At 51.0% G+C, this 66,666-nt stretch overlaps 14 protein-coding genes across 14 annotated transcripts; 9 read left to right on the top strand and 5 right to left on the bottom strand.

The window, feature by feature from the left end:
• Nucleotides 1-6,909: 6,909 nt before the first annotated feature.
• On the top strand, nucleotides 6,910-8,322 carry PG998_014801 (uncharacterized protein; the record flags this gene model as incomplete). Its single annotated transcript, XM_066881617.1, has 2 exons — nucleotides 6,910-7,428; nucleotides 7,477-8,322. The coding sequence occupies 2 exons, from the start codon at nucleotides 6,910-6,912 to the stop codon at nucleotides 8,320-8,322; spliced, it is 1,365 nt and encodes a 454-aa protein (XP_066723338.1).
• A 10,910-nt stretch (nucleotides 8,323-19,232) lies between these two features.
• PG998_014800 (histidine phosphatase superfamily) lies at nucleotides 19,233-21,442 on the top strand (the record flags this gene model as incomplete). Its single annotated transcript, XM_066881616.1, has 2 exons — nucleotides 19,233-19,538; nucleotides 19,595-21,442. 2 exons carry the CDS (start codon nucleotides 19,233-19,235, stop codon nucleotides 21,440-21,442), a joined length of 2,154 nt encoding a protein of 717 aa, XP_066723337.1.
• A 1,358-nt stretch (nucleotides 21,443-22,800) lies between these two features.
• Nucleotides 22,801-23,301, bottom strand: PG998_014799 (uncharacterized protein; the record flags this gene model as incomplete). Its single annotated transcript, XM_066881615.1, has 1 exon — nucleotides 22,801-23,301. One exon carries the CDS (start codon nucleotides 23,299-23,301, stop codon nucleotides 22,801-22,803), a length of 501 nt encoding a protein of 166 aa, XP_066723336.1.
• Nucleotides 23,302-25,119: 1,818 nt separating this feature from the next.
• On the top strand, nucleotides 25,120-26,040 carry PG998_014798 (uncharacterized protein; the record flags this gene model as incomplete). The annotated part of the gene is made up of 1 exon (XM_066881614.1): nucleotides 25,120-26,040. One exon carries the CDS (start codon nucleotides 25,120-25,122, stop codon nucleotides 26,038-26,040), a length of 921 nt encoding a protein of 306 aa, XP_066723335.1.
• A 5,662-nt stretch (nucleotides 26,041-31,702) lies between these two features.
• On the bottom strand, nucleotides 31,703-32,648 carry PG998_014797 (uncharacterized protein; the record flags this gene model as incomplete). The annotated part of the gene is made up of 4 exons (XM_066881613.1): nucleotides 31,703-31,809; nucleotides 31,881-32,220; nucleotides 32,312-32,501; nucleotides 32,626-32,648. 4 exons carry the CDS (start codon nucleotides 32,646-32,648, stop codon nucleotides 31,703-31,705), a joined length of 660 nt encoding a protein of 219 aa, XP_066723334.1.
• Nucleotides 32,649-32,817: 169 nt separating this feature from the next.
• On the top strand, nucleotides 32,818-33,348 carry PG998_014796 (uncharacterized protein; the record flags this gene model as incomplete). Its single annotated transcript, XM_066881612.1, has 1 exon — nucleotides 32,818-33,348. One exon carries the CDS (start codon nucleotides 32,818-32,820, stop codon nucleotides 33,346-33,348), a length of 531 nt encoding a protein of 176 aa, XP_066723333.1.
• A 2,819-nt stretch (nucleotides 33,349-36,167) lies between these two features.
• On the top strand, nucleotides 36,168-37,055 carry PG998_014795 (uncharacterized protein; the record flags this gene model as incomplete). Its single annotated transcript, XM_066881611.1, has 3 exons — nucleotides 36,168-36,401; nucleotides 36,447-36,742; nucleotides 36,791-37,055. The coding sequence occupies 3 exons, from the start codon at nucleotides 36,168-36,170 to the stop codon at nucleotides 37,053-37,055; spliced, it is 795 nt and encodes a 264-aa protein (XP_066723332.1).
• A 3,018-nt stretch (nucleotides 37,056-40,073) lies between these two features.
• Nucleotides 40,074-41,485, bottom strand: PG998_014794 (TPR-like protein; the record flags this gene model as incomplete). Its single annotated transcript, XM_066881610.1, has 3 exons — nucleotides 40,074-41,181; nucleotides 41,281-41,427; nucleotides 41,478-41,485. The coding sequence occupies 3 exons, from the start codon at nucleotides 41,483-41,485 to the stop codon at nucleotides 40,074-40,076; spliced, it is 1,263 nt and encodes a 420-aa protein (XP_066723331.1).
• Nucleotides 41,486-42,440: 955 nt separating this feature from the next.
• Nucleotides 42,441-43,651, top strand: PG998_014793 (uncharacterized protein; the record flags this gene model as incomplete). The annotated part of the gene is made up of 2 exons (XM_066881609.1): nucleotides 42,441-42,575; nucleotides 42,959-43,651. The coding sequence occupies 2 exons, from the start codon at nucleotides 42,441-42,443 to the stop codon at nucleotides 43,649-43,651; spliced, it is 828 nt and encodes a 275-aa protein (XP_066723330.1).
• Nucleotides 43,652-46,618: 2,967 nt separating this feature from the next.
• Nucleotides 46,619-48,260, bottom strand: PG998_014792 (uncharacterized protein; the record flags this gene model as incomplete). The annotated part of the gene is made up of 2 exons (XM_066881608.1): nucleotides 46,619-47,447; nucleotides 47,500-48,260. The coding sequence occupies 2 exons, from the start codon at nucleotides 48,258-48,260 to the stop codon at nucleotides 46,619-46,621; spliced, it is 1,590 nt and encodes a 529-aa protein (XP_066723329.1).
• Nucleotides 48,261-48,686: 426 nt separating this feature from the next.
• PG998_014791 (Ras family GTPase RAS2) lies at nucleotides 48,687-49,898 on the top strand (the record flags this gene model as incomplete). The annotated part of the gene is made up of 3 exons (XM_066881607.1): nucleotides 48,687-48,746; nucleotides 48,990-49,541; nucleotides 49,596-49,898. 3 exons carry the CDS (start codon nucleotides 48,687-48,689, stop codon nucleotides 49,896-49,898), a joined length of 915 nt encoding a protein of 304 aa, XP_066723328.1.
• A 1,146-nt stretch (nucleotides 49,899-51,044) lies between these two features.
• Nucleotides 51,045-51,623, top strand: PG998_014790 (uncharacterized protein; the record flags this gene model as incomplete). Its single annotated transcript, XM_066881606.1, has 1 exon — nucleotides 51,045-51,623. One exon carries the CDS (start codon nucleotides 51,045-51,047, stop codon nucleotides 51,621-51,623), a length of 579 nt encoding a protein of 192 aa, XP_066723327.1.
• Nucleotides 51,624-56,673: 5,050 nt separating this feature from the next.
• On the top strand, nucleotides 56,674-57,675 carry PG998_014789 (uncharacterized protein; the record flags this gene model as incomplete). Its single annotated transcript, XM_066881605.1, has 3 exons — nucleotides 56,674-56,930; nucleotides 56,980-57,423; nucleotides 57,471-57,675. The coding sequence occupies 3 exons, from the start codon at nucleotides 56,674-56,676 to the stop codon at nucleotides 57,673-57,675; spliced, it is 906 nt and encodes a 301-aa protein (XP_066723326.1).
• Nucleotides 57,676-58,301: 626 nt separating this feature from the next.
• Nucleotides 58,302-59,595, bottom strand: PG998_014788 (uncharacterized protein; the record flags this gene model as incomplete). The annotated part of the gene is made up of 4 exons (XM_066881604.1): nucleotides 58,302-58,478; nucleotides 58,540-58,622; nucleotides 58,776-59,166; nucleotides 59,584-59,595. The coding sequence occupies 4 exons, from the start codon at nucleotides 59,593-59,595 to the stop codon at nucleotides 58,302-58,304; spliced, it is 663 nt and encodes a 220-aa protein (XP_066723325.1).
• Nucleotides 59,596-66,666: the final 7,071 nt, after the last annotated feature.

Here is a 66,666-nt window from a genome sequence, read left to right as displayed (position 1 = left end):
GTCCACTTCTGACTAGGTCTATAAAGACCTAGCCTGCAACCAGGCTTCAGTGGTGGAAGGCCAAGGCATTTAGACAATACACTCCTTCACCCCTCTCACAATTCTTAGTTCTGACACTAGACTTTATAGCCTCCATCCTTGCCCCAGAAAAGAACTAACGGGCTCCAGTAGGATAAGGGACTTCCATACCCTACATGTAGTCGTAGTTCACAGACGGATAAAAGGTTTCCTCCGGGTTAGTTCTCCTCATTGATAGCGTCGATGAAGTGCGTAATAGATAGAAGTGTGCACGGCACCGTCGTGGCCATGTAGGCCTCGGCCGTGCTGGGGCGGGCGTAGGGTATCTGTCCCGTGAGGCAACAGAGGCGACAACGTCATGTCGTCCAAGAGAGGATGAAGGTTAGGGTAGGCCGTATGCGGCGGTGTGCGTGACCTCTGAAGAGTATAACGTAAAGGTGGAAACAGCCGCTCATGATCGATATACATAGCTGGTATACACTGCGATTCAGGCTGGGGTGCGTTGAAAAAGGCTACATTGGAATCTGATTTCATACTCAATGTCTTGTTTTCCTTCCTGGGTGCCTCTGCTTGATTCTTGGCACCCACAGGGGTGCTATTAGTATCGGATCCCATCTCAAAGCCTTCTAAGCCTCTCTTGAGCTTCTTTCCTGTAGAAGTTAGTAGGCCCGGCTGAAGGGGGTACTCATACACATGATCGATGTTACGCACTGTAATTGCGCTGAGTAATACGATTTCTACCCGTCTGCGCTCGGCAAGGTCTGAAATCTTGGTCCAATCCTCTACTGGTCTGCTCGAGGGAGAGAAAGCAATGCTTCTGTGGAGCTGAATACTGGTTGGGTGTCATGATAGTCCCATATTCTAGATATTAGGGTTGATATGAGGTCTGAGCCTCGGTATCGCAATGGGCACTCTGTTCACTTCTGCGAGAAGCCCATGGCGGCAGCCTACCAGGACGAATATAGGCGAATTTACGAAAGAAGATACAAGTAATGGAAGTGAATTATTTGAGGGTAATACTGGAGGTTACGAACGCTCATAATTTATATGATGTAGTACGTAGCTTGAAGCAACCTAAAGCGGAACGACTGAGTTACCACGTAAAGGCCCAGCGCCTGTTCCTTCTGAGTTTGCCAGACGCGAGCTCACCTATATAAATGAATGGCTTCTCCGCTAGATGTCGCCCAACTCTACCTTGTTTGCAACATAAATAAAGAACTAGCACTCCAAAATAATTGGTTCCAGGACATCTCAGGCGCGATAAGATATAATGGATCAGGTTAGTTTCACTCTGGATTGCACGGGCAGTCAAAGTGAAGCGGACAGTTGTAGGCTGAGTGAACAAGATACAAGGTACGTTGATACTTCCTTTATGTCAGAGTTCGAGTACAAGGGTTGCCAAACACCTATATAAAGGACACAGACAGCAGATAATCCTTTTTTCTGAGAATGCTGAACTACACGAGAACCACCACATATACTATGGACCTTCCTACCTCGCAGCGTGTTGCCATGGGCATCACACTTGCTTTGAGTCTCATGACTGTCCCTTTTATGGTATATCGCATCTGGAAGTTGAATTTCCGGCTTTCTACGGCCTCTGATTCCTGCTGTTCTCGGTACAAGCTTCCGTTCTCATTTCTCGCTGGAATACAAATTATGGTGGCAGCATCATCGCAGGTTATCTTCACAATTCTCTCATGGTCGTCCGGAATTGGGTGGGCCTTGCCGTTTGCCGGTTCAGTCGTACTATCAAGTATCGTAAAAGAGGTGAGTTACATATCACATTTTGTATCGCTTCGACTCACGAATGCAGAGTATCTGGGCCATTGGCTCGGCACAGCGAGGACTGCCCAATTTCAAACCATTTCTGTTAGGAGCTATACTGGCCTTTGTGATCCCAGTGCTCATCATTGGAAGTGCACTTGTCGGAAAGATTCAGCCTTGGGACAGGGTGATGGTTGGGGCTTCTGTCCTTCTCTTTCGTTTCTGGATGATTTGGGAGTGGATTCGAATCAACTCGTTGACTGAAAGGAACAAGTTGATAATACGAATGAACCTGGCAATTCACATTTTGGCAGCCCTGGCGAGCATAATATGCATGATTCCATGGCCATTACTGAACGCACTTATAGTAAGTCAACTCTGAATTATCCTAAAAGCTACTCTGACAAGCAAAGGCGTTAGCTTTAACGCACGCTATTCGAGACTTCCTAGAAACTATACTCAATAATGGAGGTCTTAACATTATTATTAAACTTGGGGAGAGTTCAGGTTCGATACAAGTGAGACTCAGAAGCTGGAACTTATTGAGTTGACGGGCATGATTCGGCAGGCTACGTAGAACAAGTTGCTTATGTATACAAATCCTATACACATTTTACAGAATGTACTCGCCCGCTCATCGGATGGTTCACTGATCTCCAATGTCTCTACGTGACAACGCAGTCTTACAACAACCATTTGCCGCCATCGCCTATCTACCAGCTATCAACATAGGCCGCCTAAATCAATGAGCATGAGTGTCACCCAGTCAAGCCCCTGTATAGCTTTGAGCAGGATTTCGAGAATGACGAGCTTCAGAAGCATTAGCGGGATGTGGATGAGCTTGCAGAATCGATTCAGGGTCAGATCCAACACAATCTCTACGAATAACCGAATGAGAATCTGGGTGCAAGCTGCAAATTATTGGGAAACGCAACGCAGCCGCCGCAAACCTCGCCGGTCCGCACGAATCCGTCAACGGGAACGCAAAACTGGGATATACTATCGTGTACGACGATCGAAACGAATGGAAAAGGGGAGAATAGAAACACACAAATACGTCCAAGACAATATGGATGCGGTTCCATCTCTCTTGGACAAGAATACGAGGTACGGGAGGTTCAGTTGGAGTGATCAGGCCATTTTTCTGTAGGAGATCAACCGCCGTCGAAACGATCGCACCGGGAGAGGTCCAGGCCTCAGGGTAATAAGAACTTTTGGGCGAGACAGAGACGAAGACTCGTTTTGGTTCATTCGTAGTGTCCATATTCTGGGAAGTGGCTGACGTTTTAAGGCTTGATACCTGCACGCTGAGATCCGTGACGCATGGGACGTAGGCTTAATCGTGTGAAGAAGATATGATTATGCAGAATGGCAGCGCAAAGGGCAGCCAGTCCCGGTTATTGACGTTGAGCCGCACGGGCCAGCTTGAGAACGCCTCTCCGCGCCTCATCCGGCTCTCTATTACCTACTCCAGCTCCTTGAACCTACCTAGCAATGGTACACCATGAAACAATAGGTATGCCAGCCAAGAGCTACACCACTAGTTGTGGCCCAAATAACGATTCGAATGCTAGTCAATTGCGAGGTAGCGCCACGGTCTTTGGGCAGCTCTTCATTTTTCCGCTCATGATGTAACACAGGATCTTGTCTGCCTTACTAAGATAAGAAGTGAGTGGTGTGATGTGAAGATACGTTCTGAGAGCCGCACGATTGCCGTGGTGATGTCAGGGGACCCAATCGGGGCCTGCTCCGCATCCACCTCCTTGCTGACCCAGAGCATGCTCCGGATCGGCCATCTCCCTTCTCTCCAAATTGTTGGGACCATCTTGACCTACCTATGGTGTCCCATCGGCGTCATCAGAAGGCGCCCCTGAGTCATCCTCGCGTGAGGCTCTTGAATCGAGATCACTGTTGCATGCTGTATATATTCGTCGTTAATAAGTCTGTCGTATACGGGTCCTTACTTCCTCACGTTGTTTTGAATGATACGGAACGGTCTAGCCATGGTTCGACGGGTACAGCTCCGGACGGAACCAACTGTTCTGATTCGCCCGACCGTAGTCTCCGACTGGACCGTTTCCGATGCATTCGCAATGGGACCAGAATCATACACCGGTATACTCTACTTTACTCTTTTGCTGCACCAGCTCGAAGAGTTTCACGGGCTGTTTCCGGTCCTGAATTCTTCGTTGGACCGCAGCGTCGAAAGAGTAGCTATGGCGCACTAGCACGATTAGCGGGCCAGGTTACCTAGAAAGCAGCGTGGAGCCAGTCCGCGACCCCGCGCTATTTAGGGCCAACTGCCCAATCTTCTGTTGCGCAAAAACTCATCCTCGTCAAGACACGCCGAAGAGAAGCAGGACCGAAATCCATCTTGCCAATATGGGTTCTGGAACCACATCAGTAGCTGCCAGCAGGACTGGGCTGAGCAGACGCGCAGTAGAACTGACAGTAATGGTCGGATTGCAGGGAACTGTGCTTTGCAATTGAACTAGTCCAACTCTTGAATCGATTTATCCTCGACGAGAGAAGCTGCTGACAGGTGGTACAAGCTCTATTCGGCGCTGCAATCGTTCTTGTAAGCGTCTACAATCAGGTGTTTTGACAGAAACTGGTCAGCGTTACTATAATAACTCAACGCCGAAAACGACGTTGACCGGATTCTGTCAAACATCCGTTTGTAGACGCTTACAGGAATAATTGTAGTGCCATAATGAATGCATACGACTGCCAACAGTTTCTAGCTCTAGCTCTCGTTGAGCATAAGTAACCCAAGAGTAAGTATAGCAATCGATTCATGGGTGTACAAGTGAAGGGTAGCAAAGGCAGAGATTGGCTCTGTACCTCCGAGCATGGCGGGGTACAAGGTGCCAACAGCTACCCCGCCAAAGTGGGTCCAGAACGAGATCTATCAAAGAGTGGAGAGAGGACGCAGGTTTCGCTAGCGAGTATTTTGGCGTGCAGCATCGGTTCTAGAGCCGACACTAGACCCAGGGTGGCTATATAAACCCTTAATACCCAGCAGTCCTCGTATCTATTATTCACTGTACATACACACCTAATCGTACCCTCTATGATGAATGATTCTACGGGACTTCCGGGGCTAGCTCAGCAGCGTCGTATTTCAAAGAATATTGACAATGTCATGGACAAAGTCTTTGCAACAAACAAATGGAGGCTTGAAATGGAGAAATTAGGCCTCACCATCCTTTTTTACGGCATAGATATCCTGAAGCTGGACTCTAACGCACCCATCTGCGAATCCAATGACCCCGCGTATATTGCCATAGGCCTAGCAGCTAAAAGAGATCCATGTCTTTGGCCAAGCCAGTTTAGTGACGGGTACCCCCTACTCCGGCTGTTTTTTCAATGCTTAAGACCTTGGGGATGGTCAGCAGAAGGCAGACATTGTATCGTGATTCCAGACTCAAACATCGAACTCAACATTGGCGAATATGCGCTTGGTGGCACGACCGGAGCTACCCCAGCAGATTCAAGATTGTTAAAAAGTACCGAGCAGGTCGGTCTAACTGAGAGTGCGATGTGCTGTGGAGCTCCCGACGCAGATGGTACATTCGGCTGCGTAAACGCCGGGGGCCAATTTTTATTTTTTACCACACTCTGGGGAGTAGCCGCGATGAGGATGTTCTACCTGGCCCGAGATGCTTGTACATGTCAGCTGGAAAACAATTTGAAAGAAGTAATTGGTTTCGCTGGACCGAGCGGGGAGTACGGGGAGATCAAAGACATAAGATGTTTGCCCCTGCTTCAACACAAGACTATGTGCGAAAACATGCCGCCAGAAACACTTTCGCATGTTTCTACCGCGGTTGGAGAGGCTATGGCCAATAGCCTAAAGCCAGTACATTGCCATGTACCTTCTGAGATACAACAACTAATAACCGAAAATCTCGACCCGGCTACACTGGTCCCAGCAGCCAAGGCCGGTTTGGCGTTGAACCCCCGTACATTTCGGCACGCGCAGCACCTCAACTTCTGGAAGACACTTCTGCAAGCCCAATATAGTGCGATGAGAAGCCTTACCCATGATAAAGGGGACATATTTGCAATGGGTATAGGCGTCGAATATCTGTACAACGGGCTCTTTGGAGTGTCGATTACTGCGCCATCCCCGTTGCCTATCATCCTCTCATGGACTTCCAAAGCAGGGATACAAATGAATCCACGCAGATTCAACTTTAACGGTGAAGCCACAATCCTCAATCCGCTGATTCGTCTACATGCCGCCCCTCCAGGCCAGGATGGGAGGATTGTTGTCAGAGATCTCGGGCATTACATCAAGAAAACAGATGCAGGGGCCCTTGTCATTCCACTATTGTATTTCAGGGATACAGAATGGAAATTGCATACGGCCGAGGTCCAATCCGAGTCTGTTGGTGACCAATATTGTTTCAAGGCCAAAGACAAACAATTCATCCTAACTTCAATTGGAAGCTCAGAAATACCCTAGCATTTGTAAGAGAAGTACTGATGACTGATTGTCCATATTCTCAGTATAGTATGCTTGTTTCCTACATAGGTTCTTTTGGAGAATTACTTAGATTTGAGATACCATGGGCTTTCTCTTTGCCGCCCCTAAGTGATCTTCCCATTGAGCTCGGTCGGGAAGCGCTCGGCTGCCGCCTCCTTGACTGTGTTGAAGGCCTTATTGGCCCTAGCTATGACAGACACTATGATAAACCTAGCCCTGAAGAGAGCTTACTCATTCGAACCCAGGAGAGTAAAACCCAGAAAATCCATCGCTCAACTTGCTGTGCATCCACAGCTGGAAGATTTGTTTCCCATAGAAACGAGAGCAGAGCTCCCCCGTCCGCGCATGGTAGTGAAAAGGACGGTAGTAGTAAGAGGGAGCCCCATGAGAATAAAATAAGACATGTCTCCGTGGTGCGTGGCTTGCATGTGGCAGAAGCTTTGGGGACATCGATGAGCGGTCGTCCGTTGGGTATCATGTGGTTGGATTTGGGTGTTGTTGGGGAAGCTATCGTCTTATGTATAAGTATCGATGTGCAGGTAGAAACAAATCCATCTGCTGGTTGATCTCTGTTAAATTCAGAATCGAACATTCATCGGACAAGAAAAGCGACACTTTCGCCATAGACGAATATGGCTCTGTCGCCTTACTTATATTGGCCCCTGGCTATCTCCGGGTGGCTCTCCGTCCTGGCGGCGGTCACCGTGACCTTGCCGTACCTCCTAGGCGTCAGGAATCTCACGAATGGATGGCCCCTGACGGCTGAGAAGGCACTGGCTGCCTTTTCATTCTTCCGCTACTGGCGGTTTTGGGTGCACGGCTTGTCCTATTGCTACCTGTACAAGCCCTCCCTGATCCCCGATTCGCCCTCCTACACGGCGGACAAAGACATCACCGTGATTGTGCCCACCGTCGAGCCCGGCAACTCCACGTTCGGCCGCTGTCTGGACTCGATCTGTGCCAACGGGCCGTTCCGCATTGTTGTTATCACCGTGGGCGCTGCGATGCACCAAATGGCCGAGGAAGCACTGGCCCCTATCCGCCGCGCCCACCCTTCCGCCAACATCGAGGTGCACCACATCAAGGCAGCCAACAAGCGGTTGCAGATCTACTCCGTCGTCGACATGGTGTACACGCCCATCACATTCCTGGTCGACAGCACGGCGATCCTGCCCCCGTCGGGCCACTTCTTCCGCTAGGGCCTGGCCCCCTTCGAAGACCCAGACGTGGCGCTTGTCGGCACGCGCAAGCGCGTCGAGCGCACTTCCCAGCCAACCCTTTGGGCTCAGTGCTGGAAGTTCCTAGCCGCCATCTACCTGGAACGGCACAACTTCGAGGTCCCGGCTGCCAACGCCATCGATGGCGGCGCGTTCATCATCAGCGGCCGCACCTGTGGCGTCCGCACCGCCATCCTCCAGAATAAAAACTTCCGCCGCGGCTACAGCGACGAGTATATCCGATTCCCGTTCGGCTTGTTTCCCGCGATTGGCCCTATCGTCACGGACGATGACAATTACATACATCGCTTTTGCGTCGATCAGGGCTACCGCGTCAAATTTCAGTCCGATGTGGGAACGGAGACGGTTGCTGCTTCATTGTCGGCATCCGACTGCGTCGTCGGCATCGCTAATCTCGGCGAGTATCCCCGCTTCCTGCAACAATGCATACGATGGGAGCGCACGAGTTTCCGCTCCAATCCACGCTCACTGCTGAGCGCACGCGCATGGCGGCGACACCCGTGGAGTATGTACGGGGTGCAGCTGGCGACCATCACCAACTTTGCGGTGCTTGGCGACGGTCTGCAGATCTACCTGTATCTGCAAACGGCATGGTGGGCAGACGGACAGGGGCAGTGGGGGCTGGTCTGTCTGGTAGCCTGGATGCTGCTCACCAAGCTGGTCAAGCTGATCCCCTGGCTCTGGCGCTATCCGGCCGACATCGTCTTCCTCCCGGCCTACCTCGGCTTCGCATATTACCACTCGTGGATCAAGCTGCACGCCTTGCTCACATTTTGGAACCTGGAGTGGGCGGGGGAGGGACCTTGAGAAGATCAACGATATGGCTCTTAAGTGAACGTGGTTCTTTAGCTATGCTTACAGAGGGGTCTTTTCCTTCTGTTCCCCGTGTTCCCTGCGCTCAAGGATTCGGATGATGAGGTCTCTATGCTGTTGCTGCATGGCATGGCGCATTTTGAGACCGGGTTGCGTCGAAGGATTGCATCTAAGTGATGAATGGAGATCGGATAAGCAAAGACGGCTCAACATCTGTCTCGTCTATCAGTTCTCGTCCGTCCCTATGGGGTACGAGAAACCTGCCTTTGTGAGGAATACACCATATGTTACGCCAAGATATCTTAGATGCGCAAGACACGGAAAGGAGCAAATATAACCTCTACATCGCCCTCACGGGCCTCCTGTCGACAGCCCCAGCTAGTACCGGGACTGCTAGCGAAAGGAAGCTGATGAGAGACTCTTTCGCAGTTGAGATCTTCCGCTTCACGAATGCGCCTACAGAGGCGCTTCGTCAAGTCGAGGAAGAGCTTGGCCAACATCTCTATCAGCCCCATTCGCAGCTCTTCCAAGAGGTTGAATCGCACTTCTGGATCCGTCTCATCGCGGAGCTTCAAGAATGTGTCAAGACGCTCAAACCCCCTTGGCAGTCTCGGCCTCTTCTCGGCAGCTGTAGGTCGCCGTAACTATGGGCCATGGGGCGGGCCAAGCGCTCATCCTATGTCCAGTAATGCAATAGGTATCTCAACCCAAGAAGCCTGCGCGAAAAGAGGAATAGAAGACATAGCCGCCAGGCTGGCGCATCTTGGCCTTCTTCATTGGAGAGTGTGGTCGCCGCTGATCTATCTTGGCGGTGACAATGGCGGTGACAATGGCATGGAGTTAAGCCACGCGGTGGGTATCTGAGGCGTGCACAGCTTTGTCTACGACGGCATTCGACGATTTAATCAGCCACCGAAGCGAATTAAAACACCTCGCTAGTGACCTAGCTGAATAGATACCTGTGATTATCCAGAAGTTAGCCCCTTTCTGGCGATTCTCTTCAGACACCGTTCCTGTAACTTTTCCTTTTGTTCTAAGCACAAGATGACTGAGATGCAGTAAGGTGGCCGTAAGATAGGAGGAGCTGCCTCCATACGTTGGTGGTACGTAGGCTTTGAGCCGCAAGGCAAAAAAGTCGGAGCATACCTCGCTACAATGCATTAAACTGTGATCACGATTATCAAGATTATTCCTTCAATTCACCGATACGGCAAACGCAGAGTAAGCTAGGGATCGAGCAGCACGTCACCGATCCCAGTTTACAGCTCAGTTCCTCATATTGTTTATATTATACAATTAGTATGAGATTATCACTGCCTCCCAAGCACTGCTTTCCGATTGGTGACTAGGTTTCCATTCACTGGAGACTGGGATGAAGACGTGATTACATTCCGTTTGCCCTCCGTTTCTATGACATCCACCACGAGTTGCTCTATCTCGACCTGCCCGCCCTGATCATGGCCAGACCTGTCCTCTGTCTTCAGTTCGTCCTCTATCTCTGCTTTCCCACACTGCTGTGCCCCTGAGCATTCTCCTCTGGAAGAGTATCGAGCAAAGGCCATTATTTCCGGCGAACCTCGCGCCTTTTTCGGAAGGATATGTAATAAAGAGCCAAGAAACACAGCTGTATGATGAGCAGAATTGCGAAAGCCTTGCATGACGACCGATTGCTACCAAGATACAAATTCAAGGCTACTGTCACTTGCGCATAGCAGTCAATTCCCGTTGTTCCCCGGATCAGTCCGCTGATGATGTTAGCGGAGTCGGCCGTGATGGAAAGCCACAAAGAAAGTAATGGCAAGCGGGAGGCGAGCCAAGCCTTGTTGGGAGAGGACAAAAGGCAGAGATGCACATGACATTCTGCAGCACTTGGAGATCTCAACAAGCTAGCAGTGCTAGCCTAGCACGGAGACCTGCCGTAGAATTGTTGGTAGAATATCGAAAATGAAGGTTCACTACCTGTATTGAAGGATTGTTGTGATTACGACCATTGCATGAAACTATTCGGCTCACGTGCCAAAAGAGCATGAATATTGGACGGTGGAAGAAGCGGGTTAAGGGGGTGGCTGGTGGCAGCCACAGGAAAACGCGGCTGTGCTACGTGGGCCAGGCTTCCAGTTCAATTGCAGTAGCTCGAAACAGCACCAAATGCCATAATCGACTTATCCGACATAACAACGTAATTTAGGAGGCACGAAAAAGACGATTCTTCTATCGCGCTGGCAACGCGCCGCACAACATACGCCGATGACCGATCACAGACGACCGACAACAGGAGTCGAAATCCGACACAGCATGGCGGCGAGCACAGCAGGAGCGGGGACAAGCTGGCGACTTGAGCACGGCAGCATGACGACAATTAAGAGACGATAGCACAGCAACCACGGTTGTTATTCATTGTTTCGAATAATCATCGAACTCCGAAGCACGCCGGCAACTCCTTGAGGCCAACGAGGCTACCTAGTCCTCCAAGACCAGCATGACAGGCATGCCACGACTGACCTATACGCATCATCGCACGATAGACGCATCCTACTCGACGATTGTCCGACCGGCAGCTCAGCAGCGCTGCATGATCCGTGCGAAAAGAGTTGACGAGATACAAAAGGCCAGCGCATTGACAGAGGAATAGAGCACCAGCGGTCGACACATACAATGCCAGAAGACAACACGATTCCGCGCCAAGGGATCATCATGTTTGCGAATGGCCCAATTCGCCCCAACACTCCCTGTCTCAAGGCTTATACCTGATCGAAAAAGGCGTCGCCCAAGGGATCAGCATCGGCCAGGGGACGAAGCGCTCAAACAGGGCTTTCACCTGCGACAGCCAGCCCGTGACCATCTGAGTTTGTTGCAGGAACCTGTACTCGATGTCAGTTGACGATCTGCGCCAGACTGAATACACGGTGACTTACAGCTGTTCGACCTTCTGTATTGCGCTGGTCACTTCTGGAGACTGAGCCCACCACGCCCGCGACTGCATCCGCGCCTGCGCCTGCGACTGCGCCCAAAACCGTCGCCCCTTCTGCAACGCAGCTCCAGCCTCAGAGCCAACAACCACTGTCCTTTCCAGGCATTCCCAACTTATTCGACGACGAGGAAAGCCTCGGTTCAGGCCCCCTTCAGCTCCCCGCCACCGTAGGTCCCTCTACGCCCAGTCTGGGTGTTGTACTGAGAACAAAGAACGCCGGGCGACGCCCAAGAACTGTTGCACAAAGTGAATGAGCTGCTGGAAAATATCAAGGCCGTCCAGTCCGAGTTGACCCACCACAACGAAAAGTAAGTCTATCCCCGCCCTCGTACAGCAGAGCTCTCCTACTCACGCACGCCCACATCTCGCCAGATTCATAACTTTGTAGGTCTCCACCGCTGTCGCAACAAGGTATACGTCTAACCACAGGCGCCCCGACAGCACACAGTACAGTACAGTACCCAACCTGCCATTTAGGGGTTGATCATATTGCGAAGATACGGATTTCTCGATTAGGAAGACCTTCTTGGCAGCCGGTCTAACCATGTTGCGTCACATTCCATGCCGGTGTAGTTGTGGTCCCGTACATACGCAACGTAGACGCCTACCCTATTGCAGTAGGTGCTGAAGGAGCGGCTCTCGCAGCGCTTGTACCGCTTGCCAGCGCCCATTGACATGCTGGTTGCCAGCGGACGTCTGAAAACGGACGTGGCCCATGCCAGAGTACCGAATTCTTCCAGTGCTGGGGGCGGTAGAAGTGCGCTTTCGCGGTCGTCATGGTGACTCTCGTCAAATCCTTTACTACGGCTTCTTGGAGTACTGTACTGTACTGTACGGTATGTACATTATGGGCGTGTGAGACATTCTCGCTGTCCGCTTACCACGCCGTAGCTACCGCCATACTGCTCATAATACCCATACGGCTGGTGACCCTTGCCGTCCACTTCGTGGTAGATTTTGGCTGGCACGGCTAGCACAACTTCTGACCCCACGGCTGGACTTCGCCGACGACTCAATTCCACCGCTTCCAATGTGTATGGGCCCCTCGTAGCTGCCGAAGTGCTTCTGTGGCTCGTTGCTTTGGGCTAGTCCGGTCCGTTCACGACAGGTAGCAGAAACGCATCTGGTTGTTCTCCCTGGTACTCAAATAGTAGCATGCGCTCCTTGTACCCGAAAGCCTCAATGCAGCTCTTCTGGTTCGTACCTACCAGTATCATAACTCAGTTCTTTGCATCTGTTTCTGATCTGCTACCTAAAGCGACTTCCTGCCCTGGTGGCCTCGTACCTCAAGGTACAGTTGTCAATCAGAGACCGATGCAGTACGGTACACGCAGCTCAACTTGCGAAGTAGGATATTGCGTGAGCAGGAAGTACTTCTTCGTAGCCGGTCCTAGGCATCTCAAATGTACAGCCTAGACTGGTTAAGCTGAGGTAGGGCAGATGTAGACCTCAGGATGCAGAGCTGCTGATGGTGCCGCCGGTCCAAAGGAGCAAAGCCAACGCTGCAGCAGATGCAGAGCGAATGGGGACAGAACCGGACTGAATACTACCGCGTCCCGTTGTTGGTCGTGGCGCACTTGCTGGCTCACACGAGGCACTTTCAGGCCTCTCCAATTCCCACCGAGTAGTATGCAGGAAGGATATTGGAGGCCGAAACTCTGGTCCGCGGGTCCGTAGTCTCTTATTGAACCTTCCCGAAGTGCGCCGATTTCAAATGGAACCAGACCCTGATGTTCCCACCGCTCCGTTTGTACCGTTCCGGCGCAGAGCGGCAGGCCATCTCAGAGCCAGTGTCATTCAGCGGCTGCTCTGTTTCTGCTGCGTTCCGTCGAGATTCGAAGACTCTCCTGGGCTGTTTCCGGTCCTGGCTTCCATCGTTGACTGCACTGTTGGCGTACTATTGGAGTGCAGAGTCGGAAGTAGCAATGGCGCACTAGTGCGACTAGCGGGTCAGGTCCCTTGAACACACCATCATTAGCGTGGCGCCGTTTCGCGACCCCGCGCCTTCAGGGCCAACTGCCCAATCTTCCTGCTGCGCAAGAACTTCTCCTCAAGACACGCCGAAGAGAAGTTAGCCCGGGGTCCTCTCGCCAACATGGGTTCGGAACCGGATCGGCAACTCCCCTGGCGACGTTCGCCCAACTCGAGCTCATTATGTCATCCCCATTTCACACCCGCAAACCAGCACTTGCTATATCTACCGTTCAGCGGGACGCTATTGTAGCTCTATGGACACTCCACGAATATACCCCAAGAAGGTCCAGCAAGTTGCCCGAACCGTAGTAGGTAGCTAGGCCTCCGTCATGGTCCACACCAAGGGGCAGAAAGACAAGGTTCGCAAGAGTGGCTTGTCGCTGGAGAACAAAACATAAGACCTCGGGCGGTACTGCGATGTCTTCAGCGCTCTTGCATACTGGAACCCGACGCACGAGCAGATGGAGACGGCGATGCACGTCCCACGCGGGCAGCGCGTGCCGGACCTCAACAGGATTGTCCGTCCCCATGTCCCGGTTACTGTTCCATCGAGTTTATCCAGCTCTGTTGCTGACAGCCGCAGTTTCGACGATCAGCCGCGTGCCAGGCGAGACCGAGCCACGGCCGAGCGACACGATCGCGCGGCCAAGTCGAAGCCATCCATTTCGAGGCCCAGGCGGACGCTAGCGACGACGCGAATGCCGTCGCTTGCATAGACAGCGATGCGGATGCCGAGTACGAAACCGACCCCGAGTATATTGCAGCAGTTCCCGCTGCCGCGGCGGAGCCTCTGTCTGTCTACGACGTCATCCCCGACGAGGACGGCGGGACTGTCATTCCCAACAGCCCGATGAGACAGAAGGGTCCGAGACAGCTGCCTTCGCCGCGAAGGCCGCAAGGTAAGCATGATTCTCGTCTATTGACTACATAGTCGACTGGCCGTTGACGCTCATCATACAGCAGGCACTCCAGGTTCCCAACCGACAGTGGCGCAGCCCGCCCGCACCGAGCCCAGCTCCACGGCGAACACTGTACCAACCGCCGCGACGAATGCAGGTACCGGGCCAGCACCCACAAGATACCCCGACCACGGCGCGATGGATGCGTCGCTGCAGAGAGCTGTACGTTGGAACAGCCGGGTGGCAGCTAGAAAGCCCTTGGCGCCGATTATGACGACACAACCACGGCAGTGCCCTCCCAGAATGGTGGGAAGCGGTATTAAGCTGTCGCAGGCAGGCCGTCCAAGAGGATCTGTGCAGAATGGAGCGAGGCACGCGCCAGACTACTACAAGGACTATAGACGCAAGTTGCAGCGGGAGACCTTGGCAAAGAAGATGGTGGGAATGCTGGAGGACCTTCGGACGAGTCTCAGCGGCATGCAGTTCGGGTGAAGACGTGGCACATGTTAATGCGCCAAATATCACACGGCAACTCTGTGTATGCTTATGTTGAAGCATGTTTTCAGCTCTAGTTCGGTACAGTAACCAACAATCTAACGCTACTGTCGTCCCTTCTGCGCTCCCGTGATCCCTTGGTCCTAGCCTCCACGGTGATCCTGGTGGGAAGAGATTGCACACGACGTACGGCCGGCGCACTTCCCATTCAACTCGGGGGAGTTGGGAGCAGTAAGGGCTTGGTTCTGATTCAGCTAATAATTGAATCTAACAATGCAAGCAAAAGTCAGATTGTGGTTTAAATCTTAAACAATCTTAAAGCATTACTAATCTTCCTATCCTATCATTGTTTCTACGTAAAAGGTCGCAGTATCCTCATTTTAGTCAGGGTCCTTCGTATGTGTTGTGCGCTAGTTATCTGCCAATCCCATTTACCCCACCCTACCATCCTCACCATCCTCACCATCCTCACCATCCTCACCATCCTCACCATCCTCACCATCCTCACCATCCTCACCATCCTCACCATCCTCACCATCCTCACCATCCTCACCATCCTCACCATCCTCACCATCCTCACCACTATGAACTCACCCTGGCTGGAATATAGCCCTTTCGATGCACTCGGTCTTGACCCGGCCAATTACGACCCACCAGCTATTCAAAAAGCGTTCCGAATCGCCGTACTGCATTGCCACCCCGATCGCCGTGGTGAACAAGTGCCACACAATAGATGGCCTACCATTGACCATGTACGAGCTTCTAGGGATTTCCTTCTGTCCACCAGAGGATGCGAAAGCTTTTACCAGGATTATCCAAGATCATTTTTCCCTGCCGATTGCAATGCAGGCGATCCCATAGCCTACAGCATTGTTGACAAGACCGGATTCGTCACATGTCCCTACTGCTACATGGTCACTAAAACCACATCAGAGGCCGATCATCTGAACAATTCGCACCACGTGCGAAATTGCACTCTTTGCGAATCTTATATACCTATTAGTGGTATTGGTGAACATCACCAAGCTGAGCATATCTGCCAAATATGTTGGGGGAGGTTGTGAGTATGGCTGAACATACGATCGATGTGCATACCTGTGGACATTGCAACTCCGTGCTTGATGATCCCCAGAAACACTTACAGATGCAAGCTTGTTTTCTCTGCCAAGCGAAAAAGATTGAGGTTTTGATGCCCGCTTGTTTACTGCAGAATCATCTCACTTCCCATCATGAATTGCAACTATGCCGAAGGTGCAAGCCCGAAAGAGAAGGGTTTGCCAACCATGTTGCCAAGTATCATGAGTGGATCGAGTGCCCAAAATGCGAAACAATCATCGCGAGTGGGTCCCTCTTTTCACACATGAAGCAAAAGGATCGGTGGCAAAGGTGCCCGGATTGCCCCGATCTCGAGTCAGAGTTCGAGAGGAGTCATATCGAACTTTATCACCTAGAGAAGCACTGTGACGAATGCGATCTAACTCTAGCGTCTACGATCTTCGAATACCACCTTACGACGGTTCACTTCTGGGTAAAATGCGATGATTGCGGCAAAGTGCTGAGGCAGGAGGAACTTGATACACATCGCCGGGTGGTACATAACGTCCAAACATGCCCCGTACCAGCCTGTTTCGAGGTCCTTGCCGAAACTCGACTTGCGCAACACATTATTGATTCTCATTCAAAGAAGACCTGTCCATTGTGTCGTCACTCTGCGGTGGACCTAGTTCCACACATAACGGATCATTTAGTCGGCGGTTCTTTTGATTTAGTAACACATCCCATTGTCGAGTCATCATCCATTCCCCAAGAGAAAGAGGAAGAGAAAGTCCGTTGCCGTACTTGCGATTTTCAAGGATCTCGTCCCGAGGTGGGCTCACATACGAAGACCGCTCATGAGTAAGTACTCAGACCATGTGCAAATATGTTAGCTTACAAAGTGTTAGAAAACGCGAAAAGTCCGATAAGATCCGATGCAAGTATTGTGATAAAGTATGGCCACCAAAAAATATACGGCGTCATGAAGGACCATGCAAGAAGCGCAAATTAGGACAGCAGGAGTGAAGTTGTGTGACAAGGGCAGTAAGGGCTTGGGTCTGATTCAGCTAATAATTGACTATGGCACTTCTAGGAGCTCTGGTTTCCTTCTCTCTTTTCGAGAGGGTGATTCGTCGGGTTTATATACACCACATCGAGCATCCTTTGTCCCCTAGCCGCTGTATCCCTCCAGGAACCTAGTTTATCCGGCTGGGCCGTTCTGCATACCTTAGCTGGCATGCGTGTGACAAATGGCTTAATAGTGCCTTCTATCTTCTCACCTCTAGTCACTCCAGCTTCCGCAATCCTGAAGACTCCTCCACCAACGGTACGCTTTTCCTGTGGCTGACGAAAGCAGCCACCCCTTAACCCGCTTCTTCCAACTCCTTCCAACATTCATACTCACAGGCAAGACACCAGTGCAGATTATCATACTAGGAAGACTTGTGGAAGAGGATGAGATGGAAGGGTAATTGAAGCAACTTCATTCATCTCTCCCAAGCCGCACGACCTAACTATGTACCCTAATGGCAGAAGGTATCTACCTCGGTGGGCTCATCCGCCTGGAATTGACTTTCTTCTTATGCCACCTAAAGGTCAACAATACGCCCAGGGTAACCAGCGCCAGGCCCCCGACCCCAGCTCCGACTCCAATGCCGACCTTAGCTGCTGTGGATATTGCTCCTGTCGTGGCTGTAATACTAGTTTCAGGGATGATATAGGTCGTTGCTGGCGGCACGGCGGTCATGGACGGGGCTACGGTGGGGAGTCGGCCCAGTGTCAAGGGCCAAGACACTAGGGATGGGACCTAAGTTGATTCTCACACGTCTTGGTAGAGACATCGACGCGGCCGAGTTACTAGGAATCGGCTTTGAGCTGTGGGAGGATTCGTCCAATACGGGGTGATCAGACTGGACGAACCGCGAAATGGGAGTCAACCATTCGCTGTCCAAATTCATGGTTAGGGGCAGCGAGACCACTGTGGATTTCTGGGACAACAAACGACATCTTATGGGTACTTACGGTGCAGGTATGCTCTAGATGCTTTGTTGAAAAGTTGAAGGACCGTAGATGGAGTATGCTGCACTTCTCGTTGAATAGGGCTGTGCTAGACGTTGGGACCTCCGATCAAGTTATCGAGAATGAACAAGCCGCCAGCTTACTGGGTTCTTCTGGACACAATGCAGCAAATATTGTTTTATGTAGGGGGTGAGACGGAGACCCTAAGCATACGCCGATATAGTTGTGTCCATTATTGGGCGTGGCGCACTTGCTGGCTCACAAGAGGCACTCTGGGGTCCCTCCAATTCCCACCGAGTAGTATGACTGGGAAGCTAAACAACCATTCTGGTCCACACCACCGTAGTCTCTCATTGTCCCCTTATTGAAGTGCGCTCCGAATGGAACCATAATCATCCAGCACGGTAACATGCAGTACTGTCTCTTTGCTGCTTAAGCTCGAAGAGTCTCACGGGCTGTTTTCGGTCTTGAGTTTTATTGTCCCTTACTTTGATGCATAGTCGGAACCGCCGCTTAAGCGGCACCGAGAGACGGGATTGGACGCCGGACATACAGCTTATGATGCAGCCCATACCAGAGCCTAATGTTCCCACCGCCCCGCTTGTACCGTTCCGGCCTAGAGACTCGTTCAACTCGGAGCCTGAACTATCCAGCAGCGTATTCGTTTTTTATCCAGCTGTCGAGAGCTCCAAGACTCTCGTGGGATGTTTCCGGACCAGCTTACATAGTTTTCCGCACAGCGGTGTACCTTTGGAGTGCAGAGACGGAAGAGTGGAATGGCGTACCAGCGGATCAGGTCCTATTATTAGCGAGCCGGTTCGAGACCCCGCGCCATCAGGACCATCTGCCCGATCTTCCTACTGCGCAAGAAGATATCCTCGTCAAGAGAGGCCGAAGAGAAGCAGGGCCCGAAATCCATCCTGCCAACAGGGATTTAGGAGCCGGTCTAGGAGCGTCCCTGGCGACATTCGCCCAGCTCGAGCTCATCATATCATCAACTATTCACCCGCAAACCACCAGCTTGCTGTATACTGTGCTGTATGAACAGCAACAGACAGTCGCTGGCCCATACAGTGAAGGAGAACACAGCAAGCATTTATTGTATGTACATATTGTAACGATGCAGAGTCATAAAAGCAGATATGACGGACCAGCGCATCTAGGAGGCAAGTTCATTATCAATCTCCTCAGCCATAATACATAGCCCAGACTGGAAGCTTTTGGCACTATACTGTAGCTGTCCCGATATATTCGCCTCATAAGGAGTCAAAGCTCACACGCCTATTTGTGTTGCCGAGTTTCCATCTGATTGGGATTTTCACTGCGCCCTTTGCTGCTGTCTGCTTACGCCACCCAATTCCCTGTGTATATAACCCGATAGCCCCCATTCCTTGATAGAATCCCTCCTCGAATACACAGTTGTATCACATTGGCTGCGCTCTCTGCTGTGCCATTTGCCCCCTCTCTAGCTTTTACCCTTGCAATCTTTCTTCTTTACAATCTCGTCGAATATGGGATCCAATTACAGATTTTCCATCGTTCCACATATCTTTCACAATTACACAAGTGGCGCCGAGGACAGCCCAATATCCACGCCAACCATCGCAACTCGGAATCAGTTAGGAATCATTCAAGGCTGCGAGTATGATACGGAGCCCTCAACGGTTTCCCAGTCCCAGTGGCAGCGACTAGAAAAGCACGTTGCGCATCTCAACAAGCACAGTGGGAGCCATGTATCGTATAAGGTGATTTACGTCGCCCGCCATGGCAGAAGTGTGCACAACGTAGTTATGGACGCCGTAGGCTCAGAATGGAAAGTATGATTGCCTGAAAATTGTTCACCCACGCTCAGATGTTGACTGATCCATTATAGGAGAAATGGGCTTATAAAGACGGAGCTAAGGTGGACGAACTTCCTGTACTGGCTGAGGCAGTGCCACTCAATGACGGCGAAGAGCGGTTGACATGGGCTGATGCACAACTCGTCGACAAGGGAAGAGAACAGGCACATGAGCTCGGAGCGGCGTTGATCCAGTGGAGTAAAGACAACGGGATGCCATTACCAGGAACTGTCTACACCAGTCCTCTGACTCGCTGTCTCGAGACAACAAATCTGATCTACAGCGACGCGTACCAACAAAACGGCCTCCATTTCCAGCCAGTCGTCAAGGAGAAGCTCCGTGAGCGACTGACGAACCACACTTGTGATAAAAGGAGAAGTCGCGCATCGATTGAAGAACGGTACCCGGAGTGCTCCTTCGAACCTGATTTCAGGAACGAAGATACGCTGTGGAAGGCCAGAACAAACGGCGGTACGGGGAACGCAGAGACGGAAGCCGAGCATATAGCTCGCAAGAAGGGGCTGTTGGAAGATATATTCGAGACGGACATCGCCCAAATCGTATCGTTGACAACGCACTCGTATGCCATCTCTGCTCTCCTCTCGGTCGTCGGGAGTTCGCCAGTCCGCTTCAAAGAGGGCGCGATGCTGGCTATGCTGGTCAAGGCTGAAAAGGAGCCAGCGAGGGGAATATTTGAGAGGTTGTACGAGACGGAGCTTGATGGGATGAAGTACGAGTTTACTAAGAAGCAAGACGAGATCGCTCAGCAAATCTCGCAATTCTGGGCGCACAGTCAGGCAACGGGAGACGTCAAAGCCTACCTGCAAGGTGATGAGGGCCATGACTACGCCAAGATCGACAAATGGGTGCAGGCTCGCACTCCGTTTACAGATCCGCCTAACGAAAAGCTAGCAGAGGGTGACACGGCTTTCATCATCGGCAATCGGGCGTCCTTTGACGTCGCACAGTACCTTGATAAGCCCTCAGCTGCCGGCATGTCCATGATCCATCTACTCGCTCTCCCCAGAGATGCTATCTACAACGCCGTCTCCTTGAATCAGGACAATGTCTGTCTGATAGACGATATGGTCGCCCTCTTCCGGTCGAGTTGGAACGAGAAAGAATTCAGGAGTAGGGTGTTGGCTCACCAGAGGAAGGCCATCGAAAATGCTAAGGGAGACAGCAAGAACGACGAAGGTTACAGGCTCGCCTTGGAACACTATGAAGAGTTGGAGAGCAGCATACATCAGATCGAGGTCAAAGACTTCAAATTCGGCCTGCACCTGTTTCCAGATCAAAGCGTCTCCCACTTGCACATGCATATCATTGCAGCAACCAAGAGCATGCGCAAATACAGCACGTCACACCATGACCAGAAGACAAAAGATGCGCTGGAGGTACGGGATATGATAATGAATGGCAAATTCCAAGTTCCGACGCACGAAACGGCTACAACCGTGACAGAGGCCGCAGACTGTACGGCAGAAATCACCATCTGCGAGTGTAGTGACGGGTGTATGGTCATTACCCGCAATGGCAGATTTGAGAAGCCTGGCACTCTTGACCGTTGCATGGAAGAATACAGCGAGCGTCGCCTGTGGTTCGTCAGATTGGCGAATACTACGGTCAAAATGGTCTCAGTCTTTGCACAAGATGTCATGGGTCAAGAGGTGCTCGAGATGCTGAAGGAAGATCACTCAGACAAGGCAAGACCCTACTATTACACCCAGTTGGTGGCGTTCCAAGCTGCCGAGCTACTTGTCCGCATCAGGGCAGTAGCAGCCCAGCCAGGGCCAGAGTGTTGGCAGACAGACCTGGAATCGACGCTTCTTGAGTTTGCCCGCATACAGGTGACTGGGGCAATCTACGAGACTGAGTGACACATCATTTGAAGCCGTGTTGTTTCCTGTGGTCGTACCACCATCTCTTCTGGTCGTGGTGCCAATTTCTAACGTCTTGTTAGATTCTCGCCTGCTCTTTGGTGGACGTTCTGGGGGGACGTATTTCTCGAAAGTCAAAGGTCGTGGAATTCGAAGAATATTCATTCTCCTCTCAGGCTCAAACCTAATCTGGAATTCTTACTTAGCACATTACTGTTGTAAATCATGTTTAGTTATTGCTGTTGCTTCTTTTCTCTTGAAGATTTGCGAAATTGGGTACAACTTGCTTTCAATCTGTGCTTTCAATCTAGTCAGATAACTATCTTTAGACAGCCCTGTTCCGCGCGATCATAGCGCCTGATATTTCTAGCCCTCCGCTTGTACTGTTTCCGACATAGCTGCTTTCCTCAGGATCTCGAAAGGTTCCTTGTCGTTCCACTGCCAACAGTAGTGGCTGTTCTCGTCTTCCTTGCTGCAAGTGACCCGTTACACGTTAAGTCCCCGATAGAAGCAGATAGCGGTTGAAACACCAGCAGAAATGGCTACCAACCAAAACCTGCTACAAATAAGACACAGCTGTGTAACTGTGTGATGTGACGCGACCTAATTGCCCTACCAGCTACGCGGGATACTGGACGTTTCCGTATCCCGCGAAGGGAGGAAGGACATACAGTAGTGACTTCGGATTAGTAACGATTGTTCCTACCAAACGTGGCTCTGATCCAGTACAGAGGACCATCGCAATCTCTGTCAGTGAATCAAGCCCTGAGAGGTCCGGAAGTCGAGCGGCGACTTGGATTCGATGGGCCTCTGACTCTTGAGGGCCGTGTCGGATTTAGGCTCTGTTGACGGTAGTCAGGCGGATGCCACGCTATGTTTTGTCGGCGTGTTAATGAACAATCGTCCTTTCCCGACTGCTTAGTTACATCGGATAGAGCTTAGCCAAAGCATGTGTCGCGGTTTGGAGCTCTGCCTGCAATTGAACTAGAAGCCCAGCCCCATGTAGCACAGTTACTTTCTCCTGTGGCTGACGTAGGAGCCACCCCCTTAACGCGCTTCCTCCACCGTTCAATATTCATGCTCTTTTGGCACATGAGCCGAACAACAATAGCTTTCATACAATGGTCACAGCCACAACAATCAACCTTCAATACAGGTAGTAGACCTTCATTTCTATATTCTAACAGCTATTTTACCGCCAAGGCCGTAAGGCTTCTTTCCTGTACTCTGTAGGATGTCTCAGTGCCAGCTTGCCGAAATCTCCAATTGCTTTTCTATCTACTGCAGTTTTGCATGCAGTTTTACGACACGGAAGCATTGCCATGCGCACCTCCGCCCCTTGTCATCTCCATAAAAGGCTAGGCCAGCCTCTCGACACTGCTGTCGGGCAGCAAAGATGGCGCGTCAACCGACTGTTTCATAGAGGCCACAGCATTACTATCCACAGAGTTCGCTCTATCGCTGATGATCTCCTCAGGCCATCGTACATTACACTCCGGGCCATCTCCGAAAAGTGCTGAATTCATCGTACGGGGCCATGACGGACAGAAGTCGGATAGGTCGCCCATATTGTACGTATTTTGAAAACCTGCAGACGCAAGTAAAGCAGGATCAATCGATCCCGAACCAACGAAATGCGGATTAGGGGTCTTGATAATGAGCAGCGTCAGATCGCTGATTTCAGCTCTCGTCTTCCGTATCTCATCACGCAGTACCTCTATTGTCGCCTTCATCTGTGAAATATCTTCTGCCTTTCGTGCACGAGTAGCCCTGGCTGCATCGCGATTCGTCTGGCGTCTTCTTTCGGGACCCGTGGATTGTACAGCGGGCACAGTGCTGGGAAGCAGCTGGTCTCCCATCGTCTTGGTCGTCCTTGAAATTGCGAAGAACAAGGTTTCGAGGTTTGCTGGTTGGTAGAGGAAGGTGAAGAGAAAAGGGAAGAACATCAATTACTCAAAGAGGTATAGACTAAGGCTTGTTCAGTATGGCCAAGATGTTTCTTTGATTATGTTCCCTCTTTATAATAGTTGTCTGCGGTTCGTAATACTGACAAAGCCCTCCTGCTTCCTTCGTCGGTACAATGTGAGGCTATATATACAATACCAGCAGGCGTATGTGCCATCTTATCCCGTCACATACTTCCCACACCTGCATCAGAGCAGAAACCACGAGATAAGGAGCTACTACTGTGCTGCTACCCGACACTACTTCTTTCAGTGTTCCTATCTCTACTCCAAACAATATGGGATCCCGGAGAGGCTCTGGGCCAATTTAATTCTCCCCACTGCCTTCCTACAGCCAAATCCAGGTTCAGCGTCCGCAAAGGATATGTTAAAAATGACCGACTAAAGTACCGTGGGACCCTGCCCCGTGCGTAAGCAATATGGAGAGAAGCACCGGTCATCGCCAAGCAAGACTTCGTAGGGCTGCATATTTGGCGTTGACATGTATCGCTACTTCTAAGCCCTGTACTCTAGAGGACTTGAAGCCAACAGTGGGTCAGTGGACTACAGCCGTTACTAGAACCTTCAAGTCATCTTAGTACTTACTTGATTGTAGCGGTACATGTAAGCGCTAAAAATGCATCCTCCCAGCGATTCTTTGGACGCTGACAGGTACTCGTGACTCACTAGGTGATACACGGTGCAGGAAGCCCCACGGTACTTTAGTCGGTCATTTTTAACATATCCTTTGCGGACGCTGAATCTGGATTTTACTGTACGGAAGCGAGCATGTCAAAATAGCTTTAATTAGGATCGGTCAGAAATCGAGGAAGCATGTGGTCAGATTAGAGGGTACGAGCTAGAAGGGCCGCATTGAAGACTCGGGGTACAGCAAGCGCACGCATGTTGATTTCTGGGAACTCGTCAGCAATTGAGAGTATTATGAGGTGGTCGGAGCTAGGATCAAGTTCTGGTTGGGCACTGCTACTCCCCCAGCACCGAACTGCCAGCTTGGACGATGGCCCGTTTCGCCGCGCGACATTCACTTCGACAGACATCGGCTTCTCCAAAACTACAGTACTGCACAGTGAAACCAGGTTCAGCGTCCATATTTCAATCTGAGATTCTTGGCAATGAAGTAGTACGGGGTATATGTACAGTGGACAAAGGCCAAATTCTGCCCCAAACACCGGCTGTACTCCAAAAACGCCTGTTACGCGTTGTACCGCATTCCAAGGACCCTAGATTGGATACAGACGACGAGCCTGGATTTAAATTGTATAACGAAGCGCCAATGATGACAAGAGTCGGGATCAGCACCATTCAAAACGTCTGATGCGGATTCTAGTTGACACCTGTCCTGCTTTGCCACCCACTGAACAGCCAAATAATTTGCAAAATCCAAAACCCCATCTTTACTTTCAACAGCTGGACTGATACTGGCACTTTTTCGCTAACTACAATGAATATAAATATGGTGGGTCAACCAGATCTCTAATCTTTCGTTTTCTGTTATTCACACCTCCGCTCCCCAACCAAGAACTACTATACAATGGCAGGCTCGAACAATCAAACTACGAAGCCACTTTCTGCTACAGCTGGCGTTAGGAAGAACCCCCAAGGGGTACCACTGAAGCGGGGAAAAAGGCCCTTCAAGCACGAGTAGCTCATATGGATTCTTCCACTCCAGACAAGAAAGCTGAAAAAGTTGCCGCAGAGGCAGAGCTAGATGCAATGGAGGGAGTTGAAGAGGAAAACAACGAAACCGAGGCTATCAAGACGGAGGAAGGTAGCCTTTTCCTTCAAACCCCTACAGAGCCGGCAAAGCAATTATCGGAAACCACACCATCGAACTCAGGCAGTGGCGAGCCTGTACAGCCAGGAACCAACTTGAACATTGTCGTCACTGACAATGATGATTCAAAGCCACCATCACATGAAGACCCTGAGGATGTAGCCGACTTAGCTGATGTCCTTGCCCAGCTTGGTGTAGGTAACAGCTACGTCGATGATAGCGGACTGGAGGCTGTTGGCTGGACAACAGGCGGCATGGGACATAAGCAAATCATCCTGCGGGACGGACCACCGAATGCGGCAAGATACCGTGCGATGCCACAAAACCAGTTTCCTACGACTATCGTCCAAGACAGGGAAATGAACCTAAGAAGTTACAGACCAGGCGAAGCAAAAGTAGACGGAAGGTGGGCTGTGGAGAGAGGTACCCATCTCACTATTCAAGGCGTAGCCTGGGTTTATCCGAATAACCATGATTGCCCAATCCAACTATTGAATCCTGATAATTGGCCAATCGCGAATGGGAGGAACGGACCTAAGAGAATAAGCCCTTTCACTCTGATCAAAGTCAAGTTGGGGGACGAAAAGGGGTTCGTGCGGAGCTGGGAAACGAGGTCTACGGTCCGACGCATACTGGGGAACGCGAACACGACATTAAATAAAGACCTCATGATTGGCGAGTCCGTTTTAGTTCCAAAAGCCCAGACCATTGGAATAGCAGATGCCGCCATTATCATAGGGGCCAAGTTCTGCGAGATCCGCCATGGCGAGTGGGTGAAAAAGGAACGGAGCAGTCTCGATAGGTCTCCGTCCCCCAATCCAGAGGCCGATATAGTACACGGAAACATGGCCAAGCTGTAGAATTGAGAAACGCTATCTGTTCTTGGGTAGATTTGCGATTCGGGTGCATGGGCTACTACACGGTGCTTTTTATGTCAAGCAGGCCTTGATATCTCCTTTGTTATCAATATTCTCATTTCTCCTTCGAAGATTGGATTTTTGTATATCTCTTTATTTTCCTAGTTGAGTTGTTTTAGTCATAGGTTACCGCGCAATCAAAGTTCCTATCTCGTCTTCAAATCCATTGCACTTAAGTTCGTGATAAAGATATGCTACCTGAAGTTATTTCCAGTCCTATTGCCGAGCTGATTTCGTAACCGACGAGATTGGACAGGTGAATTTTTCTTCTCGACAGCTGGCGCTTCGTAAAGTCGAAGAATCGAAGTACCCATTTTCGAGTCCTATCACGTCCGTATTCCGAATGTGTGCCGTAGTGGAAGGCGCTAGATGGACTATCGCTCTAAAAACGGAATATCTTCAGTATCAGGATATTCTTCCATGAGTATAGTGCTACAATATGTTTACTGCATATTGCCCCTACGAAGAAGGGATGCCGATATGATGACGTTTATTTACCTCGTATACTCGATGATGGTGCTCCTCTATGAAACCGTCCCGGCTTTTGAAGTGACGTGGATGGAATGCCTGGGCGACCTGGGTCGGTACAGGATGGCGATCGAAGATGATGATTTACGAGATCGAGAGGTCTGGACTTGCGTGTCACAACGTTGGTACTCGAAAGCCTCCGATGTCGTCCCGTGTATACTGGTCGGTTATACCATCACCTCGTCATTCTAGCGCGCCCGAACGCGCTCCAGCAGCTATTTTACTATTCAAAGGCCCTTTCCGCTTCGGAGCCCTTTGAATCGGCCTGGGAATCGATCATGACTTTGTTTGATCTGTTGCTTGGCTCTGGTAGTCAACGCTCGCGTCTCCTACCTATTGACTTCGCTTTTATTAAGGCTCAATGTATTATGTTCAGCGGCAAACGTGGCGATGAATATCAAACTTCAGTGACAGACTTCCTCGGCAACCTTGATAACCACACTAGCAGAACTACTCGAAACTAGATGGAAAGCGGGTAAGTTATTCACGCACTTCGGATGCCGTGCAATAGTTGACAGTGAACAGTTACTACATTGGAATCTCCAGTTGCTGCGCCTTGTTATGTAGGGGCAAGGAGAGTAGCAGTTCCATCTACGAGACCATCCGGACCAGAAGAAAATTAGGCTCCCGCGAGGACGATGACGAGCAATACAAGAACAGGGCTATCCCCGACCGCAACCACCCTCACAACGCAATAGGCCCTGGAACAAGCTCAGCCAATTTGGACCCCGAAAGCCGAGTTGGTCTGGATGTTCTTGATCGTCGAAACTGCGGCTGTTAGTAACAGAGCTGGGTACACTCGACGGAACGGTAACTGGTACATAGGGACGGACAATCCTGTTGAGGTCCGGCACGCGCTGCCCGCGTGGGACGTGCATCGCCGTCTCCATCTGCTCGTGCGTCGGGTTCCAGTATGCAAGAGCGCTGAAGACATCGCAGTACCGCCCGAGGTCTTGTGTTTTGTTCTGCAGCGACAAGCCGCTCTTGCGAACCTTGTCTTTCTGCCCCTTGGTGTGGACCATGACGGAGGCCTAGCTACCTACTACGGTTCGGGCAACTTGCTGGACCTTCTTGGGGTATATTCGTGGCGTGTCCATAGAGCTACAATAGCGTCCCGCTGAACGGTAGATATAGCAAGTGCTGGCTTGCGGATGTCAAATGGGATGGCATGATGAGCTCGAGTTAGGCGAGCGTCGCCAGGGGAGCTGCTGTTCCGGTTCCGAACCCATGTTGGCGAGAGGATCCTGAGCCAACTTCTCTTCCGCGTGTCTTCAGAAGTTCTTGCGCAGCAGGAAGATTGGGCAGTTGGCCCTGAAGGCGCGGGGTCGCAAAACGGCGCCACGCTAATGATGGTGTGTTCAAGGGACCTGATCCGCTAGTCGCACTAGGGCGCCATTGCTACTCTTCCGGCTCTGCACTCGTACTCCAACAGTGCAGGCAACTATGGAAGCCAGGACCGGAAACAGCCCAGGAGAGTATTCGAATCTCGACGGAAAGCAGCAGAAAGAAAGCAGCAGAAAGAAAGCAGCAGAAAGAAAGCAGCAGAAAGAAAGCAGCAGAAAGAAAGCAGCAGAAAGAAAGCAGCAGAAAGAAAGCAGCAGAAAGAAAGCAGCAGAAAGAAAGCAGCAGAAAGAAAGCAGCCGCTGGATGACACTGGCTCCAAGGTCACCTGCCTCCCTGCGCCGGAACAGTACAAGCGGAGCGGGGGAACATCAGGCTCTGGTTCCATTTGAAATCGGCGCTTCGGGAAGGTTCAATAAGCGACTACGGTCCCGCGGACCAGAATGGTAGTTTTAGCCTCCAGTATCCTTTCTGCAACTACTCAGTGGGAATTGGAGAGGCCTGAAAGTGCCTCGTGTGAGCCAGCAAGTGCGCCACGGCCAACAACAATATCGGCACTGCTGTTCGCTGGCTTTGCTCCTTTGGACCGGCGGCGCCATCAGCAGCTCTGCATCCTGAGGTCTACATCTGCCCTACCGCAGCTTAACCAGTCTAGGCTGTACATTAGAAAAGATACACAGCATACTGTCCTTGATCCGAATATAGAGCTTGGTGAGATGCCCAGAACCGGCTACGAAGAAGTACTTCTGCTCACGAAATAGGCTGCTTCGTAAGTTGAGCTGCGTCTAAGTCACGTCCGTACTACATCGGTCTCTGATTGGCAACTGTACCTTGAGGTACGAGGCCACCAGGGCAGGAAGTCGCTTTAGGTAGCAGGTCAGGATCAGATGCAAAGAACTGAGTTATGATACTGATAGGTACGATCCAGAAGAGCTGCATTGAGGCTTTCGGGTACAATGCGCACATACTACTATTTGAGAACCTGGGACAACAACCAGGTGTGTTTCGGCTGCCTGTCGTGAACGGGACCGGACTAGGCCAAAGCAACGAGCCACAGAAGCACTTCGGCAACTACGAGGGGCCCATACACATTGAGAGCGGTGGAATGCGAGTCGTCAGCGAAGTCCAGCCATGGGGTCAGAACTCCTGCCAGTCATGCCAGCATAACCTACCCCAGTCCTCCAACTCTGCAGACCGTCGGACTTCTTGCTCGGCAAGGATGACCAGTCGTATGGACCGTATGAGCAGTATGGCGGTCGCTACGCGTGGCAAACGGGCATCGATGATATCTCACATGTTGACCAAGGATCCAATCTGGAGTAGGCCGTAGTAAAGGAATTAACGAGTGTGGACGACCAGGCACGACCGCGAAATGGCACTTCTACCGCCCCCAGAACTGGAAGCATTCGGTACTCTGGCATGGGCCAGGTGCATTTTCAGACGTCCGCTGGCAACCAACATGTCGGTGGGCGCTGGCAAGCGGTATAAGCGCCTCGAGAGCCGCTCCTTCAGCACATACTGTAATACGGTAGGTCGTCTACGTTGCGTATGTACGGGACCACAACTACGCCGGCGTGGAATGTGACGCAACATGGTTAGACCGGCTACCAAGAAGCACTTTCTACTCGAGAAATTGGTAGCTTCGCAAATGACCAACCCTTCAATGGCAGGTTGGGTACTGTACTGTACTGCACTGGTCACTTCTGGAGACTGGGCCTCGAGGTACGAATCCTGGAATATCGGGGTAGCTTTTGGTAGCATGGTCAGGAAAGGATGCAAAACGGGTGTGCTTTACCCAGAGATACGGGAAAGTACGAACCAGAAGAGCAGCACGGGAGATTCGGCGTACAGTGACCCCGTACTACTCCAGGACTACATACTACTACGGCCAGATGCATTTTGGCTGCCCTCGAACGCTGGGAGTATGTCGTAAGGACTAACGAGCCAAACGAGAAAAATAAATATTTGCCAAATCATGCGACCGTCGGCTCCCGTTCAACTTCTCTGGTCGGGCGGATGCGGATTCGCTCCTCAGCCTCTCCGCAAGTTGGCCGGGTCACTTCCAGCCGCCACGGTAGACGCTGGCTTCCAGGAAACCCCGCTATTCCTGGCTGGCAGGTAGAGGCGACACCGACGCTGAGAAGATACGAAGCAGTGAGTAGTACAAGCTCGGTACGGTACAGTAATCTTGAAGCGGCTTGCGTTTTTGCTCATGGTGGCTCGATCACAACTGCGAGCCAACCAAGCGACTACGGCGACTACGGCGACAGTTGTCGTCGCCCAAGTCTGACCTCCGCCAAGCTCATTGGGTTCAGATAGACCGCTCCGGACGACTTTGAGTGTGGCGGTCCTCTGACAGTGGCAGTCAATCGACTTGATTATGGGTATGACAATCAAAGGCGGTCTCGCGCACTGGCACGATTCCCAAAGCAGCTACGACCGCAGGGATAGACCGAACACCCATTGGCCCATCGGGTGAGGCTAGCACCAGCTGACTTCGAATTAGCGCCATGCTCCGCCCATTTCGTTGGACCTTTCCTGCTGTTATAAAGGCCACTTTGCTTCCCTTGCCGGGCGACCCAATCTGTCGGGACACATTCCTCCCTTCGGGATCCCGAGCAACCGACAAGCACCCGACAATCGAGCAGTAGCAACATGCATCGCCGAGACGAGACGCAGCGACTTGGGATTGGGAAGGGATTGGGAAGGGTTTGGGAAGTTGGCTCGCGAAAACCAAGGATAGGACGTACAACAATCGGTGGGATCGCCGCTGATGTGCGGACTTCATGGAGGGCTCGTATCTGGTCTTGCCCAGGGTGTGGGGTGCTGATGCTAGACGCGGTGCTTCGAGACTTTTCGAGACGTAGGCGCGTAGGCGCGTTGCAGATGTTCAATTGGATGCTTATTCGCTTACCTGTGCTTTCGTCCGTAATCTGACCACTGTGTCATGAGAGGTGTGGTCTTGGTCTGCATTCGCTTGAATTGGTGTTCCAAGCACGGGCTTGGCCCTATTGCTTGGTTGCCCTCTTACGCTGGTTCTGCCTTCTATGCGGTACCAGTGCCCCAGTCACCTACCTGAACCTTGAGCGGGGAAGCTCCCTGCACTTGGATGCTGTGCACATTCAAGATGACCGACCTAGCTTGTTTGTTGGCCAAGTTCGTGCCCTACCTTTACCACCTTACCGTATCTTGTCGGGTATCCGTGCCCTCACTTGTCGAGATACGGAGTCCCGAAGTTGACTGGACTGAAAATGGAAAAAGACCATATGCTAACGTCGGGTCTGGCACACCCACAGCTGTGGTAGCCTGGGGCGTTGTGCCGTAGTGCTGCCGGTGAATTATTAGGCCGTATCGGTAAGCAAGCGTTGGGTACGTAGGACATGCAGCAGCGGCATTCCGGTTATCTCTTTCGCACGACTCGTGCCGAGTATTGTTTTCTCCCGTATACTAGGAGTAGGGAGTCACAAGAGCAGAAGGGACGACAGTAGCGTTAGGTTGTTGGTTACTGAACTAGAACTGAAAACATGCTTCAGCATAAGCATAGACAGAGCTTCCTTGTGTTATTTGACGTATTAACATGTGCTAAGTCTTCACCCGAACTGCATGCCACTGAGACTCATTCGAAGGTCCTCCAGCATTCCCACCCGCCGAGGCTAAGGGCGTTCAGCAGCTTGCCGACCAGTCCCAAGACACCGGAGAGCAGCAAGCCCACAGCTGCGATGATCTGGAACAAAGCTTACGCTAGGAGCCCCCAAGGCGAGTCAAGCGCCGTCTTGGCCGACTGCATGTCCTTGAGCTTGCGCTTAGCGATCTCGATGGCCTTGATCACGGTGCCATGAACTCCTTTAGAAGATCCGTGAGGTTGCACTTCTCGACGTTGGCCTCGTGGGCGGCGGCTTAGCCCTAGGCGTTACCCGCGATGCGATCGTCTGGGTCAAGACTGTGGATGACACCGTTGGCTTTCGCGAGAACTTTGCCGCCCTCGATCAGAGGCTCGATGGTCTCGATAAGATCCTCTTCGTTCCGTTCCTCCTCGGGCTGGCGCTCGACGCGGTCGATGTTCTCCGTGATCATCTTGCGGATGGGGCAGCTCTCGTCGAACGAGTACTCGACACAAACGCAAATGCGCTTGGCGATCTCAGGATCCTGCTCGATGCGCGGGTGCTTCTGCTTATTCCCCTCATACTCCTCGGTCTCGAGATCCGGCACGGAAATATCATTCACCAGGGCCGCGTGGCCCTGGACACTACCCTTCTAGTCGACGACGTCACCGTTGTCATCAATCTTGCAGGCGCACTTCCGAAGGCCGCTGTTCTCATCCACGACGTTTGTCATTCGTGTTTACCGTGCGGGTGGTCATGGGGCTGACGGCCTTGGGCCGCTCTTCAGGCCCCCAACGCTTGGCTTGGCCCAAAACGTCGCCCTCCTTGTTGAGGATGTCGCCATCGTTGTTTACGACATGGTCGAAGAGGGCCTTGGCGCCACCATAAGCAAGGTGGCCGACGATATCACTGCTGAGGGTTACATTGGCCCTCCTTATTGACGGTGCAGCAGAGGAGCTCGGTAAATGAGCTCGGCGTGGCCGATGATATCGCTACCCTCGTTGCGGATGGTGCCGGTTTTATTGCACATATTGCGGATGAGGCGCTTGATCTTAACGACGCGACCGTAGATATCACCATGGCTGTCGACAACGTTGCCGGCCTGCCTTGTTGATGCGCTTGTCGGCGAGGGCCGAGTGATCGATCTTGGGTTCTGCCTTAGGCTCTTTCTCCTTCTAGCGCTCGGCCTTGCCGATGATCCAAGGTCGATAACCGCGGCGACAGTAAAAGGGTCGACTATGTTCGCGTTATGGATATGCCCGAAACCGCACCCCTTCAGCGAGAGATCTCGCGCATTGTTGATGGGATCGATTGCTGTGGAATTTCTCACTTCAATCAGACCCTCTACCGGGCAGTGGCTAAAAGCCTGATTGCTGTCTCGATCGAGACGAAAGCCGAGTTACCACAGTACGATCCCCTCCTCCAGCTAGGGATATGGGCATCAGCCTGGCAGAAGCGCATGTACGACCTGCGCCGCGCCATTGATCCACGGGGCCCTTGCCCGCGCCTCGTTACTATGCCTCTTATTCAAGCAGTCGGACACAAGTGGGAGATTTACTTTGCGTCGGATCTAGGCAACACCATTGACCTGTTTGGCCCCATGGCTATTAGGGGCACAGAGGATCTTGTGTCGATGTATGTATTGCTGTCTTCGCTCCAGTCGATTAAGCACTGGATCCAGACGATCTTCCAGGACAGCATGACAGCCTGGTTCATGATAGGGGAGGAAGGGGATGAAGAGCCAGCGCCAGATCCGGCACTACCGCCGAATGAAGGATAACCCGAAGGATATCTATCACATTACGTTAGGTGGAGGGAATGTTGTGATAGAGCAAACGGGAACGAAGATTACGACTAATGACATCTGCGATTCATGATACCACGACACTACTTGCATCTAGATCCATCGTAAGAATGTGATAGGGGAACTACCTTAGAAAACAAAGTAATTAACTTCAAGTCAGTAGACACTAAGGACAGCTATCTGGAGGGATCCTTGAGAATACTTTTCTTATCATCTGCTACAAGGATATTCCCAATTCACCCCGAGTTGAAGTGCCGGCCGTACGTCGCGTACAATCTCTTCGCACCAGGATCACCGTGGAGGCTAGGACCAGGGGATCACGGGAGCGTAGAAGGGACAACAGTAGCGTTAGATTGTTGGTTACTAAACTAGGGCTGAAAACATGCTTCCACATAACACAGAGCTGCCTTGTGATTTTTGACGCATTAACATGTGCCACGTCTTCACCCAAACTGCATACCGCTGAGACTGGTTCAAAGGTCCTCCAGCATTCCCACCATCTTCTTCGCCAGGGTGTCCCGCTGCAACTTGCGTCTATAGTCCTTATAGTAGTCTGGCGCGTGCCTCGTCCCATTCTGCACAGATCCTCTTGGACGGCCTGCCTGTGACAGCTGTACACCGTTTCCCACCATTATGGGCGGGCACTGCCGTGGTTGAGTCGACATGATCGGTGCCAAGGGACTTCTAGCTGGCACCCGGCTGTCCAAACGCACAGCTCTCTGCAGTGACGCATCCATCGCGCCGTGGTCGGGGTATCTTGTGGGTGCTGGCCGGGCGCCTGCATTCGTCGCCGCGGTTGGTGCAGTGTTCGTCGTGGAGCTAGGCTCGGTACGGCCGGGCTGCCGCTCCACCGTCGGTTGGGAACCTGGAGTGCCTGCTGTATGATGAGCGTCAACAGTCAGTCGACTATGTAGTCAATAGACGAAAATCATGTTTACCTTGCGGCTTTCGCGGCAAAGGCAGCTGCCTAGGACCCTTCTGTCTCATCAGACTGTTGGGAATGACAGTCCCGCCATCCTCATCGGGGATGACGTTGTAGACAGACAGAGGCTCCGCCGCGGCAGCGGGAACTGCTGTAACATATTCGGAGTCGGTTTCGTACTCGGCATCCGCGTCGCTGCCTATGGCAGCAACGGCATTCGCGTCGTCGCTGGCGTCCGCCTGGGCCTCGAAATTGATGGCTTCGACTACGCGGCTCGATCGTGTCGCTCGGCCGTGGCTCGGTCTCGCCTGGCACGCGGCTGATTGTCGAAACTGCGGCTGTTAGTAACAGAGCTGGATACACTCGACGGAACGGTAACCGGGACATGGGGACGGACAATCCTGTTGAGGTCCGGCACGCGCTGCCCGCGTGGGACGTGCATCGCCGTCTCCATCCGCTCGTGCGTCGGGTTCCAGTACGCAAGCACGCTGAAGACGTCGCAGTACCGCCCGAGCTCCCGTGTCTTGTTCTGCAGCGACAAGCCGCTCTTGCGAACCTTATCTTTCTGCGCCTTGGTGTGGGCCATGACGGAGGCCTAGCTACGTAATACGGTTCGGGCAACTTGCTGGACCCTCTGGGGTATATTCCTGGAGCGTTCATTGAGCTACAATAGCGTCCCGCGTAACGGTAGATATAGCAAGTGCTGGTTTGCGGGTGCGAAACGTTGATGACATGTTGAGCTCGAGCTGGGCGAGCGTCGCCAGGGCAGCTGCTGATCTGGTTCCGAACCCATGTTGGCGATAGAAATCTCGGACCAGGTTTCGCTTCGGCGTGTCTTGAGGAAGAGAGGTTCTTGCGCAGTTCAGGAGGATTGGGCAGTTGGTCCTAAAATAACGCGGGGTCGCGAATTAGCTCTACGCTAACTGTGGGTGGGTTCTAGACTTGGCCCGCTGGTTACGCTAGTGGGTCAGTGCGCCGTTGCTACTCTTCCGGCTCTGCACCCTAATAGTACGCCAACAGTGCGGGCAACTATGGAAGCCAGGACCGGAAACAGCCCAGGAGAGTATTCGAATCTCGACGGAATGCAGCAGAAAGAGAGCAGCCGCTGGATGACACTGGCTCCGAGATGACCTGCCCCTCTGCGCCGGAACGGTAAAAACGGAGCGGTGGGAACATCAGGCTCTGGTTCCATTTGTAAGGCAGCACAGGAAATCTGCACGACGGAAGAGTGCTACCGTATGACGCCTAAAACGGTGCGAAATGAAGGCCAGAAGCGACTTGCTTACCGCAACCAGGCCATCTTGCACCCTGCACTACATCAGACCAAGATCATAAAATACCTTTGGTGACCTTTGCTGGTATGAGGTATAAGCCGACATCAAAATAGCGCTATAGCGCCCTGTCCGGAGAATGACCTTTATTGACTATCTTCGATACCGAGCTAAACGTACTGTACCTCATGAACGAAAGTGACATTTTCGAAATGTCGGACAAGTTGAGCCAAATATGGGGTTAGACGCACTGTGCCCACCTCCCAACCGTTCGCACATCTTAGTTCCACACACAATACGGTATATCTGCTGAGCTACACGGGAAAGCATTGCTGGTAAACAGGTGTACGTGACGAGAAAAAACTAGGTAATTAATTTGGCCTCGCACAAGTAAATCAAATGACCTGTAAGGCGGCTACTGATGTTATATAGACATATTTCTTGGCAGATTTGTAACCGATAGTTGAGAGGAGCAGGGGAGGAGCAGTGCGTGCAGGAGCAGGGGAGGAGCAGTACGTGCAGGAGCAGGGGAGGAGCAGAGGCAAAGCGATATCAATATTTCCATAATGTTTGCACAACAATGATGCATCACTCGGAGAAACATGTTCCGGAGAGATTCACACCCCCGCGTTTTTGGAACTGAGCTTCACTTAGTCCCGCACATTGGTATAGCCAAAATTGACGCAATGGCGACGGCACTCGAAGACGTCGACAGAGCTCTTGACGATAAGGGCTTCTTCAATATTCAGGATGCTGCCATGGGTGGACGAATGTTGGCGATCGAGTCACAGCAGTCCTTTCTGAGCGAGCTGCAGCTTACCGGTGATACTGTCTCTGTCAGTCATGCGATCCGTTCTCCAGCTTGAACTGACATGTCTAAGCGCATTGAATCCGTCATTCGAAACAGTTTCCATCGCTACGGAGGATGCACCTTAGGCCATGCCATGATACATGGGTCCTCTCCAGACCATATTATTTGCTTCAGGAAGGACAGAGACCGTCGTTCAATATTGGTTCTCGTGTGGCCTCCAGGATCTCAAGCGAAGTTCTGGGTAGGCTCGCATAAACTGGATCTACCTGTCAAAAGGGGCCCAGAATATCACTTACATTTCTCTCGAGAACACTTGGAGAATGCGGCGTGTGTTGAGGAACAGATCTTTTTTCCTAATGGCGGCCTGTAAGTCTTTTCTACTTTCACTTTGTATATACCTACTGATATGGCTAGAACTGTGCTCGACGCGCGACTGGGACACGAAAAATACACCGGCGATCCCTTCACACTAGAATTTGCGACCAACGACGTTGTTGCTGAATGGACACCGATGTACTTTCCGAAGATGCAAGATTTGGAGGGCAAGATTGCAGAGATGCAGAATGAGTCAAGGAACAAGGACACAAGAATCAGTTTCAATTATTGCTTAGTGAGTATAGAGGATTTCAAAGAGATGCGCACTAGGGTGAAGCCTATTGTTGATAAGGCTCGTCCATAGATACGTAAATGCCATTATTGAAATAGAAGTGGATTGGGGAACTCTGTGCCAGTAGATCGTGATATCCGAAGGGCTGTTGTTGGGGATCCGTTAATGATACAGACGTAATGAAGTCTTGCGCGAAAGGATCAACTCCAGGTTGCACGCCGCCACTCTGTGCCTCGCTCTGTATCCCACTCTGTGTCCCACTCTGTGTCCCACTCTGTGCCTCGCTCAGATCAACTCTAGGTTGCATGCCGCCACTTTGTGTCTCACTCTGTGCCTCGCTCGTATCAATCCGTTGCCTTTTACCCTCACGTTCCATACTATTGTCAAGCGTTCTCTTGGAACTGACATTATTGGTTGGTCTTACTTCCTCCATAACTTCCGAGAGCATGTTTTTAGACAGGTATTTGCCTAGAACGTCCTCGATGCATCTTCGTTCAGCTAGCAGGGACGTATTGCGAGATTGTACTTCGGCCAAATCCTTAATAACAATAGCTTCCCATTGCGACTTCTTTATGCTCATATAATGCAGGTCCACTTCGTCCATTTGTCTTTTCGAGGGACAAAAGTCGGCATGATAGATGAATTTTGACGCTGTGCCGCAGATTATATTACAGCCGACGCAGGCTTTGGGGCAATTAACATCTGCATCAAACTGTCAGAGGCGCACTTTAAATAAGAACATGGCAAATACGGCATCCATAATGTTTCTCCAGCTCTGCCTTGTTGGTACACGTTTTGTGACATCCGCTGAAAGGGCACCAGACTGCACCATTTGGTGAGGAAAGTTGTCGGGTGTCGGGCATATTTCGAAGGACCCGGCATGTTTCGAGAACGATGAAGGAGATTTCATGGCAAAAGCGGAGTTATCCCCATAATATGCGAAGCTCGCACCGAAGTTTATCCGATGCTTAGAAGCGCTGGCTGCCTAATGGAGCTGTTGGGCCGCCAGATCCTAGTATAATAACTAATAATAATCACTATCTTTTACTCTGAATCTGCGACGAACATATTGCAGAACAAAACGACCTGAACTCAACCTGGCCATCATCAATCTCAACCATGCCCTGTGCAACCTGTGGTGATAATGGACTGGCTGAAGGCTGTCCGAGATGCCACAAAGTTAGCAATAGGTGAGCAAAAGTCAAGGACTCACTTTCCAATACCCAGCTGAGCCTTACTCTGTATTGGTTGACTCACACCATTTACTCAGCTCTTCTAGAGTGGTTACCGCTCAATATTTTTCTTCGAGTACTTCTGAATACGAAACCATCCACACCATGGCTTCTTGCCACTACCGTCGGAGCATTAGTTGCTGTTCTGTTAGGATTTCTGGGTATTAACTTTCTGATGGGATGATTCCTAGCACATTTTCGAGTCCCTCGAAGTGGTTAATGGTAGAATATAAGATATTAAGGCTACTTTTTTATTGCTAAGGTTTTAGTTTAAGGATTATATTCTTTTAAAAAAATATTTATATTTTTTTTTTTTTTAAAAAATATTTTAATCGCATCGTTGCGAGGCTCTTATTGCCGAGACCTCTGGTATCCGAACTTTGGAGTTGCCCCAGCTCTCTCGGCAGGACCTGGAAAACAAAGACCCTCAATCTCTGGATACGCTTGTCTGGCTTTGGGACACCATCGTTGGCCCGGTTCCGAATGAACTAGGGCTTGCTCAGGCTGTAGCTGACAATGAGCCGCAACACATCTGGTGGATCCCGATCGGACCGCTGATTCAATTCCTCTCCATGCGGCTGGGAACTATCTCAGCTGTCGTCCAGACACAGCACTGGACAGAGTGGTTTCGTCGTATAGTTCATCTATCAGGGTTATCGTACACGGTCGCCAGCAGCGGTTCGCAAGCCTAACAGCCAATCGAAAGGTCGCTCTCGTTACTATAGAAGACACGCCGGGCCTGAGAAATCTTGATTTCGCTCGTGAAGAAACAAACAGAGTACGGGCTGTGTGCACGTCAATGCGAATTGACGCCACGGAACCAGGCCTCGGTAAAAAGGAAGTCCTGTCTGCGTTGGAAACTTGTTGGATGTTCCACTTTGCTGGTCATGGCATGGCATATCCTACAAACCCATTACAAAGCCAATTATTGTTGAAAGACTGGAAGGAGGATCCATTAACGGTAGCGAGCCTGTTAGATACTAATCTTGGTCCCAGATTATCGTTTATCGCCTACCTTTCAGCATGCGGGACGGGTCAGGTCGGGAAAAAGGAGCTGATTGACGAGGGGATCCACTTGACGGCCGCGTACCAGCTTGCGGGCTTCCGACATGTGATTGGCACGCTTTGGAGTGTCGATGACAGATTGTGTGTAGATATGGCCAGGATGGTGTATGAGTTCCTATAGATCGAGGGCGTGTAGGATAATGGTACGAGCGATGGAGCTGTGAGCAGGGGGCTCCATTATGCTATGCGGGCGCTTCGAGATCGATGGAGAACTCAGATGGAGGGGGGAAACATTGTAAGTAGACCGGCCACTGGGGGCAAAAGGGACGCAAGTCATTCATGATGAGGAAGTTGGGAAAACGGCAGCGCTTTGGGTTCCGTATGTTCACTTTGGTGTTTAATTCGTTAGCTATATGCTTGGCAGCGTACGAATCACAAGGCCCGATGGCAGGTTAGAACGGAGAGTCATGAGCGGACGACTGGACGGATATCTAGGCTGAGAAGATTTTAGAATATCTGTCACTCATTACTCCAATAACCAATTTACCCATTTTTCTTGACTGGATTAGATTCATCGAGTTATCTCCGCCTTGCTTTAGCTTCTAAGCCCATGAGAATCCCCGCAACGGCCATCCGTATTGCCAAACAGAAAGCAAGCGGCTGGCTCATGAACGCTTACGGCTCCCCTCTTGCCTCCTGTGCTTGCCGTTCCCACTCCTCCGCCTCGTCACGCTTCTCCAGACCCCGCAGCACGGAAGCCAAATCGCCTACGCTTTTGGCTGTATCGGGGTGCTGCATCGCTAGCTGTTTCTCTCTTCCTCTTAAGGCGCGGCGGCTCAAAGCTTCGGACTGTTTATGTATAAGGGTGATGTGCGCCCAGCTCGGTGCGGTAGCCCTGTAATGTGCGCCGGCTCAATCCCTTCGCTTCTTCGTACTCTCCCCGGTCTCGTAGGACCAACGCAAGACTATTCAGGCTTGCCAGGGTATCAGGCTGCTGCATTCCGAGCTGCTCCTCTCTTCCTTCCAAGGCTTGTCGGTTCAGTGCCTCCGATTCGTCGTACTTCTCCTGCAATCGGAGTGTGAAGGCAAGGTTGCTCAGGCTCATGAGCGAGTCGGGGTGCTGTTTTTCTAAGACTGTCTCCCGCCCCTCTAGTGCCCGGCGGTTTAGCTCCTCGGCCTCGCCGTACTGGCCCTCTTCTTGGAGCACAAAGGCCAGATTGCTGACGCTCGTGAGCGTACTCGGGTGTTGCATCCCGAGCTCCTTCTTGTATGCGTCTAGTACGCGCCGGTTCGTCGCTTCTGCCTCGCGATACTGTCCCTGGTCCTGCAACACCAAGGCCAAGTTGCTTGCGCTTGCCAGGGTGTGTGGGTGTCGTTTCCCCAGCTCCGCCTCCCTTCCCTCCAGTGCTTGTCGACTCAATTTCTCTGATTCGTCGTAGTGCCCCTGCTCCCGAAGCAGTAACGTTTGGTTTCTTGGGAATGCAGGTATCGTATGCAGCATCAATGAGGACTGCAAAAGACTAGGCGACCAACCTTTCTCGATATTGAAAGTTGCAATAACCCATGTCGAGGGATTACGATGCAAGGTGCTGTCGATGCTGGAGCGCGACAAAGACGGGAGTTCGTTTTCCATTCCCTGCAAGCAATCATCATTCTTCATCTTCGAGCCATCTTCATCAGCCGTTGAGGTGTGACGGTCGGGCGTCTCGCGTTGCCTATTCGAGCCTTTGGTGCCCTCACTTCCAGGAGAGTTCGGGCTCCCCCGAAAGGACAATTCGTGCTTGTGATCAACCACCGGTAGTGTGAGTGGAGGCTGGACATCCGCTTCGCATTTGAATCGTGAAGAATAATTCCAGCCAAAGCAGAGCACGTAAACTTCAGTCGAAATTTCAAGAGAGCCCGTCAGATATAGGGTAGAAAGGGAAGGGGCAAATCGAGGTTGGCGCTGTATAGCCCCGTTGCTGTTTGGTCGGTCATCTGTCGTCGGGTCACAGTCCGTTGCAGCGGCAAGACGGTCGATCGAGACGGTCGGGGATATGTTCTAACATGGCAGCTCGTACCGGGGCGACGTGTCAGGGCTCGGAGTCGCAGTAGGCGGAGCATATGCGGCATCGGCGTTGGTGGTATACAGCTCGGGGTTCGCCGTCGAGTGGATGCGGTCGCGAGCCGCGACTTGCGCTTGCGCGATTGTAACTACGAGCCCAGCACTGAAGTGCAAGCACAAACGAGAAGTCTGGGATGGACCTGGGCCGGGTACATCGGCATGATGGGCGGTACAAATGAATAAGTGCCCAAGGCCATTGGTGCATTCCAGACGACAAGGCCGGGAAGAATCTCAGCATTGGGTGTGATATACTGTTGTCACAAATGGTGCTCGTCGAATCTTGCTCCTTCATTTGTCTTTGCCGGCATGAGAAATTAGCTCGTGACGGTCGTACAAGGCTGAACATTTGACCATCACCCAACCCCCTCGTCATGGGCAGTCAGGTGCGTCATCTTGGTTGTTGGTAACGCCTCAGCAGGCTGCCTACATAGTTAGGCAACGCTATCATCGGTCCTCAGGCTAGACATATCCCGAGAAGACGCGCTCTGGTACTTTCCTCATAGCTATCCCAAGGAGACGCACCATGGAAAAGGGGCGATGCGAGGCCGATGCGCAATCTTCTGACCATCGAGATGAGACATGGCCGCGTAAGCTATCTGGCGTGCGGCATTTTTGCTATTGGGCCGTATACGAATGAAGGAGTTGGAAGGACTTGGGGATGAAATTGCAAGGGAAACCGGGCAAGGCAACATGAAGTATTTATCACGAATTGTCGACATCGATTGAAAGCCAGGCGGTACCTGCGATCTTGGGTAGAGGAACAACGTCGGTCCCCGCGGCCGGGTCCTGATTGGTGAGTTGGGCAGGGCAGGTGGGGCGACTTGAGGCAATCAGAAACCGCTGCCTCGACAGCGACACACGGATTTCGCGAAAAGTTTGAATGTGTTGATCCGTTGGCGCAATCTCAGCCGCAACCTCAGCCGCAACCCTACCTACTAACCTTTGTTTATTCGCCATGAGTTTGACTGTAAGATCTCCCTCGCCTGCGTTCATCGCCATTAGGCGCCAACAAACTTAACATTCTCCGTCTTTTGAATTATACCGTAATTCAAACCAGCGATGGATGCCCACGCCACCAACCAGACCAGGCACGCAATGTGAGAAGATGCCAAGAAAATGCAGGCGGCCACTGAACAGGCTTGCATCGCTTCCAGCACTCCGCTACCCCCTTATTCGCTCTCTGAACTCATTGGCAAAGGCAATTTCGGTCGCGTGTACAAGGCGACAGATATCAAGTCGGACGAGCTTGTTGTAATTAGGATGGTCAATATTGGAGAAGGCGACAGTTTGAGACCTGGTGCGACAGATATATTTAGCGACATTTAAAAGGAGATTAATACGTTGAAGCTCCTCTATGACATTGGTGCCAAAACATCAACCTGGTTATCGATGCATTCATCGTTCACCAATCAGAGACGGATTACTGCGCCGGCGGAAGCGTATCTACCTTGATGAAGCCGTCTGGACGGTTGCTTGAGAAATGGATTATCCCAATCCTTAGGGAGGTCGCCGAGGCCATCAGCTAGATTTATCTCCACGGTATCATCCAGCGGGATATAAAATACGCCAATATTCCTATTACGCAGGAAAGAGAGGTGCAGCTTTGTGATTTTGGCGTAGCTATTATAATGTAGACAAGATTCAATAAAAGGAGCACTGTTATTGAGACTTTGCATTGGATGACCCCGGAATTGTTCAACCCAGCTATCCCCTACGGTCCTGCGGTTGATATCTGGGCTTTTGGATCTGTGGTTTACGAGATGGCTTTAGGCTTGCCGCCAAATACTATAGAGTTCCAGAAGGCCAAAATTGATATCACACAATTTGGACAGTTCCTAAGAGGACACATTCCCCGTCTCAATGGGCTTGAGTACTCAGCTGAGTTAGAAGACTTGGTCGTCTTCTACCTCGAGGAGTCGCCTGACGGGCGACCCACTATTGAACAGGTCATGGATCATAGATTTATTTGCGATGCCAACTCGAGATACCCGGCTGAAGCTCTCTCGGAGCTCGTACGAACTTTCAAGATTTGGGAATATCAGGGAGGTGCAAGGGAATCGCTCTTTAATCCTATGATTGGAGCGCAGGCACCGACTGACCGCACTTCGATTGTGGAGTCAGATGAGTGGAACTTCAGCACAACTACCGACTTTGACGAGAAAGTAGGACAATCGCCTCATGATCCGGGAAATAACGCTCAGCTAAAACCGAATGGACGTCGTCGCCCCCTCCGCGAGCCCTTGCACGGCCAAAAGCTCCCTCAGTGCTGTTTGAGAAGACCTATGAGGCTACGGTGGCCTGCGACGAATTTGCAGGATAGAAGATAGAAGTAATGACTTAGGGGATGCCTAGAATGTTGCTGAGAACAGAACAACGAAGTATAAGACTTGTATATGTGTGTGCGTGAGCCAAGGCCCGCTGCAACTTATTATATGTATATGTCACAGAACCACACCCCTTCAGTAGAGCCAATCAAGTACTACTTCCAAATTGAGAATGATTTGCATCGATATTCAGTATGAGGAAGCAAAGTGGGTGTAGGGCAAGGGATGACCCGCGAGTGCAGGAACAGGGGATAACCAGCGAGTGCAGGAACAGGGGATGGCTAGAGGTTGCAGGAACAGGGGTGACCGCCCAGTCTATTGATTGACCTGTCTGTATCTTGACCTACAGGCCACCGTTGAAAGGACCATGTTACATCCCTCTCCACCGAGGCTCCCGAAGGTTCAACTGATTTAATAGACAGGAAATAATCGCGGTGGACAATTTTGAAAGTCTCCGTAATAGCTTGTACTGGTGGTTAACTTTTAGTCATGTGTATGAGAGGTACTTCGAACAACCACAGCTGGCCATTAGAAGCAAGGCGCAGTTTATGTTCAGCTTATCAATGGCATTTGCATGCTCAGTACCATCATTAGCTGTAGGTCAAATTAAAAAGGACCATGCCACAATGTGGAAAAACATATGACCATGCTCATGGTATCTAGATACCCAGTCCCATCATCGGAAGGGTAGATGAGTATCATCCGAGATTTACATTCCCGAGCTTGGTGCAGGCTGAATTGAGACGTTGCTCGCCAGAAGGTACACACTTCTCCAGGGAAATGTTTCCCATAGGCCAGTACAGCTGCAGATTGTTGGATATGCAAGCCATCACATCCCAGGAGGTGCTATTATGGGAAAACCCCATCCATAATACTGCTGGCATTGACGTAGGTCCTTTATTCAAGGAATGCTGGATGGCATGCGGTTGAATCTATATGCGGTTGGCGGTTCATGATGCGTTTGCAGCTTGCAGTATGCTTCACCTGATCATCTATGATGCTTCACCCTACTCCTGAAGAGTATCAGAGCGACTAGTCCCAACGTGCCGTGATTTTGCAGATCAATTTCCTGCAGTAGTCTTGAGCGGTGGAACTTCATGACCAGGCACACACCTGTGTCTATAGAGCCCGGTGCAAGACCTAGAAGACCAAGCTAGAACGATACCAGCAAGCCTCAATTATCTCGACAAGGATAAGTATCTTGTCGACATCCCTAGATAAAGTCGGCATGGTACCATACTGCATGAAGTTGACCTGCAAGTCAAGATACATTGGAACTGGTCGTGTTCTTCAGCGGTAAATTGCAGCATCCTTATTTGCCGTGAAGAGAAGGCAGATAGTTTTGAATATTTGGAAGGGGCCGAGGTTTATTCAAGCCTGTCACTGGTTTACTTAACCTGTTCGCCCAAAAGTAGAAGTTATCCTCCTTTCCCCGTCAATTGGTTCTCACACAGGCACACAAAACACGCGGGCGTACATACAGAACCCATTGAAGGAGGCATATCAGAAAACTGCAGAAAGGGCAACGAAACATGTAAGTCACTACCCGTACCGGCCTTCCTATCTCCCATACCTGCCATGACCTCTGGTACGGTCACACAATCGCAATACAAGCGCGCTGCCCTCTTTTCATCCTGGCAATCCTCGGAACGGTCTCGGGTTTCCCTACTAACGCCAAGTTATCAGTCACTATTAAAACGCCCAATCCCACTCCGAAATGCCAAATGATAACGCAGATCAAAATGGCTCTAGTGGTTCGGAATCTTCGGAATCTTCGAAGGGCAATAAGCCTCCTCCTCCACCACCGCTACCAAACTACGACACGAAAGACTTTACACCGTTCAAAGAGAGAACCGTGGACGAGCATAAGAAGTCCTGAGCAGTCTCTGCAGGGAAGCCATGACGAATATGGCACTGGCTGAACCGTTTTATATTGGGGACACTTTGAAGATATGGCATTAACTGCCTACTACCAGTCACTATATCTTTGATATTACCGCAACTGAGGAATTCAATAAAGCGCTCTTTCCAGTCTGCCCTACCCATAACGCAAGATTAAAATCTCACTCTTTTATTTAATAGTCCAACGAAGCAGGTTTTGCAAATTGAGAACCGGAAGACAGCTTTTAATGTTGAAAAAGACCCCTTTTTGTTGAGTTTGAACGTTGGTCTGTCTGTGGGGAAGGAGTTGATGATGACTCAGCTCAAATGAAACAATTGACCACTAGATAGTTAACATCTGCTAGCCTAGTCTCGTCAATATTCCCCACATTCTGCGGGCCACGTGTTTCTTGCCAGCTCAGGGCGCTGCTCCCACATACTCCATCCACAGTCACCGCAAGATATGTTCCAGCACGCACCCAGAGATTAGTTTCTACTACCAAATGGCGCGCTCAAGGACCCAAGACGAGCAATGGGACATTATCAAGATCTTCCTGCCACATCCCTGATTCAGGACCTTTGTGCGGTCGTACCGACGGAAAAGAAACTACTAAGCCAACAAGGACCACTGCGCGAATACGAAGCGAGCGAGCTACATCGCCAAATCTATCGCCAATTCAAAACGGACCATGTAAGTGAACGCTTCTATATGGTTCTACAGTGATTAACTGGCTATAACGCTCAGGAACTTGTAGTTATACGCACAGCCAGAACCGACAAGAAAAAGATCACCAAGGTGCAGGAATACCATCCTCGCGAACTTGACCACGGCTCGATTACATCGCCCGAATGCACTATTACCATATTCATCCCCCTAGCCCCTATCGATGCCCTAAAGCCGCCTAAAGTTCTATACCAACCCATCAAGAATCAACATGACACGAAACCTATAGCATGGCAGATCCAGCATCATTTCCAGATGTCTGGAAATAGCCGGATGATTGTCGAGGAGGGACCGATCCATTTCCTAATGGTTCAATACAACTGGGAGGTGGTTGCGGATATAGCCGAGACCATAGGAGGATTGCATCAGGAGTGTGAAGAACCAGAGTCCAATTGTGCGGTTAGAAACTCCGACGACAGTGGCAAGAACTGACCAGTGTTGAACTCCCAATCCGCTGGATTACTGTTTGGCCAGGGAGACGATTGAAATACGCTGCTCGGTGGCGAAGGGAAGGAAGTGTTGGGTGCTTGGTTGGGTCCTGAGGTTGTCCGTAAATTGAGTAGTGTCCAGGCACTTTCCGATTCCTGCAGCCAGCTTGGACTCTGTGCTGCTGGGCCAAGGACTTGTTCAAGACCTGATCCGCATCCTCCAGCTGCTTGTAACCTTGGGCGTGAATTAGACTGTCCTGATTCTGCAGGGTTCGGCCTAGGGAGACCAACCGCCATGTTATTCATATATCCGGGGTCTTCAAGGGGATCAGAGGACGGTACGTTCGCTGGTGGCAGTTTCCAAGGTTGGTCCTCTAAAGGGGACGGCTGTGGTCCGTTGTCCGATCCCGACAGGTCGACTTCAGTGTTCGCAGACGTCGCTGGGCTCACCCCTCCCTCTGCGTGGTTGACGGCATCGCGTTGCGGCGAAGAGGTTAATCGGGGGTTGGTGCTTCTTAGATTAGGGGCGGTACCACAGTTTGTCCTCCTCCGCTTGATGGTTCGATACTGGGGAAGCGGTGGCTCGATAGCTTTTTGCCAGGTCAAAAAGTGCTCCCTTTTCCATCTTTTTACTGCCTCGAGTTGATAGTTGAAGATCGCATGACTAGCCGCTCGACATTTCTGTCTCTCGTCCTGAATCCTCCCTCGGACTCTCTCTAAGAGGCGGGCGCGGTCATCACCGATTTTCTTGAGTTCTTTCTCCCAGCTGTAGGTAATGAGTATCCTTGGACGTGTTGTTAGGCTGGTTCCATGCTTACACAGTTTTTGGAATGTCATCAGGTAGGACGAACAATGCGTCATAACCGCCTAAATCTTTTGCAATGGAATTGTAACGTGACCCAGCATTATACCATTCTCTCATATCGGTCTCCTTAATCGAACAGTTTACATAGGAAAAGTACTGGACAATCGCCACATCGTCATCGCCTATCTCTTCTCTGAGCTGGAAGAGTGCAACACAAGCAAGTCGTCGTTGCACCTTCAGGACGTCGTTCGTGTTATCCAGACCTCGCAGGTGCTGGCAAAGAGACACCGCATAGTTATCGGAAAGATCTCGAGAAATCGTTAATGGTTGCAGAGCCTTCTCTGGATTCGATGTCCATAGAGCTAGCTGACTTCGGACGGCGTCGCTGAGCGCAGCTTTCGTTTCGGATGAGGACCCTCGCCCAAGGCGATTTCGTTTGGTGACGGCTATGTTATTTTGTACCTTTTGCCTTATCGATGGAGGACTGCTGTCCCAAAGGGCACTTAGTAAATTGAGAATCTCTTCCTCTTGGCTGGAATTAAACTCTAAGGTGTCACCGCTGCAGTGCTCCTGACAAATCCGTATGAGATGGTCTGCGAGTTGGCGGCTTGCCGTGATACCCATGATGCTGGTGAGAGCTTGAGTGAGTAGGATTGAGGAAGCGAGCGAGGGCATAATCCAAAGGGCGAATCCGGCATATTTCCTGTTCTGGAAAATCTCTACGGTGCCGATAAGATTTTCTAGGACAGGCATAGCGCCTGGCGTGGGTGGCATCCTGCCCCATGGGGGCGATCCTGTACACTTGCACCCTGGTTGACTCCACCTGCGTACAGGGGCGGTATCTTCGCTTGTATTCCACTATCTCCGGTATTAGCGCAGTAATACGTACCTCGATTATACACAGAGCCGGTTGACATACGAGTACCACTAGCTATGCTTAGACAAGAAGTTGACCATCTCTTGCTTCAATCTCCCCTGATCATATCACCGGTGATATGGGCTCTTGGATCGCTGGTTTGTCACGTCGTGCAATCTGATATAAGCCCCCGTTATCCCCCGGCGGTATGCAACAATGGCCTAAGTGCTCGCCTTTATCTGCCTTACTCGCCACAGCTGCAGCATCTGGTTGCCTTACTTACCCTTATTATACTACCCTTCTCTGGTTGCCTTACCACCCACCGCTATTCAAGGCTCGCCCAAATGGGTTTGCCTGACGGCACAGCCCAGCTCCTCGACGCAGCCTTTGCGTCCGGGCTCGAGGTACTTTTTTCAATGTATCTACTGCTTGTTAAAGTTCTGTGATGTACCGGGTCGCTCTCGACTCTGGGTCCTGGTCGGCCTGGCCTGTGTATTTGGGTTTATAGGGCTTACGTTCATCCTGATCCGTATCAAGAAACCTATCATTGGATTGGCCGGCTAGAAGAATAGCTCCGTGCTGTCCATCTGCTGTACTAAAGTAATCTAGTTGCCCATATATTCGAACAATTTCTAACATGTTTACAGATTCTCGAGGTTTTGTATCCTATCTGCAAGGTCTGGCAGCCAGGCTACAAGATCTGTTGGGCAGTCTTCCAAATGAGCTTCATGATCCTATCATTTTTGCTGCTAGCCAAGTTGCAAATTGATATCGTGCCGACAATTGCTGTCATGTCCCACGCCACCTTTGCCGCTGTTACGATCTATGGGCATACTCCCTGTGGCCCCTGGTCTTCGTATCCGAAGTGGTCGCTTTACCTCGGTGTTATCGCCGTTGTTGCGTCTATCGGATTCTTTTGGGTGCCGTATCAAACGGCTGCGCAATGCATGATTTGCGTTGCACTCATCATCTCCTGTGCAGGAGCTCGAGCCCACGAGACTCGGGGCCCGGTTCAGAGCCCGGTTGTTCATAATGGTCCGTGGAATCCAGGATCGTCTGGATCCCGACAACCTGGTAATGAGCTGTTGGTAAGCCCTCCTGCCCCACCTACTTGGCAGCGTGTCGCCGTTATAGGGCCGCAACGTGCTGGGAAGACCAGAGTTATTGTATCGCATGGACTACAGAATACCTACACTGGTGTAAGAGCTTACATGACTATCCTTATATTATAGTGTATTGGCTGATTTTTGTAGTATGCGAAAACTTTCGAAGATACATACAACATCCGTCGAATGGTTCATGGAAAGGTTATAAATCTTGAAGTCCATGATACAGGTGGCTGCGACCTTGTGGAGCACGCAGAATGGATACAGAAGTGGTGGGCGGCAAACTCCTACCGTATCCTTGTGTACGACGTCACAAGCAGACAGTCTTTCGACAGACTCAAGGAACTGGTAGAAAAGCACCATCCTTCTTCCGCGGCCTTCATTTATGCTGCATTGCCGCTAGGGGGAAGGAGTAATACCGAGGAAAGAGGGCTTTTTGTTTGCGAATAATCACGGCCTGCCGTTTATGCAAGAGGGCGACAAGGTTTACGACCCATTCATTCTAATCGCTAATATGATCTTGGCTTTTATACCTGGCCAGGCAACATAGCCGCTCGCTTAGCAGCACTTTCGCTCGGCCAGTATATGGACATGCGCAGGGGAGGCATAGCTCAAAGCAGTCTTGTTGAGGCTCAGCCTCGTCGGCAGTGAGTGCTGTATATATATCTACATATCCCTCCAGAGGTGGCTTTTGTGAGCATTGAACTTTGTCACCTAGTATTTCACATGTTTTCGGATCCGCCACAAATTTCGTCTGCCATGTTTCGATTCCGCCAAATAGAATTTGAACCTACTTCACAAACCACGCAGAAGACGCCAGGTTATGCCAAGTTTACTCGCACAGGGTGAGATAGGGATGGACGTACTAGACACAGAGGCGAAGGCAGAGAATACATGCGCAAGGCCACTCAGGCCAGACGCTATGCCTGTCCTGGAAAATCCTTTCGGCGCCGAAAGGATTTTCCAGGACAGGCATAGCGTGAGCGGCCTTAACGCCTGGAGTGGATGACGATGCACACCTTGATTGCACAACGAGATCTCTCAAGCGAGATACAGGCGCTAGCAGTCTCCTTCGGAGCGTACCACTTTCTACAATGTGCTGAATCATAGGCCGCCTAGGGCCCCAATGACAGCTAAGACGCGAATGCTACCCTGCTATTACCTCGTCTCGGATCCTTACCTGATCCCACCAGGATCACAGGGGTTTTCGGTGGAAGTGATAGGGGTGGTATTAACACGGATCCATTAGCAGTAATGCTGTCGTCACCAGCTGCAGGCACTATATGGCTGAACAGAAAGTGAAGATCCATATCTCTGGTAACCTGTATAAACGCTCCTGCACGCCTAAGTTCGATCACTTGTATAGAAAAAGGCAGTTCCACATGCCGCCACATTTGAGTAGTATCTGTGGACCTACAAGAGTTCCCAAACGGGCCTTAGTTTAGTTCAGCCTTCAACCCCTCCCCCGGACAAAATAAGATCCGCGTCCGCATGCCCCACCCAGGAATCGTTTCCATTCAGTCCATCATCTGCCAACGCCTAAATACTGCCTCTCTCACCTCCACAATTTCGTCCTTCTCACGATCAGCCGGAGAGATGCCTTCGCTCTTTCAGGACGCACCAGCTGCCCCAATTCAAGCTGCATCTATTATCGGTACCATCTCAGATCTTCTCACTCAACATAGGCGAGAGCTACCCCCATGGTGGAAAGACACGAACCCCATCCTGACTAAACTCATGGAGCTGGGTGTGAGGGTTTCTGCCTATCCTAGCGCCAACATCGTCTGGAAGAAACACAAAAATGTCCACGATTGCCTCCTACAAATCGACGTTATTCAAGGCATGAATAAAGCCCAGCTTCTACGGAGCGTACGCAATGTGTCTCTCAGTCGATGCGCCGCGGCACATCTCACACTGTTCCTAGGCGTGGTTGACGCCTGGCTTCGAGCATGCGAGGAATACCTGCTGGTTGAATCCGCCCGATTCCCCGCCGACATGGCCAATTTTGAGACTCTCCATCACGAGCTTGAGTCTGTTGCTAGCCTGCGTGGTACGAACGGTTTATACACCTTCGACAACCTCGTCCACCTGTTTGATCTTCTGGAAGAGGCACGAGAGCCCGGGAAGGAGGTGACGTTCTTTCAAACTTTGACCCCAGAGGAATCCGATTGTTAAGGGAAGGCTTTTTATCATTACTTGAAGGTGGCGGGCTCACATTTTATTACGTGATGACGCACCCGTGCCACATTCAGGCTTCGGCACGTTCCTGTGTAGATATGGGATCAAAGATTTATGGGGTCGGCCGGGTTCCCAGCAAACCAGATCAATTACACCACCTGAATTGTTTCGGGAACTACTGAAAGTGAGTGATTCCATTACCAAGCGAAAGCACCGGAATTATCTAGGTCCACTATGCATAACCCTTGCCGCCTCACTGTGGACAAACGGGGTGGCGTGGGTGACTGGTTCAGCGGCTTAGCAGTCCGTGCACTTAGCAGCTGTGAATATAAACTCCGCTTTCCTACTCATCTCCGCTCGCCCATGCTTTTGACTGTTTTCATCACTTAAATGGAACGATACTATCGCAAGCACTTTATGCCTCTCGAGTCTACCCAGGTATCATTTGGTGCTCTTGAAAACCAGAACGGACGGGTAGGGCAACAGGCCCGTGCTGATGTGGTTTGCTTGACGAATCAGCATAGCTTCGGAGATATGTAACATGGGATTACAAATATTCGATATATTCGGAATCAGTACCTTCAAAGTTATCGATACTATGGGGTCGTCGGGTCATGTCTGATGAAGCTCACTGAGATTGATCAAAGGAATACATAAAAGCTGAATATGTTATTTTAAAAGGGAGCATCTTACCTATGGTACAAGTGGTTTGCGATAGGGTGCCATTGGTGTAGCGTTGCGTGAGTATTTGGTCGTCAGCGCCGTCTTTCGTCGCTTACCAAATTAATGCTTTATGTCGTCGACCTTCCCGAAGGACAGCTTTTTGTTCGTGTGCAAATACGTACCGAGATCGTTATCTATTGACAAGACTAAACCAGACACGGCGAGTTCGCAATGCGAACTCGACGAACTAGACTGGACCTCTAACGGTCCGTTCGGGCCCTGACAGATGGGTGTCCTGCCTTCACCAACTTCAGTTCATAGTATTATCCATGACTTAGACTTCAATCGCGTTGCGTCACTTCAGGATTGAAACAGCATAGAGAAGAGAGTTCCCTGAGTGATAGCAAATGGCGACTTCATCATGACATGTAGGTCGGCCTTTACAGACGTGTCATACACCCCTATTGAACATGATCGTCAGTTTTCTTCAACTTGCATATGCCAAATATGGCTGTTCTATATTCCCTCTCCTGGCTAGGGTTGAATATCTGGCTGCATACAATATGACTTAACCGCCGAGACCCATCCATTACTACACCGAACAAGCCGTGTTTTCAGTATGAACATGGGAAACTCTTTATCGCCAGCTTAGGAAAATGTATATAAGGTCTTCGTCCCCGATACCAATTCCGCTTCATTCTATATTTCCAGTGAATCACCAACTCCACCAGACAGTTCGAAACAGAACTAATCAGACAAGTTTTGCTTAATTCCCAACACGAAGACCCCTCAGAAATATTGATTTCATCACCACTGCCTTGTCACGATGCCTGACGCAAACACCAAGGTGAAAAGGGACTGGATCTGCTGCTCATGTAAGTCGGATAGCAAGAAACCTACCTCGTCTAACCGCAGTGCTCATTTTGAACTATTAGGCGAGCAAACCTCAGGGACGACAACCAAAAACGATCCTGTACGAACAACCTGCTCCTCGTGTAGCCACTCCAAGTGCGCTAGCTGCCACTGATGGCAAGTCCTGGCCGATGTGGGAAACACTCTTCAACGGTGCTTCAGCCACTGCAATAAACACGGTTCCAGATTACGAAGTTCGTGCTAGGTGTAGTGCTGGAGTAGAATCATCGTGGTCTCAACACAGTATACGATTTCAGTCATTACCTGAAAACAGGGAGTTGGGGAAGAATCATCGTGGTCTCAACACAGTATACGATTTCAGTCATTACCTGAAAATAGGCAGCTGAGGAAGAATTATGGTGGTCTCTACATAGTATACGAGGTCCAAATAGTGGACCAGAAATGTCAGTCATTACCTGAAAATAGGCAGCTGTGGAAGAATCATCGTGGTCTCTACATTTTATAAAACTCGCTGAGGTTGGATAACATGGGTATATCTAGGGCTTGGGAGAAGGGGGTTCTACAATCTCTGCGCTTTGCTACTCCATCACTGCCAGTATCGTAATTCATGTATCATCCAGACATTGACCTACAGCGTTCGCATACCCTTCGCTATTGATTCATCCCCACACCACTACGAGCCGGTGTGCCCCGAGATCCGTCATGATAAGTAGACTGGCTCTTAAGCGAATGTGTTACAGCCACAAACGTATGGTGTAGGCCATGACAGCCAGAGCGCTAACGATGCCCTGGTGTTACGTCGCCTTCGATCCTGACCTGACCCCACCCTTTTTGGCTGCTCCTATTTTAAGAAGCTGACCATAGGGGTTTGCGGCGGAAGCGAAGTGGTGGCTATTAACGTGGATGGAATTTCCAGTTACATCACTGGTATGTTTGCTAGCCTCGGAAAAGAACTAGCAAATACTAAAATTGGCATGCATCTTCCCCTGGCACCATGCCTTCCTATTCCATCAGGATACAGTAATATATGCGACATGATTGTGGTCGCATTCAGGGTCCACCTGATGCTTGTATATGATAGTCGCCATCCAGCCACCACATGAACCATCAGCCAGACCTCAATGTGTTTCAGAACTCGTCCCAGTCCATGCCAGCATGTCTAACAACTCTAGGACTCCGGTTGAGAAATGGAAGAGTGCTCCAGTCGCATGTGGTATGTGCCCCTGAAGAGAGGTTTCCACTAATAAATCTAACATCCCTCTAAAGTCAGGTGCAGACAAAAAAAACTGAGATGTACCAAGGAGACCGGCAGCAAACGATGCGTGGCTTGCATCAAAGCTGAAAGAGACTGTATATCTTCATCTCGTCGAAAGCCGGGGCCCCCCAAGAAAGAAGAACACCGCGAAGGGATGTCAATGCTCGCATCGTCGACCTTGGAAGCTGGAAGTCCCCCCAGTCCTCCTGGTCCCTGCATCATAGCTTCCCTTCAGTCTTCTGTCGGGTATGGCATTCCCGCTTCAGTCTCTATCAACGGATCGAATCAAACACTATGTTCAGTATCGCCTGGGCCTCAGCTGGAGCCGGAGTTGCCAAGCGTTCGCTGGATCGACTACTGGTGTCTATACCAGGTCAATGGAACCACGCGGGTATGCACATCTCTATGGCAGGGACCAGTTGTTGCCTTCCTTGAGCAACCGAACCATTGGACCAATGAAGAGGAATACTTTCGGTACATATCTTGCCACGCCAGTCTAGCGGCCGAAATGCTTGGTGTACACGAGAGAGAAGTACTCAACTTTGATCAAACCCTAACAAAAATGTACGCTCTCTCTACCGCGCGCCACCAACTATGCTCACAAAAGATTAGGCTCGTTGAGGTGTTCCCCCGGTCTGTATTCCCTCCAACAAACCGGGCTCTAGCAAAGAAGTTCGCGGATCAACAGGCGATCTTCTTCCAGCAGGTCGATCAGCAAATGAGGTCACTCGTCCTCCCCTCAGACGCGATTGGAGAGGTGGGACGAGACTGTTGATGTTTGCTTTGATCTGCAATCGCCATAAACGTGCCCTTTCGCGCCAAGAATGTGCTCCCGACAGCTTGTAGTTGCAAGTGGACCGTGGCGGTTGGACATTTTAGGCTTGCGTCGTTGCTGAGAATCGCGGAAGTTGGAGCATATTGTTAGTGGATTGCGAGGGAGCTTGTCTATGTACTTAGGCCCTAGGAGATGGCAGTTCCACTTATTACACTGTTCTGCATGGGTTTAGAAGCCGTATTAGTGGCACTTTAGCACCCCTAGCCTTCCCGGGTAATCTGTGAAAGCTGGTAGCCAATCAATTAACACGGATGTCATTGGCAGCGATGACAGCGATAGGTCTCTAGGGGCAGCCATCGCAACCACAACTTGCGGAACCGCTCCCTCAGCTGCGACCACCACATGGTGAATAGAGGTGAAAGGAAACCCCATATATTAGATCTCCTACATGAACGCTCTTGTACGCTCACATTCTAAAACTTATGTAGGAAAAGGCAGTATAGCTACTTACTAGACAAACCTGGCGTCAGTCCAGTATATAGGAACTTGGCTTCTGCTCGGTTAGAGATAACCACCGACATCAACATATGCTCGTTTGTTTTCAGTGTCTGTCGGCATGCCGTTATTCGGTCACTACTTGGAACACTCTCGTTCTGTGGTGGAACACTTGACTCTGGCCTCAACGCACCCAAGCCTTTGGACCCTTTGGGACTTGCTGGACAAAGGGAAGCGAAGCTCGAACGGCCGTTCACCCTTAGAAAGCGCTTCAGTGTCCTTCGTGGAAGCTCTACTTTGCGGCGTACCATTCTACTTTGCCTTCGCTTTCACCAGCCCATTCCTCGTCATTCTCACCATCGTTGACTGCCTTAAGGTTATTCTATATATGTGTTATCATATATTCTATCTGTTATACATATTGACTCAGACTGTATGGGCAATCCGTGATGGGAACCTTGAGGAAGCATGTGTCTGGATTTGGTGATGCCTCGGTGCAAGGGTGCATTGGTCAGGTTCCCAGCCCATATTGTTCTCACCAATCCCAGTGCACTTCCTAGGCTCGCTTAGTTCTCTACGCACCAATGCAGGCTTATCCCGGTATAGACCAACTGACCAGAATGTAGGTGATCATAACAGATGCAATCTTACCTGGCCGACTGGGCTTTAGCAGGGGGGTGGGCCCCTTATGGGCTATGTTGGCAACGGAGCAGGCAGCGTGCCGAGTCTGTTTGAGTATTCCTGGGAAGTGCAAGGGTGCATTTAGTCCGAGGTCAGACACTTGTTCGGGGACTTCAGCCCAGCTTTAACAAATTATCATACACCCTATTTCAGCCGTGGATGCCCGATTTTAGTCAGCCATGACCGTGACACTGCTGTGAGACTAACAAATACCCTGGTCACAGGAATCTACTTAAGAGCATAGAAAGACCCCATGCCTCGATCTGTCTTGTATGCACTCTTTTATAACTCCGTAATCCTCGGCCATGGATTCCAGTTTGCCTAACTCGCCTCACTGGTTTGACGTGGTCTATCTCCGGACTCACGACCAGACGCTATGTTCCCCGGCAACAACACCCTCGCCGATTCTGTCTCGCTCCCCCTTGGGAAGGGCTTGGAATAGCGATGAAACGTATCATCTTTACATAGGGGATGAGGTAGCCAAATGCCTCCACAGCTTGAAAAACCCATGCATTTTCAAGGTGAACACATTAAGCTATGATCGAAAGCATTGGGCAACCATGTGAGTTTTCCATGCTCATACTCGCTCACTAAGCTTACCCTTATCGTAGCTACGTTGAGTACTTCGGCCAAACTCCCGAATTTCCACAGAAAAGACAATTCCTTCAGATCTGCGAACGAGTTTGCGCTGAACAAGGCACATACGTAGTCGAGCCTATCCTGAACAGGGTCGAGCCACTGACTGCTGGAAACCTTCTTGCGCCCCATGGCATTCCGGCGAGTCTCCTTCCACCATTGTTCGTTTGGTACGACTACTGCATCGCAATGTCAATCCATGGCAATTGGAATTTCCTTCACAGCTTTCAAAATGGGTCCACTATACCAATAGCATATGACAGCGATGTCCCGGAGTCGTGGAAGGACACCGAGGAGGAGTACACTCACTACCTCAGAGCCTTTGCTCGCCGTTCTGCTTGGAAAGCTGCAAGTTCTGGGCGGCAAGACGAGTTGTATATTCGGGGCCCTGTCTCCAAAGATACGAACGCAGCGAGAGTGTACGGCAACCACTTCCGTGATATCGACTTTACTGACTGTGTGCAAGGTTTATTCATGTCTATCATCCGAGTGCAGTCCCTCCACAGCAGAGAGATTGGCCCTTCAATATATCAGAACGAATCAAGATTGTTCAACGATACGCGACGGGTTGGGTATTTGATCAAGCCGCTGAACACCGTACAGCAGTTGGTGCTTCTAAGATGCTGCCTGTAGATCATGGAGATGAAGATGCTCCGGGTGAACCAGAATGAGCGCGGTGGTAGAGCATGCACGCTAGGCGTCGGTAGTCTGACTGGTGGACTTATGGGAATTCGTGGACTTGGGAACCTTCCATTTATAGCCACGTCTATTTCTTGCGTAGTCAATATTTGCAACACTGTCACTCAGAAGAAACACTTTTCGGATGGCAGCCTAAGGTGTCATCATTTCACCAATGTAACCCCCTGCAGATACCGACTCAGCTTGTCATGACCACTCCCGACTTATATTGATGGACCCCAGTAAGCTGTCTGGAGGGGCGCAGAAGGTATCGAGCCGCAGCTTCATGGACCAGGTACTGTTGTAACTCGACGAGGTACCAGTGTAACTACTAGAATACGGAACCGGTTTTTGTAGCGTGCAGGCCTGGATATGGGGCACCCGAATTCGCTATTATGGATCTGCGCGGGACAGTGGCACGGTTTGAGGGCGAATTCATGTTGGCCTTCGGCAATGAGTCGCAGCACGACTAAAAGTTGATGTAAAGGTAGGTACCGGCAGCAGGAAGAGGCGCCCTTTTAGGTCTGGCCTTGTTTGCCCAAGGGGAACCACTCGGTTTGAGGCCGCAGACGATATATCGGGAGTCTAGCGGCCTTTCGAAGGGGGCTTCAGCGATAGGCTACGCTTCCAACACCACGCAGTTGAGGGTTTCGGCGGACGGCGCTGCGTTCCACCGGAAGCTAGGGGCCTGGGGGGTCTCGACCACGATTTCGAGGAGATCGTGACGTTCGTGCACTGAGTCTGGTAGATCCAATGAAGGGGAGGCGACGGTACCGGCGACGACGAAACGAGGGGGCTGCAGGAATAATATTACACTTCCGTAAAGGTCATGTACATCACTGAGTCGAGAGTAACACCGGGGACATGGCCGTCAGCTTGGCGCTGCGGCCCTTGGACGAGGAAGTTACAGAAGTCGAGTTGGTAGGGAGCGAGGTGGATGCTACGATAATGAATAGCCACCGAGGTTTGAGGTTCTATTTGGCATTTCAAGACGCACAGGACTCGCTGCTTCACGGCATCGGCCTTCTCGGTCGAGGAGGGCTCAATGTTTAAGGCGCGGGGAGCGAGGGTGCGTGCCAGGAGGAAGACCTACCCAAGATAGGCCAGGCCAGAGTGTGACCGACAGGACCAGCGGAAGACCTGAGAGGAAGACATATGTTGAGGTTCACCCCTATACCTGCTACACCGCTGTGGTCCTGGCACTGATAAGGGTATGGGTGCTGAATAGGTAGAAGTCCCTCGCATCGCTGCTGCCGCTGGCGTTTCTTGACGAGCACGGTGTGTAGCTCCGTAAGGGAGGACAGCATCACCAGGACATCGTAGCGAAAGGAGTCACCGGTGAGTTGCGCATGAACCGGCCCACGCCCCTCGAGATATATCGTCGTGATACTCCAGGAGCAGGTGAGCGTGGCCGGCTGCGGCGTTGCCTGTACGAGATGCCGACGCGGCAGACCTTCGCCGACGGGCCGAGGGCCATCACGCCCCTAAACCATTATTGGCGAAATCTCAAGATGCGTATCTCGATCTTCATGGTGCTACGATATTACACAGAGGCGGGAAGGTAGCTTGGTGCCGCAGGGATGCGCGAGGCTTACGGGGACGACACGCAGTTGTCCATGCCGGACCTCTTCTTATATGCGCAGAGTATGCCGGTTGTGGGGACGCGCAACCTGCAAATCGGCTTGATGCTAGTGAGTGGCAGCCCCGCCGGCCAGGTCATTCTCCATTTGGTCCTCCACTATCCGTCCTTCTCCGGTCGGACGCGATCGCTGATCTTGCCGCACCCGCCTTGCCTCTCGGGAAGATCCTGCTTAGTAGCAGGACGGTAGCCATCCCTGACCCATGCGAGGCATGGCCGGCCCCAAGTCGCAGGGTAGCAGAATTGCCGACGGGAGACGCACTGCTGTCGCCATGATGGACTAGGAGAGCTAGAGGAGAATTTTGCGGATGTGCCCCTGAACCTTAAAAACGCGCAGCGAGGGTGGGCGTCGTAACACGGCATAGGAGGCGGCGGCGTCGCTAAAGCACGGGCTGACAAGCTGGTTTGCGCCGTGGGATGGATAGAGAAAGTCGCGGTGAAGAATGCCGATGAAAGAGGACGGGCAAAGGTGCAACGCTTTTGGTAGAGACAAGTCTCACCAAGGCCCGGCGCAAGAGCGGGTTTAGCTTCATCGTCAGGTTGGTTGTGGTGCCCATTCCGGACCCGTCATCCCATCCGCCATCGCCACGAATCGTCTGCCCGTCATCTTCTCGTACAGTTGCCAGAGATGCCGTTGCGAGCATCAGCACCAGGGCGCCCGCTGCTTGGGGGGCGGTGTACAGACAGCCATATGAGCTGGCCGGCCCTGCTTAGCAAGAGAGGATGCAATTAGCGACCTCGCGACAGCTGCTGCACTATCTCCGGCTACCGTGAACCTTTCACATACCCTGTACGATAGCAGCGAGGTAGCCTAGCGCGGTAGTCTGTGTATAGGAGCTGGGCGAATTGCCGACGGATTTCGTCTCTGGACAGCTCCCACACCTACAACTACCATAGAACAAGCAAGTAGGTCCGAGAGCGGCCAGGCAAGCACCTACGTGCTGTTGATAGATATTTATAACAACGTCGGCAAACAGGGTCTGCAGCGTCGTATCCTCTGGCCATCTATGAAATCAAAGTCGATAAAGAAGATGTAATTTATATGGCAGAACGAGAAGCATTCCGTCAACCGGGTGCCTCTCTTGGCAAAGTAGTCGAGTCGAACCTTGTCGATTTGGTAGCAGTCATATATGCGCAGTGACAACGGGCTCGCAGATCGCATCGTAGACTAAACCTAGTTGGGAGCCAAAAGGGGAAAGGAAGAAGAGAAAGTTAGATTGAATTTATCCTCTCTCTCTCCCTGTGTGTGATTACCTCTCTTTAAGGGGCTCGAGGTATATGTGTAGACAAGTCGTGCAGATGTTGACTGTATAATCATAAACGAGAAGAAGCCTATGCTCGTAGTCCTCATGACAGTGTCAACCTATGGGACGAAAAATCCACATTACTGTGGCGTTATCATCCATACGAATAGTGTGAGCGACGAAAGAAAGAAACGACAAACTCGAAGCAAATGCTAACATGGCGTTTCAAATCTTGAGAAAAGAAATACAAACAAAGTTGAGAAGAGTGAAAGGAAAGAGGGGGTGGGGTAGATGAAGGGATGGAGCGACTTAATTTCCATCCATTAGCGTAAGAACTCACTTCGGCCTCCTCTATGTGTAGGAATAACCGGGGCCGGCCTTTATCGATGAGGCCCGTGTGTATATCAAGATGGTGGCTCCCAATAGGCTGACGGCACCCGTTGTTCTTCCCACCCGTCCTCCATTCCATTCTCGGCCCCTTTGCGCGTCACAACCCCTCGGCGCGCCCTACCTTCCTAAATTATATCCCTTATTTTGAACAATTCGTATCTACTACCCCTACACACGCATCAATTAGTCCTGGAGCTTCATACCAACCAGTGTAATCTTAACCAATCCACATATTTTCGCTACAATTGAATCGATCTCATATGCCATTCTATGTAACTGAATGAAGACCTTGTTGTTCTTCCTGGTCTTGCGCTGCCCTCCTCCAAAGTTCCCCCATGCCCCTCCTATTAGAAAGATCATTCCCTGACTCTCGAGCTACCAGAGCATCCATCCGGTCGTTCTCGATCGAACCTGTCCCAGTCTCGTCCAATCCCTCGATCCAGCCGAAGTCGTACATTGGCTGCCCATCTGCTTCAAATCCAGGCACCAGTCATAACTTGTTCTGTTATATAGTACTGGTAAATGCATTGCTTTCCGGTATATCTTATTATTCACATAGGTTCCCGGAGGCTGAACTTTATACCAAGTATCTCTTGCGTCAATATATCGTTGGTAAATAGCCCTTGGGTCGTCGTACTTGATAGGCTGAGATGGAACCTGCTCTACCTCTGACTCCAATTCAGGCTCAGGCGTAGGCGTAGGTGCACTTTCGGCTTCAGTCAAGGGCGACATGGTAGGTGCAGATGGGGAAGATGGTATCCGGATGACTGGCGTTGGCGACGGAGATATGTCAGGTGAGGCCAGTATTGATAAGTCGGAAATCGCTTCTGGCACAATCTGTGATTGTTCCGACATCGTTACGACGTGCGATCTCAGCTCTGTGTGCCTTAAAGGGCATACCCTAGAGACTTTTGTATGGCCTAGAGCGTGGCATTTACTGCATATCGGCGGTGCTTTTGGCCCTTCTGTCGTCTCAACCATCTCAAACCCGCCTAGTTCTCGTCGAATGCTTGATTGGGGCAAAGAAGAAGTAGTAGCAATCGGATCAAAACGTTGGCGAGGCTCGACTAGAAAGGGCATAGTGCCATGTCGGATTAAGTGCCAATGTGAGTGGAAATCTTCGAGTTGAAGGACCTGGTCTTGGGTGAGTAGAGCTTCCAGTTTATGGACACATGGAAGCCCTTGAGATCGAGAGAAGGAGCCAGTGCAACGTGAAATGTGAATTCTGCTACTTTTCGTTAAAAGTTTCCGTTGTTCCTCGACCTTTCTCAGAGCTTCGTGTGATACCCAACCACGCACGACGCTGTACAATGGTCCGGACAGCTCGATCGAGGCTCGGATATGTTGCTTGGCCTGATTGGATCTTAACTCGGCAAGCTGGTTGAGTAAGGCCTGCTTAATGGCTTTCCAGGCCTCGAATAGATCCAACGTCGACTTTTTCAAGTAGCTTTGAAGAAGAGCGTGGATGCCTTCAACCCTGGAAGTGACGACATTCCCAAAATGAGGGTGCTGGTCTACCCAGGCCTTGACAAGCTTCTCATTATATAAATCGAGCCATGTCGTCTTTATGTAAGCTACCTCCTCGATATGGGTAGCAGTATACTTCTGTCTGAACTCGAATAGGCGGTTATTGAATATCTCTTCGGTGGACGACTTAATGATCTGATGCCAATCGTGGTAGAAGAGCTTCCAAGCTTCGAGATTCTGCTGTTGGTCTTGGAGCTGTTGGCGGGTAAACGCTGGTTGGCAGTATCGAAGAACTGCTTTATTAGCATGCCAAAGACACAAGAGTGAAGTCGCAGATGGAAAACAAATCGCGACAGCGTTCATACAAGCAAGACAACGGTCGGTCAAAATCACAGAAGGCAAACGAGAGTGACTAATTTCAAACAACGATTTAAGACGTTCCAAAGCCCATACAAGGTCCTCCTGCGACTCCCCACTTAAAAATGCAAAAGCGATACAGAAAGAGCGTTGAGAAGCATCAACTCCGATTATATCCAAGAGCGGCATTTTGTACTTATTCGTCTTGTAGGTACAGTCCAGTATTATGGTGTCTGGGTAGGCCTGAAGGTATGCCAGCGATTCTGGATGAGCAAAGAGGATAGCCTTCACTCGATTGTCTGGATCAAGCTGCACACGGCTCCAAAACCCTTCGCGATCGAGCTGATTAGCCAGGGCGTTGATCGTACTCTGTCCTTCGCACATCTCTCGTCTAGCGTCTGCGATTCGATTATATACGTCCTGTTGTGTTGCGATAGAAGTGGTGTTCTGACGTATGTACGTTCTAATCTCCTTGGGGGCAACACCCGCGTTTGTAAGACTCGTGAAGTGAACCACGTCATCGGTAGAGAGCATCCTATGTACAGAATGGGCGGAAGGATGCTGGCTCGGTTCGTGATTGTGTCGGTGGAATCGTTGGTCAGGACGGTGCCGCAGGGTCCAAGTCGTCCTGTCGAAGGATTCCTTAGCTAGAACGGAGAATTCGCAGCCAGTACCTCGGGAACTTGTTTTCCTTTGTCGTTGTTTCAAAGCGTTTGGAGGTTCGCATCGCCGATCGCACAAGTATGTAACTGATTGTCTGCCAGTCTTTTCTTTCGTTGACCTCCCATTAATGAATGCGTAGCCCCTTGGAGCTGCCCAGGCATTGATCGCCTTGAATACAGCATCGCGCGATTCGTACACCCCTTCAGGAGGAAGGCAATCCGGAGGAAACTGATGGTTCGATTCCATTGTTGCATTGTGAAGATAGAAGGCGTTAGAGCCAGTGAGGGAAGTGTTCTGGAAAGTCAAGAACGCGCGGGGGTTGCGACGCGCAAAGGGGCCGAGAACGGAGGCGCCTAACCCCTTCAGGAAGAGCAACGGGTACCCGTCGAATTTTAGAATGACGGGTACCCGTCAGCCTATTGGGAGCCAAAATAGGTCTAGTCAACGCACGGATCACAATAACGACCAGTCGTTGCTAACAGCTCGTTCATAATCAATACACCTTCTCACCTAAGTAGATTCTCATTTACGCAAGCATCATGGACAACGTTGCTGCGAAGGAAAGGATTGAGACCATCGAGAGTACGGTTCACCGGTTATTGGCCCTGGTGAACCAACAAATACCACCTAGCCGGCAGTCGCGCCCATCCAACCTACGTTTGCGTTCATCTTCGAAGCAGCCTCCGCCATGGATAGCACAAGTGCTAAAGGCCATACGAGAGGTATCCTCTGACTTACATAAGCTCAAGAATGAGTTGACCACTACAAAAAGCCATATGCAAGCAGTGAGGCAGACTTCTAGGGCCGCCGCTACTCTTCTTGGGCCCTCCCCGCCCAAAAAAACCCGACCATGGGCATGCTATGATGGATACGGTACCAGGAAGTTCATCATCTCCCTTGGACTCAGCCTACGAAACTGCATCAGCTACTTCTGACAATGCGCAGTTGGTAGCAACTGGCCCAGAAAAAGCTCCATCTCCAACGAAAGGGCACCTTCCTGGAACTCCTCGACTGGGTGTGCGAGATATGGGGGCCAGTTTGGTTCCCAACATTGCAAGGCTAATAGCGTGCGGAGATTTCGATTACCAGATCACGGTAGATGGCATCAAAGAGATTGATTGGGCAGGAACAGCTTCCTTTTTGAGCCGCCGGAAAACCACGATTTCTTTGGGGTCGCCTACTGCCCAGGCCCTCTCAGGCAAGGCTACTCTTACCTACGATTGTCGAGGTCGAACAGGTTTCGCTGTCCCGACTTTACTCGGCTGTCTTCCGAGTCTTCCCAGATAGACCCGGAGCGGTTTCTAACTCAACTTGTAGAAAAGCCTCCTACTAAGAAAATCAATTATTATGTCGGGCCCACCTCTGCTTTCAGTGATCTTCTTCACCCTGGAGAAGAATTGCTCGAACCATCGATCGGCCGCTTGCCTGGTATCAACGAACCTTGGTGTCACGCCGGCGACGCGCTATCAGGCACTGCGTTTCACAGAGAAGATGCACGCTTCTACTCCTGCAACCTCACTCTTCGTGGGTGGAAGCTTTGGCTTTTGATATTGCCTGCACATACTCAAAGATTTGAGGCTTTTATCAAAGATCTCATAGGCCTGAGACATCAAAATTACTGCGACCAGTTTGTACGCCACGAAGCACTCTTGATTGACCCAGAACGACTACGAAAAGCGGAAATCGACTTCAAAATCTGCGTTGCCGGCCCGGGCGACATAGTGATCACAAGACCAGGCCAGTATCATTGCGTAGTGAATCTGACAACATGTTTCGCCATTGCAATCAATTTTGTTCTCCCAGGGGAAAAGGCTATACCCGAGGATCTTACAGTGTGCCCAGCCTGTGGGCTGTATCCATTGAAAGAAAAGTATACTTCACTGAGGATTGTTTCGCACATACCGGATGCACCCAGGCTAAACATCGGGGATTCAACTCGTCCAGCTTCTTCTAAACCAAGGACAGGACAGCAACCAGGGAGAAAAAGAGCAGGGACCATTGCAACCACGGACACGCCCCCAAAAAGCGGATTACTAGGAGATCAAATGCAGGCGGCAGCAAATTCTCGAGGATCACCGCTGAGGATACACTCAGAAGGCCAAGCGACGACTCTGCATTCTCCGCCTGGCTGCCTTATATCCAAAAGCACGACTCATCGTGCCGGCTTCCAAGCTTGGAACAGCTGAAGTCGAGTGCAGTTGTGCTGCGGTTGTTCCTGGCTACTCAAAGCCGATCCGCGGTGGACTATCTTTGCGGCATACTATTTGCCTGGAGACGCCAGGACTCCAGTGAACTAAACGTTCTCGCAACCAGTCGAGGTGGACCTCAACGCCTACATACTCTCGCGACCCTGATCAATGATCTTGAAACCAAAGGGAACCTGAACTCGCTCATGGCCGTGCTCGCGAAGGTCGAATTCGCAAATCATGTGCAAACACAAATTGCACGAGAACGCCTCTCTGATCAAGACTGGGACCTAGTCTGGAACGATATCGCAGGCTCAGATGGCAACCGAGAACCCTTGGAACACCGGAATAGAAGATCCGCAGAGTGGCGCAACATCGGCCGGAAGATAACCCGATTTTCTCCTGGGCTGCTCTGCCTGATCCCGGCAGTCAAAGCTCGTCCGTATCACGTCGGGTACTCTACTCTTACCGAACTCAGTGATGAGGATGTTCATCGTTTACAAGCAATCGTGGCATCAACTGACCTGGGCAAACAGCTGTTGGAATTCGGGTCCAGACTGGTCGAATCAGTACTCCATGGTCATGATCTTCCTGAGTACCTCTGGGAACATTCTTGCGACAACGCCCCTCACGAGTTAACAGAGGATGACATAGTACAGTCGATTGCGCCATTCCCTGCGCTTTCCAAGTGCGTGGTAGATCTCCGTCGTTTCCAGGATGTGCCAGTGCCCGAGGGTTGGCCTGGTACATGGCCGGCAGATCCTACTTCGAGTTATGGCTTCGAATCGCCGTGTGACTTTTGTTCCTCTGACGGTTGTCAATGTAGGGAATCATTGTTTATGAACGTCAATCCAGCAGGCTGCTATTACCAAGCAAGGCGCCTACCAGGCGAGGGTATCGCCACGATTGTCATCCGTGCTTCTGGTAAAAAAGGGCAAGGGATCTTTGCTAAGGGTCCTGCGAATCGGGTTCTTTTCGAGAAAGGCAACGTGATAGGGAGTTCACAGGAGAGATTGTCCCTCCTGCTACGTACGACTA

This window comes from Apiospora kogelbergensis (assembly GCF_038363985.1).
Source record: "Apiospora kogelbergensis strain CBS 113332 chromosome Unknown utg000015l_segment0_segment0, whole genome shotgun sequence".
In the NCBI taxonomy this organism is placed as follows: Eukaryota; Fungi; Ascomycota; class Sordariomycetes; order Amphisphaeriales; family Apiosporaceae; genus Apiospora; species Apiospora kogelbergensis.
Note: the sequence above shows the minus strand (reverse complement) of the source record. Positions and strands in the feature narration are given on the sequence as shown.